The sequence below is a fragment of the Heptranchias perlo genome, unplaced genomic scaffold (genome assembly GCF_035084215.1).
Source record: "Heptranchias perlo isolate sHepPer1 unplaced genomic scaffold, sHepPer1.hap1 HAP1_SCAFFOLD_73, whole genome shotgun sequence".
NCBI lineage: Eukaryota > Metazoa > Chordata > Chondrichthyes > Hexanchiformes > Hexanchidae > Heptranchias > Heptranchias perlo.
Window position 1 is genome coordinate 18,563 of NW_027139761.1, and position 72,089 is coordinate 90,651.

The following is a 72,089-nucleotide window of genomic DNA, read 5'->3' on the forward strand; positions in this document are numbered from 1 at the left end:
TTGGGCCAGACCTATCATTCTCCATAGCTATCTTAAAACTAATGGAATTATGATCACTGGTCCCAAAGTGATCCCTCACTAACACTTCTGTCACCTGCCCTTCCTTATTTCCCAAGAGGAGGTCAAGTTTTGCCCCCTCTCTAGTCGGGCCATCCAAATACTGAATGAGAAATTCCTCCTGAATACACTCAACAAATTTCTCTCCATCCAAGCCCCTAATGCTATGGCTGTCCCAGTCAATGTTGGTAAAGTTAAAGTCCCCTACTATTACCATCCTATTTTTCTTGCAGCTGTCTGTAATCTCCTTACATATTTGCTCCTCAATTTCCCGTTGACTATTTGGGGGCCTGTAGTACAATCCTATCAAAGTGATCTCTCCCTTCTTATTTTGCAGTTCTACCCATATAGACTCAGTGAGCGAACCCTCGGATATATCCCCTCTCACTACTGCCATGATGTTCTCCCCAATCAAGAACGCAACCCCTCCTCCTCTCTTATCTCGTGCTCTATCTTTCCTATAGCATCTGTGCACTGGAACATTGAGCTGCCAGTCCTGCCCCTCCATTAGCCATGTTTCAGTAATAGCTATAACATCCCAGTCCCATGTACCCATCCATGCCCTGAGTTCATCTGCCTTGCCCATCAGACTTCTTGCATTGAAATAAATGCAGTTTGTTCTAGACTTCCCTTGGTCTGTCCAATTAGTCCCACTCCCCTGCTCTTTCCAAATAGCCCTGTAATTTTTTCCCTTCAAGTATTTGTCCAATTCCATATTATTGAACTCCCTCATCCCTGGTACCATTCATGTAAATATCATCTGCACCCTCTCTAAGGTCTTGACATCTTAAAGTTTGGTGCTTAGAATTGAACACAATACTCCAGCTGAGGCCGAACCAGTGTTTTATAAAGTCAAGTGGATGAATGGAGTGAGGAAACAGATCAGCCATGATCTCACTGAATGACGGAACAGACTCGAGGTACAGAATGGCACACTCCTGTTCCTATGTCCTATGCCCCTACGTTATAATGCCTGTCCGTTACATTTCAGGTGAGATTTCTGTCTGATCCCAGGTCCCCCTCTAAAGCAATAGTGTCTGTCCGTCACATTTTAGGGGAGATTTCTGCTGTTCCCAGTTTTGCCTCTAACTCCATAGTGTCTCTCCATTACATTCCAGGTAAGAGTCCTGTCTGATCCCAGGACTCCCTACCCGGGGCAGAGAAAGAAACTGCTCAGTGTGAGAAATATACAGCTGCAGTTCCCGGGACAGGGACTGAAACTCTGCTCAGTGTGAGATATGTATAGGTGCAGTTCCCGGGGCAGCCACTAAGTGACTGCAACATTCTGAGCCCGGTCACTGAGACAAGCACCAGCTTCAGTTGGTGTGATGGAGGGAGGGATCGCCACGGGGTGGATAACAATCAGGGCATTTGTTTGGAATGGGGAATGATTTCTTATTAATGTGTTGCATAGAATGATCTCAATATGTTAGAATTTAAATGAACTGCTGCTGTAATGTGTGAAGTGACCAGTTTCTGCTCGGGCCCTGTCCCAATGGGGTTATCGGTCCAGCTGTGCCGACCATCAGTGGGATGGTGACCGGCCGGACACGGCATTCTCCCGGCTCGGGGTGTTCATGGATCTCACATTCTCCTCACTCTACCGGGAAAGGCAATTTAAAAATGTCAGTGAAATGATGACCAGTGAAATGATGATCAGTGAAATGATGATCAGTGAAAAGATGATCAGTGAAATGTTGATCGGTGAAGTGATGATCAATGAAATGATGATCGGTGATATGGTGATCGGTGAAATGATGATCAATGAAATGATGATCGGTGAAATGATGATCGGTGAAATGATGATCTTTGAAATGATGATCAGTGAAATGTTGATCGGTGAATTGATGATCAACGAAATGATGGTCGGTGAAATGATGATCAATGAAAGGATGATCGGTGAAATGATGATCAATGAAATGATGATCGGTGAAATGATGATCTTTGAAATGATGATCAATGAAATGATGATCAATGAAATGATGATCAGTGAAATGATGATCAGTGAAATTGATTTGAGTCAAAGAAAACACCTTCCTCCGTTTTCCATCAGTTTCCACTACCCTTCCCCCGGTTATTCCGATATTTTCATCATCCCAATGCCCTGGTTTCCTTGTCAGATTCACAAAGGCCATTGGTCTCTCAGGAGAAGGCGGTGGGAGGAACCTGGGCTCACTGTATCTCGAAACGGGCAGCTTACTTCTCATTGGGGGATTTTACCGGACTGTAATTCACGCTTCACACCTGATTAAAATCTATTGGTTATTTGGAAGGAAACATTGGCTTCTATACAAACTGTTGTGAACGGATTAACTCCCAGATCAGTCGGTTGGCGCTGGAGGGACCGCTCGGTATCTGCGAACAGTTCGGTTAATTTTCGGGTCCGATCGGTGCAAGCGGCTCCCGGACGATGCTGCGGCCCTTCCTGACCCTATTTCTACTACAGGTTCTGAACTGTGAGTTATTGATCATTGGAAGTATTCGGTTATCTATTGATACGGTGATTATTATTGAACTATCTGCCTCGTTAATATAATTTTTGATCTTTACTGCAGAACACATTGAGGTGATGTGGAAAGTAAATGTTGTTTTATTCAATTGTAATAGTGTCATGTGGAGTTTAATGAGAAATCGGGGCTTCTTTCTCAATCCCCTTCCACCTGCGGCTCTTGTACAGACAGAGCAGACTGGCGTCGAAATTCTAATCGGACGATTTAAACTGAGCCTGTTAGAAGTGGAGCGCGGTCATTGTTAGAATAGGGAGTATCGGAGTCTGGGGTGTAAGTTAACTCACTGAGTGCAGAACATCAGTCAAAACTGCACCTATTGCCGACTGATCCCACACAGACTTTTCTTTCCGCGATATTTCTCAGTCGAAGCGCTGTCTGACCCCAGAGTAACACAGAGAATTGAAATAAACATATTTTAAAATAATTTGTTCAGCATTAGATTGATGGACAAGGTTTATAAATATTGTATAATTAAATATTAACTAGAGGTAAAATCATTTTTTTCAATTGGTATTAATTATTAGCATAAATATTATTAAGAACAGTTTCCAAAAATGATGTTAATGAAATTTCCTAAATGTCTGTGGGATTTGCTGTGTGAGGATTGTTGTTCAGTTTCTGATGATCTTTAAAATGATCATCCTTTTATATTAAATTAAGCTTTCTATTTCATACGTTTTCAAACACAGCATCATAGCATAAACTTTTCTCAAGCTCCTTCCACATGCTCCGTGATTATTATAAAGTGTTATGTGGTGTTTAATGATAGATCGAGACTTGATTTTCAATCGCCTTCCACCTGCGTTTCTTGTACAGACAGAGCAGACTGGAGTTGAAATTCTAACCGGACTATTTAAACTGAGCCTTTTGGAAGTGGAGCGCGGTCACTGTTAGAATAGAGAGTATCACAGTCTGGGGTGTAAGTTAACTCACTGAGTGCAGAACACCAGTCAAAGCTGCACCTACTGCCGACTGATCCCACACAGACATTTCTGTCCCTGATATTTCTCAGTAGAAGCGCTGTCTGACCCGCGTGTGATGCAGAGAATTGAAATAAACATATTTCAGATAGTTTTTTCAACATTCGAGTTGGACGAGGTCCGTATTATACTGTATAATTAAATATTAACTAGAGATGGAACCGATGCTGATTCAATTAGTATTAATTATTAGTCCAATTATTATAAAGTACACTCTCTAAAAAATAATGTTATTAATAGGTACTAAATCTCCAAGTATATGCTGTGGGAGTATTCTTGTTTAGTTAGCGAGTATCTTCAGAATTTTAAACCTTTTATATCAAATTAAGCTTTTTATTTGAGGCATTTGGATGTACAGTGTCCTCTTGTAAGTAATGTTTCTTGATCTGTGTATTTATTCATCTCCACCAATAAGAAATGCTGGTTTACAGATAGGGAAACGTTCTCGCACTGCTACCAGATAGATTGTGCGTTTATTTTAAGTATTAAGTTAAATCTAATTTCATTTTCTCAAACTGATTGGATACTAAAATGCTATTTTTGTCGGTGATTTAAAGGGCGTTGACTGCAAGGCAAAAAACAGAGAAAAACATGACATTTTTTTTACTCCCTGAATCATTTGCACAAATATTTTGCTCATAAAAACCAATTTGCAGGAAAGGTACATATTTTATTCAATATTTATCATTGAATGAGATCGTGTAATGTGAAAATTGAAAAGTATAATTTAAATTGTAGAATTATTGTTCAATGCACACTTTTGTTTGTCTGATTTTATGTTCCATCAACTTCAAATAGAGAACAGTTCTTCAATAAACATGTTGAGAATATTTTAGATCTGATTAACACCTAGATTAAATTACCGGAGGGCATTTGCGTCAAACGTAGATTTTAAACCGAAATTGAATAAAAAATACCGCGGCAGTTTGTTTTATTTTGTCCCCTGCGGCTCTTGTACAGACAGAGCAGACTGGAGTTGAAATTCTAATCGGACTGTTTAAACTGAACCTGTTAGAAGTAGAGCGCGGTCACTGTTAGAATAGAGAGTATCGGAGTCTGGGGTGTAAGTTAACTCACTGAGTGTAGAACACCAGACAAAGCTGCACCTACTGCCGACTGATCCCACACAGACATTTCTGTCCCCGGTATTTCTCAATAGAAGCGCTGTCTGACCCCCGTGTGTTACAGAGAATTGAACTGATTTTTTCAAAACAGCTTGTTCAACATTAGAGTGTTGGACAAGGTCTATAATATTGTATAATTAAATATCAACTAGAGATGCAACAATATTGTTTCAATTAATATTCATTATAAGTGTAAATATTGTAAAGTACACTCTCCAGAAAATAATAACAATGTTTCTAAATCTCCGGGGCATTTGCTGTGTGAGTATTTTTGTTTCGTTAGCGATTATCTTCAAAATTATAAACTTTTTTTTATATCAAATCATTCTTTCCATTTGTGAATTTGGATGGACAGTGTCTTGTAATTAATGTTTCTTGATCTCCTTCCACGTGCCCTATTCTGTTTGCACAGTGTCCTGTGGAGTTCAATGAGACTTCAGGACTTGTTTCTCAATCACCTGCCACATGTTCGATATTTTGTTAATTTTGTCGGTCGATGACTTAGTTCAGTTTCTCGCTGTTTCCAGTGTTTGTTTTATTATATTTATTAATCTCTATCAGTAAGAAATGCTGTCGTGCAGACAGGGAAACGTTCTCGCACTGTTATCAGGTCGATTGTGCGTTTACTTTAAGTATTAGGGCAAATCTCATTTCATATTATAAAACTGATTGAATACTAAAATACTGTTTCTGTAGATGATTTAAAGAGGGTTCATTGCAAAGCATAAAACATGGAAAGAATATGAAATGTAGTATACTCCCTGAATCATTTACACAAATCTCATGCTCATGAAAGCCAATTTATAAAACGTGTGCATATTTTATTCAAATTTGTCTCTGAATGCGATCGTGTGATGTGTGAATTAAAAATAATTAAATTTGTCCAATTTTTGTTCAATGCACATTTTTGTTTGTCTGATTTTATGTTCCATCTGCTTCAAACAGACAACTATTCTTCATTTCTGTCGGTGTCAGTGAACATATTGAGAATATTTTAGATCTGATTAACACCGAGTTTAAATTACCGGAGGACATTTGTGTCAAACTTAGATTTTAAACCGAAATTGATTACAAATACTGCGGCAATTTGTTTTAATTTGTCCCCTGCGGCTCTTGTACAGACAGAGCAGACTGGAGTTCAAATTCTAATCGGACTATTTAAACTGAGCCTGTTAGAAGTAGAGCGCGGTCACTGTTGGAATAGAGAGTATCGGAGTCTGGGGTGTCAGTTAACTCACTGAGTGTAGAACACCAGTCAAAGCTGCACCGACTGCCGACTGATCCCACACAGACATTTCTGTCCCCGATATTTCTCAGTAGAAGCTGTCTGATCCCCGTGCGATACAGAGAATTGAAATAAACATTTTTAGATAATTTGTTCAGCATTAGATTGTTGGACAAGTTTTGTAAATATTGCAAAGTTAAATATGAACTAGAGGTGGAGCAATAATGTTTCAATTAGCATTAATTATTCGGATAAATATTATTAAAGGCAGTCTCCAAAAATGATGTTACTGAAATTTCCTAAATGTGGGATTTGCTGTGTGAGGATTGTTGTTCAGTTGGTGATGATCTTTAAAATGATCACCCTTTTATATTAAATTAAGCTTTCTATTTCACACATTTATGTATACAGTGTCATTTAATTATCTTTTCTCTCGCTCCTTCCACATGCTCCATACTTATTATACAGATTTATGTTGTGTTGAATGATAAATCGGGAATTCTTTCTCAATCGCCTTCCACCTGCGGTTCTTCTGGAGACAGGGCAGACTGGAGTTGAAATTCGAATCGGACTATTTAAACTGAGCCTGTTAGAAGTAGAGCGCGGTCACTGTTAGAATAGAGAGTATCGGAGTCAGGGGTGTAAGTTAACTCACTGAGTGTAGAACACCAGTCAAAGCTGCACCGACTGCCGACTGATCCCACACAGACATTTCTGTCCCCGATATTTCTGAGTTGAAGCGCTGTCTGACCCCGGTGTGATACAGAGAATTGATTAAAAATATATTGACTTGTTTGTTCAGCATTAGACTGTGGGACAAGGACTATAAATATTTTATAATTAAATGTTCACTAGAGAAGGAACCAATATTGTTTCAATTAGTATTAATAGTTAATATAATTATTATTAAGTACAGTCTCCAAAAATGATGTTACTGAAGATCCTAAATCTCCGGTGGATTTGCAGTATCAGAATTTGTGTTCAGTTAGTGATTCTATTGTTCAATTAATAATTATTAATATTATTATTAAGTGAACTGTCTCAATTACTGAAAATTCCTAAATCTCCGGGAGCTTTGCTGTGTGAGTATTTTTTTCAGTTAATGATAATATTCAAAATTATGACCTTTTTAAATTAAATTTCTTTTTCATGTGTTTATATGGACAGTGTGATGTAATAATTAATGTTTCTCAAGCTCCTTCCACATGCCCCATACTTTTTACACAGTATCATGTGTTTAATGAGATATCGGGACCTGTTTCTCAATCTCCTTCCACATGTTCTATACTCTGGTTCTTTTGTGCAACAAATACTAAACTCATTTGTATATTTATCTTCGACAGAAAGCGACCGGAACAATTTTCCCCGGTCTTGTAAATATTCGCTGCATGTTTGGTTATTTTCTATGCGTGGTATCGTTTATTCAGGGATTAGTTAAGACTATAAAGTTATTGTGTTGGAAATTGCTGTTTGTGCTGTTGACCACAGAGTCTGGATTGTTTGGTGTGACCTCCCTCTGTCCGGTGTTTTATTGGAGTTTTTTAAACTGTTCTACTCAGACTGAGGCATCTCAACCCAACGCCTTAACAGTTACTTCGCTAATAGCGGATACCTCTCGGCGATAATCTTACATTTCAAGTAAAGTTAAATGTTTCAGTAACAATAATACTACGAATAATTGGTGGATCGCGACGTGTTAACGGTCAAGTTCCATTACTGGAACCAGCTACAATTAATGTTTGAACTTCATTTGCTTCGTAAATCCAACATGAACTCCTTTAATTGTGAAAGCTGTCAAATTGATCCAGAAATATATTAGTATTTAATTATTGTTTTGATTATTGACATACATAATAATCTGTTGTGGGAGGAATACTTTTTATAAACACTCGGTATTGACTGTATTTGGTAATCAATAAATCACCCCTGTAGTTGATTTCAATGAACTGAAAAAGAGCGCGGCTTTGTATCTCATTCAGGAAGTTAAATTCCCGAACCAGAATATCCCCAACTTCTGCCCTTTTATTTCATGTCCTTCCAGATTCTTTTTAATTATATTAATAATTGTATTTCACTGTTTGTTGTGATACAAGAGCACACTGACTGAAATAAAACGTTTACAATTAACTCAACAATTTCGCACCAAGCACGACATTAGTGGGGTTTTGTGCGACCATTGAAATTTGAGTCATTGGGGAACCGGCAGCCAATGCAGGTCAGTGAGGGCAGGGGTGAATAGTGAGCGGGACTTGGTGCGAGATAGGATACCAGCAGCAGAGTTTTGGATCAGCTGAAGTTGACAGAGAGTGGAGAATGTCAGGCCGATCAGGAGAGCGTTGGGATAGTGGATATACTCTCTGTCTAGATCAATGATTTGGACATGGGTTCACAGAGAATTAGATTCAACATTTGTTTAAAATAGCAAATGAGAGCGGATTGGAAACTGTGAGGAAGGATACAGGAGATATTGGAGGAATCAGCAGGTTAAGAGAGTTGTGTAGATGAATGGGAAATAATACCGTCTGAGAAAAGGAAAAGACTGAACATTTATCCGATGTATCTTAGATCATAGGATCACAGTAGGTACCGCACAGGAGGAGGCCATTCGGCCCATCAACCAATGGACGGATTTGGGAGTCTCGGTTGTCCTCCAATTCTTGCCTCTTGTGCATCCCCTGATTTTAATCACTCCACCATTGGCAGCCGTCCCGTCAGTTACCTAGACCTTAACCTCTGGAATTCCCTCCCTAAACCTCTCCACCTCTCTCTTCTCCTTTAAGGCGCTCCTTAAAACCTACCTCGTTGACCAAGCTTTTGGTCACCTGTCCGAATATCTCCTTATGTCGCTCGGTGTCAGATTTTGTTTGATTACACTCCCGTGAAGCGCCTTGGGACGTTTTACTGTGTTAAAGGTGCTATATAAATGCAAGTTGTTGTTGTAGATTGTTTTTATTGATTTAGGGTGGGGGCATCATTGCCCGGGGTGGAATTTATTGTCCATCTGTCCTGAGAAGGTGGTGACGGGCGTTCTTCTTGAACCCTCCTGTCCATTTGGTAATGGTGTTCTGAGGTCATTTATTGTCCATCTGCCCTGAGAAGGTGGTGACGGCCGTTCTTTTTGAACCCTCCAGTTCCTGTGGTGATGGTGTTCTGGGGTCATTTGCAGTCCATCCCTAGCTGTCCTGTGAAGGTGGTGCTGGGAATTCTTCTTCAATCACTGTAACATAAGAATTATTCAGATGGTGATCGTTTTTAAGAGAATAACTAACAACAACAGCTTGCATTTATAGAGCATCTTTAATGTAGTAAAACGTCGCAAGGTGCTTCACAGGAGCATTATCAAACAAAATTTCACACTGAGCCAGATAAGGACCTCGTAGGACAGATGACCAAAAGCTTGTTCAAAGAGGTGGGTTTTAAGGAGCGTTTTAAAGGAGGAGAAAGATTTAGAGAGATGGACAGGTTTAGGGAGGGAATTCCAGAGCTTAATATCTAGGTAACTGAAGGCACGGCCTTCAAAGGTGGAACGATTAAAATCGGGGGTGCGCAAGAGACAAGAGTTGGAGGAGCGCATCGATCTCTGAGGGTTGTCGGGCTGGAGGAGATTAAAGAGATAGGGAGGGGCGAAGCCATGGAGGGATTTGAAAACAAGGATGAGAATTTTAAAACTGAGGCATTCTTTGATCAGCAGCTCATGTCGGTCGACGAGCACAGGGGTGATCGGAGAAGGTGACTTGGTGTGAGTTAGGTGCGGGCAGCAGAGGTTTGGATGCGCTCAATTTTATGGAGGGTGGAAGATGGGATGCCGGTCAGGAGAGCATTGGAATAGTCCAGTCTGGCGGTAACAACGGCATGGACAAAGGTTTTAGTAGCGGATCAGCTGAGGCAGGGGTGGAAATAGTGAAAGATTATTCCCACTAGTCTGTCAATGGGAAAGGAAAGGAGAATTTGCTGGGCACTGACTATTATCAGGGGAGAGTTGGGAAGGACTGTGAGGCACTACTGGGGTCGAAACAAGTCACGCACAGTCTACACTACAGAACCGGGTACAGAAAGACACCTGTGAGATTATGTTTGAGAAGCTGGCTATCATTCAAGAATTCTCGGCAAGCACAGCTGAGGACAGGAATCGGTGTTACACTGTCATAAGAACATAAGAAATAGGAGTAGGAGACGCTCATACCGCCCCTCGAGCCTTCTCCACCATTCAGAAAGATCATGGCTGATCTACTACCTCAACCCTGGCGAGTTGCTGCAGTGTGTACCATCCACAGGATGCACTGCAGCAACTCGCCAAGGCTTCTTCGACAGCACCTCTCAAACCCGCGACCTCTACCACCTAGAAGGACAAGGGAGCAAGCACAGGGGAATAACACCACCTGCACGTTCCCCCCACCCCAAGTCACACACCATCCGGACTTGGAAATATATCGCCGTTCCTTCATTGTCGCTTGGTCAAAATCCTGGAACTCCCTTCCTAACAGCACTGTGGGAGAACCGTCACCACACGAACTGCAGCGGTTCAAGAAGACGGCTTACCACCACCTTCTCGAGGGTAATTAGGGATGGGCAGTAAATGCTGGCCTTGCCAGCGACGTCCACATCCCATGAATGAATTAAAAAAACTGCACTTGCCCGCACCTAACCCATATCCATTGATTCCCTTAATGCCGTAGTATCCATCGATCTCTGTCTTGAATGTACTCAATGACTGAGCATTCACAGCCCTCTGGGGTAGAGAATTCCAAAGATTCACAACCCTCCGAGTGAAGATTTTTTTCCTCATCTCTCTCCTAAATGGATGACCCCTTATCTTGAGACTGTAATACATAACCTCGAGAATAGAAAGTGACCAGGAAATCTGTGCAACACAATATCATCAGGGAGATGGGATCAGGTCAACACAATGTCTATAATATATGACCTAGAGAATAGAAAGAGACCGGGAATTCTGGAGGGTACATTACCATCAGGGGGATTGGGAGCAGGTCAACACAATATCTATAATATATGACCTAGAAAATAGTAAGAGACCGGGAATACTGGAGGGCAGAATATCATCGGGGATTGGGAGCAGGTCAATATACTGGCTGCATTTTAAAGAGCAGTAAAGCTTAACCAGTAAACGAGAGGACCATTAACCGGTCATCATTAATTGGTAAAATGATGTCACAAATCGGAGAGGGCAGGTTACAAGAGAACCCATAGAGCAGAAAATTATCGAGGAACAGCCCGCATGGAGTTAGGAGGCGAGATCCCACCTGATCAACTCTTCTTTTAAAATTGTGTTTTGTTTGAGGAAGTTAGGAATTTAATGAGTAAGGCACCGAAATTCATCACACAATAAAATAATCTTTAATTAAAGGTATATCTCGGTTCCTTCATGGACTTTGGATCGAAATTATGAAATTCGCGACTTAACTTCACTGTAAGAGGGCAATCACTGTGAGCACTGCAGCTGGTCAAAGAGCGGGCCCATCTCCGCCATCTTCTCAGGGCATATACACACGTGTCATGAATATTCAGAGCACCGTTACCACAAGGAGCGGACCCATCACCAGCGCCTTCTCAGGGCATCTACACACGGGTAATAAATGGTCAGAGTACTGTCAAAAAGGCTAATGGAATGCTGGCCCTTATATCTAGAGGGTTAGAATACATGGGGGTAGAATTTATGCTACCGCTGTATAAAGCCCTGGTTAGACCACACCTTGATTACTGTGTTCAGTTTTGGGCACTGCACCTTCGGAAGCATATATTGGCATTGGAAGGAGCACAGTGTGGATTTACCGGAATGATACCTGGACTCTAAGGGTTAAATTACCAGGAGAAATTACACAAACGAGGGTTGTATTCCCTAGAATTCATAAGATTAAGGTGTGATTTGATGGAAGTTTTCAAGCTATTAAGGTGAACTGATAGGGTCGATAGAGAGAAACTATTTCCACTAGTTGGGGATTCTAGGACGAGGGTACATAGACTAAAAATTGGAGACAAGACTTTCAGGAGTGAAGTGGGAAACACTTCCAGACGCAAAGGGAGGTAAAAGTTTGGAACTCTCTTCCGCAAACGGCAGTTGATGCTCGCTCAATTGTTAATTTCAAATCTGAGTTTGATAGATTTTTGTTGACCAAAGGTAGTAAGGGGTACGAGGCTAAAGCGGGTATAAGGAGTTCGGTCACAGATAGCCATGATCTAATTGAATAGCGGAACAGGATCGAGGGGCTAAATGGCCTACTCCTGTTCCTATATTTCTGTCATCATTTGTCAACACAAGGAGCGAGTTCATCATCACCACCTTCTCAGAGCACCGTAACCAAAAGGAGCGGACCCATCACCACCGCCTTCTCAGAATATTTACAAACGGCTAATAATTGGTCAGAGCACCGTCAGCACAAGGAGCGGGCACATAACCACCACCTTCTCAGGACACCTACACACGGGTAATAATTGGGGCAGATCCAGCATTGTGCACATCCTGAGAACAATGTAAGATCTTGGTACATATAACGATGAGTGGAATTATTCTCCACGTGTTACGCATCGACCAGAGCGATTATTGTACTGTGTTAAATAACGCATAATATTTCTGACCCTATCCCCTCCCGCTTACGATAATTCGAGTTGAAATCGGTGACCAATGAGAGATACCTGAAATAATCAAAGTGCCCACAAGTGAATTACTCAAGGCAGATTTTTGTTAGCAAGTTTAATGGATGCTTCAGGAGATATCACTAATTGTACAGGCTATATAGACAATGAAAGTGAAGTACATCCAGTGTATGTGGATTTCAAGAAGGAATGTAAAATAGGCGTATGGTACAGGAGGAGACGAAGTAGAATGGTTAGAACATTGGGTGTCAGACACGAAACAAACGAGTCGGGTTAATGGGTCTTGTTCAGTTTGAAGGTGGGTCAGAAATATTGTTCCCAGTTGTCAGTGCTGGGGTTATATATATGTATGTATGTAAGTGTGTATGTGTCTGTGTCTTTGTGTATGAATCTGTCTTTGTGTGTATCTTCGTGTATTGTCTGTGTGAGTGTATATGTGTGTGGTTATATGTGTGTGTCTGTGTGTATGTCTGTGTTTCTTTGTGTATTTGTGTGTGTATGCGCGTGTGTGTACTAATTTTCTGCATAAATTGTAGGCACGTTACAAATGTTGTAATGTTTCAGAGACTGTGTTTCCGGTTTTATAATGAATGAAGAACAGATGAAATCACAGACCCCGGTATCATTTCTTACACAAAGTGACGGGAATTTTTACTCAAACTTTGTTGTATTTTAACTTTTCTTTCTGATATTTTCATTCATTTCTTGACCAAGCGAACTCTAATTCTCGATGTCTCATTTCAGGCAGACCTGGGAACAGTCAGGCTGACCGGTCAGGTAATCGCCCTTTATTTCAGATTCTCTGTTGAGGCAAATAGAATCGATGCATTGTAAGGGGAAGCTAGATAAGCCGATGAGAGACGAAGGAATAGAAGGATATGTTGATAGGGTGAGATGAAGTCGGGAGGGAGGAGGCTCGTGTGGAACGTGAACACCTGTGCAGTAGTTTCAATGCAACTCGATGTAACCAAGGCCATGGCGATCACATGAACACCCAGCCCCGCCTCTTTCTCCATTGGCTCAGGAGGCAAAAATTCTTCGTATCTTGACTGGAGCTGGGCTCTCATTACGCTTGGCCAATCAGTTCTGAGCATGAAGGACAGCTGACCATTGAAGCCACGCCCTTCTGCCGACATCTTCAGTCTGAAATACGTTCTCAGCCTATCGCCCATCCGCCCCGTGGGAGCCGATCTGCGGCTGGGAATCTCCCGGTGACGGGGATTTAATACACTGTAACCGCTTCGTGCTTACAGACTGGAGGACTGGAGAATGGGGACAGTCCGAGCGCTGGGAGACTGGGGGTTTAATACACTGTAACCGCTTGATGTTATTTCTGATATTTTACAGACTGTGAGACTGGTGAATGGGGACAGTCCGTGCACTGGGAGACTGGGGGTTCAATACACTGTAACCGCTTGATGTTATTTCTGATATTTTACAGAGACTGTGAAGCTGAGGCTGGTGAACGGAGGTAGTCCGTGCGCTGGGAGAGTGGAGATTCACTACAAAGGATGGTGGGGGACTGTGTATGATCATTACTGGGACCTGCGGGACGCCGCTGTCGTGTGTCGGGAGCTGGGCTGCGGGGCCGCGCTGTCAGCACCGGGCGGGGCTCACTTTGGGGAAGGGTCCGGACCCATTGTGACGTGGGGTGTTCAGTGCGGCGGGACCGAGGCCGCTCTGCGGGACTGTGATTCATATCCATGGCGTCACTATTCCTACTCACACTCCAGTGATGCCGGTGTCATCTGCTCAGGTAAAAATCTTCCTTCTGTCTCTCATCTCCCGCCGGGTCTGACTGTTTCCGGGAAAAGCGAGAGTAAAATAATCCGGGACTGTCCGTACCCGGAAAGTGAGATGATAATTCCAGTATTCTCAGATTATTATTAATGTTGTATTGTTAATATTAGGATCACTGTTTGTGTTATAATATCCCTATTATTATATTTATTAAACATCCCCCACTGGGAGCAGTAAATACCTGATACTCGGCAAATTTACACAGCAGACAGAACAAGTTCCCACTGAGATTTGACCCAGAGCCGCGGTGAATGATCCGAACAGCTGGAAATGTCCCAAACTCAATCCAACTCTCCATTCTGAACCCACCAACCGCTACCGGGCATGCGCCGTGAGCACGGCTGTGCCCCTGCATTCATCGTATGTTGTGAGATCTGAGATTTTACACAGACTCTGAAGCTGAGACTGGGGAGGGAGGTTTCTCCGTCTCGGGGGGAACCTGGACATTGGGTCCGCGATTACTGTGAGCAGCACTGGAGGAAACTGCACAGTGAGATCCCACATCTGCCTGCACGCCTTCAATCATTTTAAGCTTTGAACGAATATCGAGAAGGCAAAAAGGACAGAGTCTCTCACGAGTTAAAAAGAGCATTAAACTATTCCACTAGATTAACGCAACTATTGGAAGTAGAGCAAAAAGTTCTCCTGGAATCCTGGCCCATAGTTCTCGCCTGATCACCATCAAAACATATTAAGCGACAATTTTACAATTTGCTAATTGTGGGATCTTGCTTTGCACAAAGTGGCTGTCCCCTTTGCCAATTAACAACAGTGGCTGTAGTTTAAAGGTAATTGAGGCGATGAGAAGGGCTTTGGGTGTCTTTAGACCGTGCCAAGGGCTACCGCCGGGTCAATGCTTTCTGTCTTTAGATCCATTCTGCAGATTCAATCCACGTGATATCAAGAAATGGCTGAGTGCACGGGACACAGAAAAGGTTACAGGTCCTGACAACATCCCGGCTGTAGCGCTGAAGACCTGTGCTCCAGGGCTAGTTTTGCCTCCAGCCAAGTTGTACCAGTACAGCTACAACACTGGCATCAACCCGACGAAGTGGAAAATTCCCCAGGTCTGTCCTGTCCACGAGAAACAGGACAAATCCAACCTGGCCAATTCCCGTCCCATCAGCTTATTCTCAATCATCAGCAAAGTGACTTAAGAAGCTATCAAGCGGCACTTACTCACCAACAACGTGCTCACTGCAGCTCAGTTTGGGTTCCGCCAGTACCACTCGGATCCAGACCTCATTACAAACAAGGGACAAAGAGCTGAATTCCAGAGGTGAGGTTAGTGACTGTCCTGGCCATGGAGGCAGCATTTGACCGAGTGATGGACCAAAGAGCCCTGGTAAAACTCAAGTCAATAAGGATTAAAGGGAAAACTGTCCAGTTGCTGGATTCATATCTTGTACAAAGAAAGATAGTTGTGGTTGTTGGAGGCCAATCAGCTCAGCCCAGAACACTGCTGCGGCAGTTCCTCAGGGCAGTTTCCTAGGCCCAACCATCTTCAGTTGCTTCATCAATGACCTTCCCTCCATCATAAGGTCAGAAATGGGGCTGTTCCCTGATGATTGCACAGCGTTCAGATCCATTCGCAACCCCTCAGATAATGAAACAGTCCCTGTCCCCATGCATGAAGACATGGGCAACATTCAGGCTTGGGCTGATAAATTATAAGTAACGTTCATGTCAAACAAGTGCCAGGCAATGACCATCTCCAACAAGAAAGAGACTAACCATGTCCCCCTTACATCCAATGGCATTATCATCGCCGAATCCCTGACCATCACCATCCTGGGCGTCACCAATGACCACAAACTTAACTGAAAGCCACAAAAATGCTGTGGCTACGAGAGTAGGTCAGAAGCTGATATTCTGTGGCAAGTGTTCACCTCCTGACTCCCCAAAGTTTCTCCACCACTTACAAGGCAAAAGTCAGGAGTGTAATGGAATACTTTACACTTGTCTGGATGGGTGCAGCTGCAACAACAATCAAGAAGCTTTACGTTATGCAGGACAAAGCAGTCCACTTGATCGGCAGCCCATCCACCACCTTTAACATCCAGTTCCTCCACCACTGGCGCACCGAGACTGCAGTGTGTACCATCTACATGATGCACTTCAGCAACTGGCTGAGGTTTCTCCGGCAGCACCTCCCAAACTCGAGACCTCCATCACCTAGAAGGACAAAAGCAACAGGTGAATGGGAACACCACCACCTCAAAGTTCCTTCATGTCGCTGAGTCAAAACACTGGACTTCCCCACCTAACAGCCCCCCCAAAGCCTCTCCACCACCAAGAAGTTCGGAGTATGAAGCAATCCTCTCCACTTGCCTGGATACGTGCAGCTCACACAACCCCCATGAAGCTCGACACCATCAAGGACAAAACAGTCTGCTTGATCAGCAGCCAATCCAGTACCTTAAACATTCACTAGCTCCACCAGTGGTGCAACGGGATTGCAGTGTGTAGTAACTAAAGGATGCACTGCAGCAACTCACCAAAGCTTCTTCGACAGCTCCTCTCAAACCCATGACCTGCTCCACCTAGAACGCCAAGGGCGGCAGGTGCATGGAAACACTGTCACCTCCAAATTCCCCTCCGAGTCACACACTATCGTGACTTGGAAATATATCGCTGTTCCTTCATCGTCCCTCAGTCAAAACCCTGGAACCCCCGACCGAACAAAACTGAGAGATACCTTCACCACATGGACTGCCGCGGTTCAAGAAGTGGCTCACTACCACTTCCTAAAGGGCAGCTATGGGTGGGCAATAAATGCTGTCATTCTATAGAGGCCCACATGCAGAGATTGATAAAAACATCCAAAAAAAAGAGGGAATGTTCACGGATAGGAACTGCGATTAAGGGAAGGCCCTGAACATTGATTGTAGCGGTCATCAAACGGAGCGGTCTGGATCCCTGTCATCAAAGGGAGCGGTCTGGGTCCCGGTTATCAAAGGGAGCGGTCTGGGTCCCGGTCATCAAAGGGAGCGGTCTGGGTCCCGGTCATCAAAGGGAGCGGTCTGGGTTCCGGCCATCAAGGGGAGCGATCTAGGACTCGGTCATCAAGGGGAGGGATCTGGGTCTCGGTAATCAAAGGGAGCGGTCTGGGTCCCGGTCATCAAAGGGAGCGGTCTGGGTCCCGGTCATCAAACGGAGCGGTCTGGGTCCCTGTCATCAAAGGGAGCGGTCTGGGTACCGGTCATCAAAGGGAGCGGCCTGGGTCCCAGTCATCAAAGGGAGCGGTCTGGTTCCCGGTTATCAAAGGGAGCGGTCTGGGTCCCGGTCATCAAAGGGAGCGGTCTGGGTCCCGGTCATCAAAGGGAGCGGTCTGGGTTCCGGCCAACAAGGGGAGCGATCTAGGTCTCGGTCATCAAGGGGAGGGATCTGGGTCTCGGTAATCAAAGGGAGCGGTCTGGGTCCCGGTCATCAAAGGGACCGGTCTGTGTCCCGGTCATCAGAGGGAGCGGTCTGGGTCCCGGCCATCAAGTGGAGCGGTTTGGGTCCCGGTCATCAAGGGGAGCGGTCTGGGTCCCGGTCATAGAAACATATAAACGTAGAAAATAGGCGCAAGAGTAGGCCATTCCGCCCTTCGGGCCTGCTCCGCCATTCAAAATGATCATGGCTGATCGTTTAACACAGTACCCTGTTCCCGCTTTTTCCCCACATCCCTTGATCCCTTTAGCGTTAAGAAATATACCTATCTCCTTCTTGAATACATCTAATGATTGGCCTCCACTGCCTTCTGTGGTGGAGAATTCCACAGGTTCACCACCCTCTGAGTGAAGAAATTTCTCCTCATCTCGGTTCTAAATGACATACTCCGTATGCTGAGACTGTGACCCCTGATCCCCAGCCATCGGGCACATCCTCCCTTCATCTCGTCTGTCTAGTCCTGTTAGAATATTATCTGTTTCGATGACATCACCTCTCCTTCTTCTAAACTCTCGTGAATAAAGGCCGAGTCAATCCAATCTCTCCTCATACGTCAGTCCTGCCATCCCAGGAATCAGCCTGGTAAACCTTCATTGCACTCCCTCCATGGCAAGGACATCCTTCCTCAGATAAGGAGACCAAAACTGCGCACAATACTCCAGATGTGGTCTCACCAAGGACCTGTATAACTGCAGTAAGACATCCCTGCTCCTGTACTCAAAACCTATTGCAATGAAGGCCAACATGCCATTCGCCTTCCTAACTGCTTGCTGCACCTGAATGCTCGCTTTCAGCGACTGGTGTCCAAGGACACCCAAGTCTCGTTGCACCTCCCCTTTTCCCAATCTATCACCATTCAGATAATAATCTGCCTTTCTGATTTTACAACCAAAGTTGTTAAACTCACATTTATCCACGTTATACTACATCTGCCATGTTCTTGCCCACTCACCCAACTCGTCTAAATTACATTGGAGCCTCTTTGCATTCTCCTCATCGCTCACATTCCACTCCAGCTTTGTGTCGTCTGCAAACTTGGAAATGTTACATTGAGTTCCCTCATCCAAATTATTGATATATATTGTGACTAGCTGGGGCCCAAGCACTGATCCCTGCAGTACCCCACTAGTCACTGCCTGCCACCCGGAAAAAGTTCCGTTTATTCCTCCACTCTGTTTTCTGTCTGTCAACCAATTCGCAATCCATGCAAGTATATTCCCCCCAATCCCATGTGCTTTAATTTTGCACACTAACCTCTTGTGTGGGACCTTATCAAAAGCCTTCTGAAAATCCAAATACACCACATCCACTGGTTCTCCCCTATCTATTCTACCAGTTAAATCTTCAAAAAACTCCAGTAGATTTGTTAAGCATTATTTCTCTTTCATAAACCCATGCTGACTTTGCCCAATCCCGTTAATATCCTCCAAGTGTCCTGTTATCACATCTTTTATAATGGACTCTACCATTTTCCCCACTATTGATGTTCGAATAACTGGTCTGTAATTCTCTATTTTGCTCTCCCTCCTTTTTTAAATGGTGGGGTTACATTTGCCACTCTCCAATCTGTAGAAACTATTCCAGAGTCTATAGAATTTTGAAAGATGATCACCAATACGTCCATTATTTCCAGCGCCACTTCCTTTAGTCCTCTGGGATGTAGATGATCAGGCCCTCGGGATTTCTCAGCCTTTTAGCCCCATTAATTTCCCTAGTACTATTTTCTTTACTAATACTGGTTTCCTTCCGTTCCTCCCTCTCACTGGACCCTTGGTTCCCTCACATTTCTGGCAGGTTATTTGTGTCTTCCTTTGTGAAGACAGAACCAAAGTATGTGTTTAATTGTTCTACCATTTCTTTGTTCCCCATTATAATTTCCCCGATTTCTGACTGTAAAGTCATCAAAGGGAGCGTTCTGGGTTACGGTCATCAAGGGGAGCGGTCTGGGTCCCGGTCATCAAAGCGAGCGGTCTGGGTCCCGGTCATCAAAGGGAGCGTTCTGGGTCCCGGTCATCAATGGGAGCGGTCTGGGTCCCGGTCGTCAAATGGAGCGGTCTGGGTCCCAGTCATCAAAGGGAGCAGTCTGAGTCCCGGTCATCAAAGGGAGCGGTCTGGGTTCCGTTTATCAAAGGGAGCAGAAGGTGAGGGAAGGGGATGGAGCAATCAATATAAAGGTTATACTGAGCAACCAGTATAAACCGGAGACATTATATAAATGGGAGGATCATCTGTGGATGGAATTTAATAGGGACACGTGGAAAGTGCTGCGCATGGGAAGGGAAAGTGGGCGATAGGCGGACTGCGGGAATGGGATGGGACTAGCCAGAGTGACGGGGAGAAATATCAAGTGGGTTTCGTGGCCTTGAACCTCAACATGTTCATTCACCGAAAAACAATAATCAGCGAAACAAAGCGGATGCTGGACTTTGTCACTGAAACGGTACAGGACAAGTCACGGAGATCAGAGTTATACTGAACAGAACTCTGTCCAGATATCGCCTTCTGCACGGTATATCGTTCCGGTCGCAAGGTGCAAGAGGTCAGAGTTAAACTGAACAGTGATCTGTCAAGGCCTTGCCTTGTGCACGGTGTATAGTTCCGGTCTCCAGGTACAGTAGGTCAGTTAAACTTAACAGAGCTGTGTCCAGATATCGTCTTGTGCACGCACGGTGTATCGTTCCGGTCACAAGGTGCAAGAGGTCGGAGTTAAACTGAACAGTGATCTGTCCAGATATCGTCGTGTGCATTGTTTATAGTTCTGGTCACCAATTACAATTGGTCAGAATTAAACTAAACAGAGCCCTGTCAAGGCCCCGCCTTGTGCATTGTGCATAGTTCCGGTCTCCAGGTGCAGGGGGAAAATCAAACCCCGGAAGAGGTTTGTAGGAAAGCCTGGAGACTGATGTCTACGGGTAGATGTGGTAAATTGTGGGCCTTGTAGCGGGAACTGCGGTGATTCAGAAGTGAGCTGCTGGAGGTATTAAACGTAGAGGACAGGTGAATCTGGGAAACGACATTTAATTAAATCTTTACAGTGGAACAAAGTGAGAAATGCTGAAGGGAGAGACAGACAAACTTAGGACTGGTGTCGGGATATTTTTCTCACAAAGAGCGGTGGAGGGTTGGATTGGACTCTGGTTGAGGAAAATAGAAACATTGAAGAAACTGCTGTGAAAAGCCTTCTTTATGGTATTTCTAGGTTAATGAGCTGTACCGGCTTTGACCATCATCAGAAAACGTATGTATCGTGGCTTGGGTAAAAGGAGTGTGTGATCTGAGGGGGACGGGACGGTCCGCAGTTCTCCTCTCATTGTCCTACAGTTCCAGTGTAAAAGGAGAGTGTGATCTGAGGGGGACGGGATGGTCCGGAGTTCTCCCCTCAGTGTCCTTCAGTTCCAGGGTAAAGGGAGATTGTGATCTGAGGGGGGCGGGACGGACCTGAGTTCTCCCCTCAGTGTCCTACAGTTCCAGGGTGAAAGGAGGGTGTGATCTGAGGGGGATGGGACGGTCCGGAGTTCTCCCCTCAGTGTCCTTCAGTTCCAGGGTAAAAGGAGAGTGTGATCTGAGGGGGATGGGACGGTCCTGAGTTCTCTTCTGTCCCTCAGTTCCAGGGTAAAAGGAGAGTGTGATCTGAGAGGGACTGGATTGTCCGGAATTCTCTTCTGTCCTTCAGTTCCAGGGTAAAAGAGAGGGCGCCCTCTGTCAGCCCATCTTGGCCTCTGGTTTCTGGAGGAGAACATGGATTCAGTCGGCAGTGGAGCGAACCCAAAGTCAGTGCAGGCAGGACAGAGATTGTTTGACTTGGATTTACCCATCTCTCGCTATTGATAATTTTCCGAGTTCTCTCAATGCGGGTTATTAACATCACAGTGACGACAACTGGGTAAGGTAGCAATAAATAGAGAAATGTTATCAACAGCCATGCAGTCATCGTGTAACCAGTAACGTTAGGGGGAAAACAGTATTGTCCATATTGAACCAGAATGGAACCAATCTGAAAGTAATAGTCACATATCTGTGATTACTCATGTGTATTCATTTGTAAATATTTAGTATTATTCTGATTATGATGATTACTATGGTGATTATGATTTTAGATCACAAAATTCCCAGACTGGTATCCGGAGGCTCCCCATGCTCTGGCAGACTAGAGGTCCAATACGGTGAAACCTGGGGAACAGTGTGTGACCTTCACTGGGATTTGAATGACGCCAATGTGGTCTGTGCGCAGCTTCAGTGTGGAGTCGCAGTGTCCGTGCCAACAGGTGCTTATTTTGGAGAGGGCACTGGGCTTCTACGGAGTGATTCCTTTCAATGTAAAGGCAACGAGACACATCTGTGGGACTGTCCTCTTTCTCCAGTAAATCAGCAGGAGTGCACCCACAGGAACGATGCCAGTGTGATCTGTTCCGGTGAGTACAGACTTACTGAAAAACAGTTAACTTCCTCCTTAATATTTGGAAAACTGATGGTGATGACATTCCTGTGTTCCTCTTTAACACGGTCACATCTAAACTCGCCCTGACAGTTTACTATTATTGTTCGACGTCTGGTGTAACACGGTACAAATTATTCACAATTATTTATAAATAAGAAGTTTCTAAACTTTAACAGTTGTTCTGGAAGAAGTAGATTTGTTACGAGTTTATTTACCGCCTGCACCGAATGTATTTTTCTCTCTCACATTTGACCAAGCTTTCGTTGTCAATCAACGCACTGGTCCTGCGCTGACTCACTAACCGTGCGCACCCTTCATGGACCATAATGGTAACTTCATTAATCTTGCACAACAACATCAACTATGGATAGGCTTCATTAACTATAGGTTAACTTCATTAACTATAAGTTAACTTCATTAACTATAGGTTGACTTCACGCGGAACGATTGTTTTGCACAAGGTGTCTTGATCAACCGTGCGTTGACTTCTTTACTTCTGGGACTTTTCCGTTAACCATCCTGAAAGTTCATGACTTTATTCGCCGAGCACTGATGTTCCGGGCAGTCCATTGTCCTCATTGCTCAAACACTGACTTTCTGATCACTGCACTGCCCTCATTAACCATCCGCTGACTACATTAAACCTGCCCTGATCTCAAAACTGCGGCACTATTTACATTGCTAACGCTCCTCTGCAATGTAGTGTGCATGAGGTCATTACCCTGACTTTCACTTCGCTCACCACGCAATTATATCAGCAGCTGTGGACTGTCCTCGTCACCCGGAAACTGACTCGGAGTCACTCACTGAACCCCTCAGTGGTGCAGACACGTTCATAATTAGCATCAAATGGATTCACGCGGCACTGAACAGCGATCGCTTTAACTGATCACCTATCTCGTTAACTGGTCACTGATCTCATGAACAGATCAATAACCACAATAACTAATCTCATTAACAGACCACTGACCTCAATAATTGATCATTGACCAAGAATCGGCCATTGATTTCATTAAACGCATTAACACGGCACTGATAACTGATCTCATTAACTGATCTCATTAACTGACCATTGACCACAAAAATCGAATATTAACTTCACGATGTCCGCACTGACCTAATCAGATACTTTGGTCTGAACGTCAGACCACACCAATTGTACACGGATAGAATATTGAAGTGAATTTCTGAGGGTAAAATGTAAGGTTTCTTTGAACATGGCTGTGAATATCACTAATAAATATTATTAGGGAGCATTTATCCAACGGAATTATAGGGTCGCTGTCTGGGGGCTGCAGTTGTCCTCAGAGTCCCACACACCAGCAAGGGGGGACGAAGCCAGGGCTCCTGCTTCCAGTCACTTATGAATATAATTGTGTGTGTGTGTAGGATCTGACTGTTCCACACTGCAATAGCCTTCCGACCCTCCCTGTCCAGGGTCAGACTTATTGAATGGTGGGGTATCAGAGGGCGGCTGTACTCCAGCACGGGTCAGTACAATCAGGCCAGAGGGAGGAGATTGGGGAGTTATATTACATAATTTGTGCATTTTACTGTCCTCAGATGATACGATAGAAAATATGAGCAGGAATAGGGGATTCCGCCTCTCCAGCCAGTTCGGTCATTCAATTAGATCGTGGCTGATCTGTACCTCAACTCCATCTTCCCGCCTTTTAACCGTATTCCTTGATGCCATTAACGAACAAAAATCTATCGAGCTCAGCCTTCAAAATTTCGATTGACCAAACATCCACAACCTTTTTCTTTGGGAGCGGATGGGGAAAGTTCCAGATTTTCACTATCCTTTCTAAAAAGTGCTTCCTAATTTCAGTCCTAGGACCGACTATATTCAGCTGCTTCATCGATAATCTTCCCTCCATCATAAGGTCAGCAGTGGGGCTGTTCGCTGATGATTGCACAGTGTTCAGCTCCATTCGCAATTCCTCGGTTAATGAAGCAGTCCCTACCCGCTTGCAGCAAGACCTGGATATCACACAGATTTGGGGGCGGATAGGTAGCAAGTAACATTCGCGCCACACAAGTGACAGGTAATAACCATCTCCAACATGAGGAAGTGCAACCACCTCCTCTTGACATTTAATGGCATTACCATCGCTGACTCACCTACCTTCAATATCCAAGGGTTCGCCACTGACCAGAAAATGAACTGGACCAGCCGCATAAATGCCGTGGCTACGACAGCAGGTCAGAGGCTGTGTATTCTGTGGCGAGTGACTCACGTCCTGACTCCCAAAGCCTCTCCACCATCTACAAGGCACAAGTCAGGAGTGAGATAAATTACTATCTATTTGCCTAAAATGGGTGCAGCTGCAACAACACTCAACAATTTCGACACCATCCAGGAAAAATCAGCCTGCTGGATCGCCAGCACATCTACCACCTTAAACATCTGTTTTTATACTGAGTGTGATTTAGGATTTATTTCGATCTGTATTTGTTTCCAAAACAGGAAACCATGGCCCACGACTGGTTGGTGGGGAGAGCCGATGCTCCGGCCGGGTTGAAGTGCTACACGGAGACCAGTGGGGGACGGTTTGTGATATTTACTTTGGTTTAGAAGACGCCAGTGTGGTCTGTGAACACCTTCAGTGCGGGGCAGTAATCGCAACCCGGGGAGGAGCTCACTTTGGGGAGGGAAACGGCCCAGTGTGGAAGGAGAACTACAAGTGCAGAGGGAACGAGTCCCGATTGTGGGATTGTCCGGTTTCATCCTGGGAACAGTTTAAATGCTCACTTGACGCCGGTGTCATCTGCTCGGGTGAGTCCTCACAGTCTATTGAACTGACATACACCAACTGTTCTTCCCTCGAGTAGAGTCTCTCATCAGTGAATCTATTTCTACCATTCACTGATCCACCAGTTTTACTGATGAAGATCTCATGTTTTCATTCAGCAATGGACGTGTCCCCGATGGTTGATCAGTAGATTGGTTCATTATTGAACTACATCAGACCAAAGGGTTTCAGTCCAGCACATATTTCATTAATAAATGGCTCAACTTACTGTTTAATCTATACATGTGAATCCACTACGGATGACACCAAATTTAGGGCGGGGGGGGGCAGTTCATACTGAGGAAGAATACAACAAAATTGCAGAATGTTTTATTGTCCATTTAATTTCAATATCGATAAGTGTGAGGTGGTTCAGGTTTGGTCGAATAAATAGGCCACCGTACTGCTTGGAAAATAACAGTCTAAATGGCGCAGCGGTAATAAGGGGACTGTGGGCACAGATTCACAAATCATTAAAAGAAGCAACGCAGGGCAACAAAACAATAAAAAGTGCAAACAAAGTGCTGGATTTCATTTCCAGAGGAACAGAATTCGAAAGCAGAGAAGTTATGTGAAACTTAAACGTGACCTTGATTAGGCCATACTTGTAGTCCTGCGCACAGTTCTGGTCTCAACGTTGCAAAAAGGCTATAGAAGCACTGGACAAAGTGCAAATAAGATTCACAAGGATAATACCGGAACTGAACGTGTACAACTATCAGGAAAGACTGAACAGGCTTGGGCTCTTTTCCCGAGAGAAGATTGAGAGGTGACCTGATAGAGGTTTTCAAAATTATGAAGCGGTTCGATAGGGTAGAGGGGGAGGAGTTGTTTCCACTTGTGGGGAATATAAAACTAGGGGCCATAAATATAAGATAGTCACTAATAAATCAAATTGGGAATTCGGGAGAAGCGTCTTTACCCAGAGAATGGTTAGAATGTGGAAATCGCTGCCACAAGGAGTGGTTGAGGCGAATAGCACCGATGCATTTAATGGGAAGCTAGATAGATACACGAGGGAGAAAGGAATAGAAGGATATGTTCATAGGGTGACGTGAAGTAAGGAGAGGGGGTAGGGGGCTCGTGTGGAACAAAAACATCGGCATAGATCCGGGGAACAGAATGACTTGTTTCTGTGCTGAAAAACTTTATATAATCCTGTACAAAGTCCTACAAAACAGGTTCACGTTGCTATAGCACAGAAATCCTGTTGTCGTATTTTAAACCGTTACAAATGTTACCGACTTAAATGAATCAATCAACATAACATTCATCGCAATGATGAGATGTGCTTTATCCTGGAAACTCTCGGCGTTAATTCGGCAGCAGATAAATGTTTCCAGATGAGTTTATACCTGGTCTGCACGTTTCAGTATGTGTTATATAGAGAACAATGTAATGTTGAGTGAATGGATCCTCTCGTTCTCTCCTTTGGTTCACGATCACTCTTCTAGTGTCAGGAGCTTTATGTTTATTACAGCCCGTCATTTCCGATAATTGACTTCAGTACGTTGCTAAAATCAATAATTAGTTTGCAGGTTCCTATTGTTTGAACAGATTAATGTCCGGCGATGCGAGAGTAAAATTGTTTTGCAGCTTAGTTGAAATTACCGTTGAAATTGTAAAAATGTGGCTGGGAGGAACTTGTGCAACTGACCCGGTGAAATTCGTGTCTTTCTGGTCATTGGGGATCTCGGTCAGAAATACACCAGTGACCAAGTGACGGATTTACACAATGCACCTGTTATGCTCCAAATCAAACAGGGCCATGAATTTTTACAGAGTAGTGATCCAGGCAGCGCTGAAACTAACAATCATCCATTTACCTGTGTCTGGATTGTGTATCTACTTCCTGTAATATAGTATCGCTGTCATCAAACATTAGTCCTGGCAATCACCCGCCACCGATTCTCCTCATTTGGTGAGGGCCTGATTGTGGCAGCTCTGCCCCCTGGCACCGTAATCCATTTTTAAAAGGGCCTTTATACTGGCCTCAATGTCGAAGGATGAAATCCTATCACTAACTCGGAACCCGCTCCCTTTAAAAGGGAACCTGAGGGCAGTTAATAGCTATTATGACCATGTGAGCACTGTCTGAACCCGGCCTCAATATATTGGATGAGGCAAATTGCGAGTGGCCAGGAGTCATTTTCTGACCGAGCTCCTGCCATCGATCGCAGCACTTCAACCACCGCCGGCCTGGGCCGGTCGCCCTCTGATTTATCTTCCAATCTCTGGAGTAGCGGCTGGTATCTGCTCTGTATTTCTCTAGATTCTCTTCACCGAGATCAGGAGACGGCAGAAAGGATGTGCTCGCAACCCGCCTGTCGAATTGGGAGTTTCAGGTTATTCGCTGTTATTAATTTATTCTTCTCCAGATGAAGGTTGGCCGTCGAGACTGACAAATGGGAGAAACCGCTGTGACGGGCGAGTGGAGATTTACTCCAACGGCAGCTGGGGGCGAGTGCGGGATAATCTCTGGGATTTAAATGATGCCAATGTGGTCTGCAGACAGCTGGGCTGCGGCAATGCGATATCCGCTTATAAATCTTCAAAGTACGGAGAGGATGAAGGGCCCGTGTGGGTGAATGATGTCCAGTGTGAGGGACACGAGTCGCAGCTCCGAGACTGCAGCTCATTCACATTCAATCAGAGTCTGACTGACAGCGAGGATGTAGGCGTGCTTTGTTCAGGTGAGTGAATGCTTCACATTTACAGAACCAGAAAGGGGAAGGTCTAATCTGCTGAGGAAAGTGGTAATATCGGTGGAGAGAAAGAGGTGGACCGGCGGAGGGGCATAGACAGCTCAAACCACAGTCATCAATGGTGGGAGTAAGGGCGTGGGAGATGCAAAAGGGTCCAGAGTTGAAGGGATGCAGAGGAGGTAAAAAGGAAGGTCGATGAGGCTAGTGCGTTTGATGTAGTCTACATGGATTTTAGCAAGGCTTTTGACAAGGTCCCACATGGCAGATTAGTGCTAAAAGTAAAAGCTCATCTGACCTAAGGGAAAGTGGCAAATTGGATACAAAATTGGCTCAGTGGAGGGAAGCGAATGGTAAAGGTCGACAGGTGTATTTGTGATTTGATATCTGTTTCCAGTGGAGTCCGCATGGCTCAGTACTAAGTCCCTTGCTTTTTGTGGTATATAATAATGATTTAGACTAACATATAAGGGGCATGATTAAGAAGTTTGCAGATGATACAAAAATTGGCCGTTTGGTTGATAGGACGAGGAAAGCTGTAGGCTGCAGGCAGATATAAATGGACTGTTCAGGTGGGCAGAAAAGTGGCAAATCTGGAGAGGTGTGAGGTAATGCATTTGGGTAGGGCAAACAAGGCAAGAGAGTACACGATAAATGGGCGGATACTAAGAGGTAAAGAAGAATAAAGGGACTTTGGAGTGCCTGTCCACAGATCCCTGAAGGTAGCAGGACAGGTAGATAAGGTGGTTAATAAGGCATAGGGGATACTTTCCTTTATTAGCTGAGGCATGGAATATAAGAGCAGGGAAGTTCTCCTAGAACTGCATAAAACATTAGTTAGGCCACAGCTTGAGGACTGCGTACACCTCTGGTCACCAAATTACAGGAAAGATGTGACTGTACTACAGAAGGTACAGAGGAGATTTACGTAGAGGGTGCCAGGACTGGAGAATTTTAACTGTGAGGAAAGTAAGGATAAGCTGGGATTGTTTTCACTTGAACAGAATATGCTGAGGGGTCATTTAGTTGAGTGATGTTGTGAGAGGAAGGGTGGCGGTGTGATAGAGAGAGGGAGGGTGATGGTGTGATAGAGAGAGGGAGGATGATGGTGTGAGAGAGAGAGGGAGGGAGGGTGATTGTGTGAGAGAGAGAGAGATGAGCGAGATGGTGTGTGTGAGAGAGAGACACTGATGAGCGAGATGGTGTGTGTGAGAGAGAGAGAGTGATGAGCGAGATGGTGTGTGTGAGAGAGAGAGAGAGATGAGCGAGATGGTGTGTGTGAGAGGGAGAGAGATAAGCGAGATGGTGTGTGAGAGAGAGAGAGAGAGTGGTGAGCGAGATGGTGTGTGAGAGCGAGAGAGAGATGAGCGAGATGGTGTGTGTGTGAGAGAGAGAGTTGACGGAGATGATGTGCGAGAGAGAGAAAGATGAGCGAGATGGTGTGAGAAAGAGAGAGAGAGATGAGCGAGAGAGTGAAATTATGAGGGGCATAGATAGAGCGGACAGGAAGGACCCTTTTCCCTTAGCAGAGATTTCAATAACCAAGGGGCTTAGATTTGAAGTAATTGGTGTAAGGATTAGGGGGGAGCTGAGAAAAACCTCTTTTACCCAGTGGGTGGTGGGGGTCCGGAACTCACTAACTGAAAGGGTGATAGAGGCAGAAACCCTTATCACATTTAAAAAGTACTTGGATATGCACTTGAAGTGCAGTAACCTACAAGGCTTACGGACCAAGTGCTGGAAAGCAGCTCCTTTTGGACTGGCACAGACACGGTTGGCCGAATGGCCTCCTTCTGTGCCGTAATTTTTTCTATGTTTCTCTGTCTCGAAATGTTTCAGGGCTGGATTAGGTTGTAGACATAGGGAGGGACGAGGTCATGGAGCGGTTTAAGCCCAAGAAATTAAAGGGACAGTGACAGCGTGGATCCAAATTGGCTCAGGGACGGAAAGCAGAGTGCAGTGAGTGAACAGTTGTTTCTCACATTGAAGGGAAGTACACAGTGGGGTTACCCCGGGTCAGTATTAGGACCACTGCTCTTTTTGATATATATTAATGACCTGGATTTGGGTGTGAATGGTATAATCTCAAAGTTTGCAGATGACAAGAAACTCGGAAATGTAGCATACAACGTGAAGGTTAGGAACAGGCTTCAGGAGAACAAAGGCAGACTGGTGAAATGGGCAGACACATGGCGGATGGAATTTAATGCAATGAAGAGTGAAGTGATATATTTTGGTAGGAAGAACGAGCACTATAAATTAAATAGTGCAATTTTAAAGGGGGCGCAGGAACAGAGAGACCTGGGTGTGCACGTACACAAGTTGAGAAGACCGTTTTAAAAGTATATGGGATTGTTAGCTTTATAATGGAGGTATAGAAGACAAAAGCAAGGAATTTATGCTAAACCTTTATAAAACACTGATTACCACACTTTAGAAATAATGTTAAGGCATTAGAGAGAGTGTTGAGGAGAGATTTACCAGAATCGTATCAGGAATGAGTGAGTTCAGTTATGTGGAGAGATTGGAGAAGCTGGGGTTGCTCTCCTTGGAACAGAGAAGGTTAAGAGGAGATTTGATGGAGGTGTTCAAGATATGAACGATTTTAATAGAATAAATAAGGAGAAACTGATTCCAGTGGCAGAAGGGTCGGTAACCAGACGATACAGATTTAACGTGATTTGCAAAGGAAATAGAGACGACGTGAGGAGACATTTTTTTAATTCAGTGAGTTGTAATGATTTGAAATGCACTGCCTGAAAGGGTGGTGGAATCAGATTCAACAGTAACTTTCAAAAGGGAATTGGATAAATACTTGAAGGGAAAAAATTACAGTCCTATGGTGAAAGAGCAGGGGCACGGGACTAATTGGATAGTTCTTTCAAAGAGTCGGAACAGGCTCGATGAGCCGAACGGCCTCGTTCTGTGCTGTGCCATATTTTGATAGTCTGAGGATGAGAATATAACACAGGAGGCATTTACCAGAAACCAGTGTAGGCCAGTGAGAACATGGCTGTTGGTGAGTGGGACTTGGTGCGGGTTAAGGTATGGGCAGCAGTGCTTTGGATGAGATGAAGGTTATCCAAGGTGGAATATGGAAGGCCTGGCCGGGACAGCGTTGGAATATTCGGTACTGGAGCCAGCAAAGGCATTGATGAGCGTTTCAGCAGCAGACAGGCTGAGGCAGGAGCGGAGGTGTGCGATGTTGCAGAGGTGATCTTTTTGACAGAGAGCATATGTGATTGGAAGCTGAGCCCAGGGGTCAAATGCAATGCCGAAGTTGCAAATATGTTCCATTATACAGTATGTAGGCGCAGACAGATGTTCTGGGGCTGTACTGGTGAGTTCAAGTATGTCGTATATAGGTGCAGTGAGATGTTGTGGGGTTGTACTAGTGTAAGTCCATTATGCCGTAAGTAAGTGCACACAGATGTTCTGATGTTGTACTGGTGTAAGTGTTCTTATGAAGTAATAAAGGATGACAGATGTTTGGGGATTATATGGTTTAAGTTCAATTATCAAGTATGCAAGTGTACACAGCTGTTCTGGGGTTGTACGGGTGCATGTTGCATTATACAGTATGTAAGTGTAGACCGGTGTTCTCGGATTGTGCTGATGTTAATTATATTATGCAGTATCTAAGTACAGGCAGATGTTCCGGTGTTGTACTGGTGTTGGTTGCATCGTGCAGTATATAATTGTAGATAGCTATTTTGGGTTCTGCTGGTGTGAATTGCAGTATGCAAATGTAGGCAGATGTTTTGGTTCGTACTGCTGTATCTTCCATTATGCGGTATTTTGGTGGAGACAGATGCCTTGGGGTTGTACTGGTGTAAGTTGCATTATGCAGTATGTAAGCATAGGCAGGTGTTCTGGGGTATTCCTTCATTTACCTATCAAAGGGCATTAAAATCCATCAGAATTTTTTTCTTCGCTGAAGAAGCAGTGGTTGGATTGAGTGATAAGATTAATATGTACAATGCTCCCGTATTGTCCAACAGAACACATGCAGATAAGATTGTCTGACGGTGGAAGTCCATGTGCTGGGCGAGTGGAGGTTTATTACAATGGGACCTGGGGCTCAGTTTGTGATGATTCCTGGGATTTGGCCGACGCTGACGTGGTTTGCAGACAGCTGGGTTGTGGAAATGCGTTGGAGGCGGCACTTCCTGCTTCGTGTGGACAAGGCCCAGGCCTAGTTTGGTTGGATGAACTGAACTGTTCGGGTAAGGAATCGTTTCTCTGGGACTGTCACTCAGCACCGTGGGGTCAACACGACTGTGCTCATAAAGAAGACGTGAGGGTGGTGTGTTCAGGTAAGGGCGCTTTCAATCTGCTCATTTTCTGCAGTGTTATACGTGAAGCCTCAATCGGGAGATTTCTGAAATAATTACCGACAACCAGAGAAAACAACCGGTAAAACATGTGGTGGGCAGTGTGAACACACAACGAGTTATTTTATGTTTCATTGACAGAGCACAAAGAGATGCGGCTGGTGAATGGACAGCATCGCTGTGAAGGGAGAGTGGAAGTGTTCTACAATGGGACCTGGGGAACAGTTTGCTCGGAAAATCTGGACCCAAAGGATGCAGAAGTGATCTGCAAACAGTTACAGTGCGGCCCTATCACATCTGTTCAGTATAACACTCGGTTATTCGGAGAGGGATCCGGGCCCATTTGGCTCGATGAGATGGAGTGTAAATCACACGAGTCGTTCCTTTGGCAGTGTCAGTCTGACCCGTGGGGTGAACACAACTGTAATCACAGGGAGGATGCAGGTGTTGTTTGTTCAGGTAACACAACGAACCTCTCAATGCGCGGGCGTCATTTCAAACATTGGTGTCTAATACCGTCAGCATGTTTCTCTTCTCAACAGATGTCAAATTGCCGGAGAGATCCCACAGTTCAAGTATCTGCGTTCGAGACTCTGGTTCTAAAGATGGACATTTACCAGGTGCTTCCTGCTCTTCATACCAAATATCTGACTTGTATTCTTGGCATTTACCAAATAAATATGACATTATTCTCTTTGCCAGACCTGGGACAACCTGTGAGGCTGGTTGGCGGTAACACCAACTGCTCCGGGAGAGTGGAGATATTGTCCAATAACGGCTGGGGCACGGTGTGTGATGACTCCTGGGATATGGCCGATGCCAATGTTGTCTGCAGACAGCTGCGCTGCGGCCCCGCTCTACAGGCCGCAGGAGGGGCCGCATTTGCCCGTGGTGACGGTGTTATCTGGCTGGATGATGTGAAGTGCACTGGAAGTGAATCCTTTCTGTCCGACTGTCGTTCCTCACCGCCAGGTCAACATGACTGTGATCACAAGGAAGATGCCAGTGTGATTTGTTCCGGTAAGGTTCGCAGCCGGATTTTCCTCGTTTTGTGAAAATGACTCATTGATTTCGTAAATTAGGAACAACTTTTATCTTCAATGTAAAATTCCTAATATTTTAAGTTCATGTCTTGTTTGTACAATATATTCCACAGGGCCCGATTTGCCCCCTACTGCTTCTCCGTCCACATCTGCAGGTATTTATCACGAGTATCAGTTTTAGCATTCGCATTAATATTTTATTTTACTGTATTATTACTATTATGGTCACCAATATCATTCTTGATTCAGGAATTGTGCCGTTAGATTAGACATTTCCTAATATTACTCCATTGTTTAAGAAGGGTGGGAGAGAAAAAACAAGTCTACAGTTTAACGTCAGTTGTGCAGACTAGAATGTGTATTAAGCATAGAGTGACTTGAACAAATATGAGCTGTTCAGGGGGATTCAGCTTGGCTTTGTTCAGGGTAAGTCATGTCTGAATATTCTAGCTGATTTTAGAGGAGGTCACTAATAAGGTGGGTAATCGAGCGTTTTTTTTTATTCATTCATGGGATGTGGGCATCGCTGGCAAGGCCAGCATTTATTTCCCATCTCTCATGGCCCTTGATAAGTTGGTGGCGAGCGGACTCCTTGAACCGCTGCAATCCGTGAGGTGAAGGTTCTCCCACGGCACTGTTAGGTAGGGAGTTCCAGGATTTGGACCCAGCGACGATGAAGGAACTACAATATATTTCCATGTCAGGATGGTGTTTGACTTGGAGGGGAACTTGCAGGTTGTGTTGTTCCCATGTGCCTGCAGCCCTTGTCTTTCTAGGGGGTAGAGGTCGTTGGTTTGGGAGGTGGTATCGAAGAAGCCTTGGCGAGTTGCTGCAGTGCATCCTGTGGATGGTACACACTGCATCCACTGTGTGCCGATGGTGGAGGGAGTGAAGATAGTGGATGAAGTGCCAATCAAACGGGCTGCGTTGTCCTGGGTTGTGTCGAGATTCTTAAGTGTAATTGGAGCTGCACTCATCCAGGCAAGTGGAGGTTATTCCATCACACTCTTGACTTGTGCCTTTTAAATGGCGGAAAGGATTTGTGGAGTCAGGAGGTGAGTCACTTGCCGCAGAATACCCAGCTTCTGACCTACTCTTGTACCCACATTATTTCCGTGGCTGCTCCAGTTAATTTCTGGTCAATGGTGAACCCCAGGACGTTGATGGTGGGTAATTCAGCGATGGTAATGCTGTTGAATGTAAAGAAGTGGTGATTGGACTCTCTCTTGTTGGAGATGGCCATTGCCTGGCCCTCGTCTGGCTCTTATGGACACTATGGATGTCCTCTAGTGCACTCCCAGAAGGCATCAGATAAGTTTCACACAAGAGACTCGTAGGGAAAATGAGAATGCACGGAATTGCAGGTAGCGTTTAGACTTGGGTTGGAAATTGGTTGGGAGGAAGAAGACAGGGAGTGGGGTTAAAGGGTCATAATCTGATTGATGGAATGTGACAAGCGGTGCTCCCCAGGGATATGTTCTGGGGCCTCAAACTTTCACCATGTGTATTAATGACTTGGATGACGGAACAGAGAGTTGTATATCCAAGTTTGCAGATGACACCCAATTAATCGGGACAGTAAATTGTGGGAGCGGGAAGTTGCAAAGGAACATAGATAGGTTAAATGAGTGTGCAGAACTATAGAAAATAGAGTTTAGTGTGGGCAAGCATGAGGTCATCCACTTTGGGCCCAAGAAAGATAAATCGGAGCATTTTCTAAATGGTAGACAAAACATTAAATGCCAGCGGACAGGTACAAAAAGTAATTGGCCTAATTCTCAATGTGTCTCAAATACAGAGCGGAACAAGTTAAGCTTCAGTTGTATATAAACTTCGTCAGAACGCATCTGGGATACTGTGTTCAGATTTGGACACCACAACTCAAAAAGAATATATTGACCTTGGAGGGAGTCTGGCGCAAATTCACCAGATTAATTCCGGAGCTGAGAGGGTTAAATTATGAGGACATGTTGCATGGACTCGGCTTGTATTCCCTTCAGCATAGAAGATTGAAGTGTGATCTGATCGAGGTGTTTCAAATGTTGAAAGGAATTGATAGGGTAGATAGGGAGAAACTATTTTGTTTGATGGTGGAATCAAGAACAAGGGGACATAATCTTAAAATTAGGTCGAGGTCATTCAGGAGCGAAATCAGGAAGCAATTTTTCACACAAATTGTCGCAAATATCTGGAATTCTATCCCTCAAAATGCGATGGTTGCAAGGTTACTTGGAGCTTTCAATCCTGAGATAGATAGATTTCTGTTGGTTAAGGGTAGCAAGGGATATGGAGCATATACGGTAACTGGAGTTGAGGTACAGGTCACCTATGATCTTATTGAATGGCTGAGTAGGCTCGAGGGGCTGAATGGTGTAGTCCTGTTCCGAATGTTTCCATGCTCCTATACTTATTATTATTCTCATTCTTATTAATAATAACACTTTATTGTTACTTTTGATCATTTCTGAAGTTCATGTGACTAGCTTCAAAATGACTGGAACGCTTTTTCCTTCCCGAGTATTTGAAAGAGATCGGTTTAAAGCCCGTTAATCCCCGGTCTCTGACTATACTTGAACTGTCCTGTACTCAGCAGGTACATGGGAGGCGGGGCTGGGACTCGGTCTCTATAATTCTGACCCGCTCATACTTTTCTCTGGTACAATGTGCAGCATAGTTATTGGGGAATGTTTAGCGCGACTCATTGCGCATGAGCAGTGCATTCAATTAATAAACATTTATTGTAAACGTTTTAATACACAACGCGGACTGTGGCTGTAATACATCTTTCTGTAATCTTATGATTAAGGACAGGGAGGTAAAGGCACATCCATCCCTGTTGTCGTCTGCATAACCCTTGGAGTCCTTCTAATCTGTGAGTTGATCGCACTGATGGTGATAATACAGAGAAAGTCAACAAGAAGAGGTAAGGCTCAAATCCTCCCGCTGAACGAACACTGGATCTCGGATATTGTTTCATATCCTGGCGGGACTCCAGTACATTGTACTTTTCCATAGAGAGAGTCTCACGTGGTATTGTCAGAAAGAAATCTTAATCCGCTTTTGGCGATTTGTTCCGTTCAATGTGCTGCCCGAATTAGTAAAATATGACATTTAAACGGTGAATTATTTGAAAGATAGAAACATGGAAAATTTACGGCACAGAATGAGGCCATTCGACCCATCGTATCTGTGCCGGTCGAAATAGAGCTACCCAGCCTAATCTCACTTTCCAGCACTTGGTCCATAGCATTGTAGGTTACAGCATTTCAATTGCATATCCAAGTACTTTTTAAATCCCCTCTAATCCTTCTACGAATTGCGTTAAATCTATGCCCCCTGGTTATTGACCTCTCTGCTGGGAAAATAGGTCCTTCCTGTCCACTCTATCTAGGTCACTCATAATTGGATACACTTCAATTAAATCACCCCTCAGCCTCCTCTGTTCCAAAAAAACCCCCCAGCCGATCCAATCTTGCCTCATAGCTAAAATTCTCCACTCCTGGCAACATTCTTTTAAATCTCCTCTGCACCCTCTCTATTGCAATCGCATATTTCCTGTAATGTGGTAACCAGAACTGTACGCAGTACTCAGCTGTGGCCGAACTCGTGTTTTATACAGTTTCAGCATAACCTCCCTGCTCTTATATTCTATGCCGCGACTAATAAAGGAAAATATTCCGTAAGCCGTCTTAACCACCTTGTCTACCAGTCGTGCTACCTTCAGGGATCTGTGGACATGCACTCCAAGGTTCCAAGGTCCCAATCTAGCTCTACACCTCAGTATCCCCCCATTTATTGTGTATTCCCTTGCCTTGTTTGCCCTCCACAAGTGCATTGCCTCACACTTCTCCGGATTGAATCCATTTGCCACTTTTCTGCCCACCTGACGAGACCATTGATATCTTCCTGCAGTCTACAGCGTTCCTCCTCAATATCATGGCCATTTTTTGTATCAGCTGCAAAGTTCTTTATCATGCCCCCCTACATTTAAATGTAAATGATTAATATTTAACACAAAAAACATGGTCCCAGTACTGAGCCCTGCGGAACCTCACTAAAAACAGACTTTCAGTCAAAAAAACAACCGTCGACCATTACCCTTTGCTTCCTGCCACTGAGCCAATTTTGAATCCAATTTGCCACTTTCCCTTGGATCCCATGGGCTTTTACTTTTTTGAACAGTCTGCCATTTGGGACCTTGTCAAAAGCCTTGCTAAAATCCATGTAGACTACATCAAACGTGCTACCATCATCGACCCTCCTTGTTACCACCTCAAAAAATTCAATCAAGTTAGTCAGGCACGACCTTCCCTTAAGTGTCCACATTCACCGTCCCAGGATGTCAGCCGGTAAATGAGATTCCAGAAAAATTTACTTGTTGCAACAATGCAACAGAAAGTTTAATTGAACTGTTTTGGGCTGTGCTTTCAGTTATTTATTTGACTATTATTCTTCCCTGATCCATTGGGTATCCGTTCCACCCCTTCAATTTCTGGGGTCCGGAAGTCCAATCTTGAAATCTCTGACCAGCTTCTGTCCGTCATTTTGAGAGGTGACTTTTTGCTTTCGCCAGTGATTATTCTACATCCCAGCACAACTATTCCACTCACATCTCACCCACCCAACACACTCCTGCTCTCTGTTCACAGCAAGTCACTTCTCATACTGACTGAACAGGCCAAGAAACCATGACCTCCTTAGTCGGTCCTCCATACTGATACTGTCCACACACACGTGTACACGGGGGCATGCGCACATGGGGGCATGCGCACACACGTCGGCATGCGCACACACATAGACATATATATATATATATATATATATGGAGAGAGACGCAGAGAGAGATATAGACGAACAGAGAAAGAGAGAGAGACAGACACACGTCTGCGTACCCGTGCATGCATTCAGATAGATATACATACATAAACACGTGCACAAAAGCATGCATGCAGACGTGCATGCAGAAACATGTATTCATGCACAAACACGCACAAACATGCACATATGCAGATATACAAGCACAAACATACATACATGCACAAACACACACAGACACGCACATATGCACATATAGACGCACAAAGATGCATACATGCACAAACACTCACAAACATGTATACATGCACAAGCACGCACAAACACGCACACATGCAGACACGCATGCACAAACACGTATACATGCATAAACATGCACACATATACAAACACGTATACATATTCAAACATGTGTACATGCAGACATACATATACAAACACAAAAACATGCACATATACGAACAGATCTACATATGCAAACACATATACATATAGATACACATAGAATCACGCATTCATATAGACATACATATACGACAACGCATACATATATACACACGTATACAAACATGTATACCGATAGATATACGGATACAAACAGATATGCATATACAAACACATGTACATATAGATACACAGATACAAACAGATATGCATGCAGATATATATATATATATATATATATATATATATATATATATATATACAAAAATATATACATAATACACAAACGTATGCATACAGATATACAGATACAAACACGTATACGTGTAGATGTACATATACAAACACGTCTACAGGTAGATATATAAATAGACACGTGTGCATACAGACACATTGACAAGCACGTATGCATGCAGATATACATATACAAACATAAATACATATTCAAACAGATATACATATTCAAACACGTATCCACATAGATATATATATATATATATCTGTTTTATATGTATGTCTATCTGTATACGTATTTGTTTATGTGTGTGCATATATGCTTATTTGAAAATGTATATCTATATGTATACGTGTTTGTATATGTATACGTTTTTGCATATATATATATATATAACTGCATGTTTACGTGTCTGTATATGTATATCTATGTGCATACGAGTTTTAATATGTATATCTGTTTGCATATGTATATCTGCATGTATACGTGTTTGTATACGTATATCTATATCTACACGTGATTGTCTATGTTTATCTATATGCAACGTGATATATATATATATATATATATATATATATATATATATATATACAAACACGCATGCTTATAGATGTACATGTACTAACACGTATACATGTAGATATACATATAAAACACGTGTACATGCAGATATACATATACAAATACATATGCGCATATGTATACATATACAAACATGTATACACGCAAACATACGTATGCAACACGTAAACATGCCCAAATACGTATAGAGCACGTTTACGTACACAATTTGTGTAAACGCACACAAGTGTACAGCATGTGTACACACACATACGTACACAGCACGTATACACGCTCACATACGTATACAAGCACGTATACATGCACACACACGTTTACAAACAACTATACACGCAAATAAACGTACACAAACACGTATACACGCATAAATACACATACAAACACGTATACACGCACGCATGCCGATACAAACATGTGTACAGATAGATATAACTATACAAACAGCTACTATATAAAAGCAGGTATACATATAGATTTACATATACAGACACGTATAACCACGCAAATTCTTATAGTATAGATAGACATATACAAACATATTTCCAAGTGACATATGTGTACATAGAGATATACATATACGAACACATACATGCAGACATACATATACAAACAGCTATACATTTACAAACACGTAGACATATAGATGTATATATACAAGCACACATGCACGCACACACATATATATACACACACACACACAAACACACACACCACATGGACAACAAAAAGAACTTGAAATTAAATATCACCTTTAAGGTAGTAAATCGTCCCAAGGCGATGCACAGGAGCGTAATCAGGCAAAATGTGATACCAAGCGACATAAGGAGATATTAGGACTGGGGACCAAAAGCTTGGTCAAAGAGGCAGGCTTTCAGCAGCGTCCTAAAGAAAGAGAGAGAAGTAGAGAGGCGGAGTGGTTTAGGGAGGGAACTCCAGAGTTTTTGGCCTAGCCAGCCTTAGGCACTTCTACCACTCGTCTATGTACACTCATGCACACACATTCGTTCATATACACTCACACGCCCATACACACAGATCCGTTTATATACTCATATACAGACACATTCATACATACGTACGCTTGTTCATACTCACACATATATACACACACATTCATACAAATGCACACTTGTTGATACTCAAACACACACATAACAAACATTCATACACTCATACAGGCACGTACGTATACTCAAACCCACGTGCGCATGCATGCACACACGAAAATCCCTTCCCTGTCCACACTACCTGCCTTTGTTCTTTGACTATCAGCTTCTCTGTGATTTGGATTTATTCGCACACAAATTAGTGGTAAATGTGCGTGGAATGAAACAAAATGTTAATCTCCCCGCCCTCCCTCCAACAGGTGCTGTCACTCGCGGCAGGGGTTCGCCTGTTGGTTTGTACCAAGCAATTTATGAAGAGATTGAGAATATTCCACCCGGCGAGGATTCCACTCAGCTCCGTGGATCAGGTCTGTACTTTTCCTTTGATACGAATCTTTACTGGATAGGCTCCGCTTTCCTTAAATATCCATTTTAATTGTAACTGTTCTGACTGAAAACGATCAGCAATATCTCACTGTTCCCATGTGAGATATTGTTATCACAGTGAGAGAGTCTCTGTGTCCGTGTGTATAGTAACAACAGGAATGAGTTTGGGAAGATTCCCTCTGGGCCTTTCATTGTTCCCATGTGAAGAATTCCTAACACAGTGAGACCGTCTCTGTGTCCTTGTGTATAATGATCCCAGTATTGGCTTTGGGAAGATTCCCATTGTTCTGATATCTGAGAGCTTCTTTACTAACGGGCTTTACTCTGTATTATTGTTTCTTCTCTGATATGTGAGATATTATCGAGACTACCGGACGATAATTTGTATTAATGTGTCTGCTCTGTTCTGTGTAACAGAATCGTTATTATCGGGCTGCCCAGTTTGTTTCTTATTCATTAACGGGATGTGGGTATAACTGGTAGCGACGGCATTCATTGTCCATCCCTAGTTATCCTGAGAAGGTGGTGGTAGGCCATCTGTTTGAATCACCACAGTCCGTGTGGTGAAGGTGTTCTGGGTCCATTTATTGTCGATCTCTAGTTCTCCTGAGAAGATGGTGATCGGTCTTCCCCTTGTAACAAATTCCAGGACATTAACACAGGGACGTTGAAGGTTTGATATTATTTGTTCCGGTTTCCCAATCAATCTCTCCAATAACCATCCATGTTTTGTGTTTCACAGTTTCCAGTTCCATTGACTCCCTCAATAATATCGAATATTACACCAGTTTGGGTGTCAATGATCCGGGATCAGAAGATTATGAAGGGATCTCCTCCAGTGATCAGGGTGGGTACATTTTCACTTCCCACGATCTCTTTGATGTGTTCATGATCTCTACTGTCGAAAACCAAGAACTGAAGACATCAGAGTTATTCAAAGTAAATTGACACTGCCAATGACCCGCGGTTCTGGAGAGGGATTTTAGTTACAAAAGATTGCAAAAATACTTTGGATTTGAAGCAAATGTATCCTGTTTGTACCCAGTAGTATCATGGAATGAAAAATTCCGTTGAATGTATTTCCTCACATTTCTCTATGGAATGTGAAATGTGTGCGCTGTTTGGGTGGGTGATTCAGTGCGATATTACAGGACCCTCCCGTTCTCTGGTTTAAATCCCAGACGCTTTGGTCTCATTAACGTCTCCGCTGTCTGCGTATTGAGGCTGCATTATTTTAAACCGAATTGAGACAAACTCGGTCCATATGTCAATGACCACAGGTAACAGCACAAAATCAGTTCTAGTGCAGGTCAGTTTGCGCTCAGTGAAACAATAGGGGTGGGAGTGTGGGAGAAGAGGATCCGTCACTCTGATATTACTGGGATGGGAGAAGTGGATCCGTCACTCTGATATTACTGGGAGTGTGGGGGAAGTCGATCCGTCACTCTGATATTACTGGGAGTGTAGGGGAAGTGGATCCGTCACTCTGATATTACTGGGAGTGTGGGGGAAGTGGATCCGTCACTCTGATATTACTGGGAGTGCAGGGGAAGTGGATCCGTCACTCTGGTATTACTGGGAGTGTGGGGAGAAGTGGATCCGTCACTCTGATATTCCTGGAATGTGGGAAAATGGGTCTGTCACATTGATTTCCTTGGGAATGCGGTTCCTAACTGGGCTTAATGTAATTCACGAGAACAATTGCATCTTCAAGTTCTGTGAAAAATGAATTCAGCAATTCAGCAGATTTCAAATAATTATACAATCTTCAGTTGAGTTGTAAAAGTTGCAACAGAGTGTGTTCTCAGCACGCGAACGAGTGCTCTTCCAGACACGTTGAATCGACAGGCTCAATTATATCAATATGTTATCAGATTTATAATAGTCGATTTTATAAACAGAAAATGACTCTGAATCCATTAGCATTCTGATTATAATGACATTCAATCTAATTCAAATCGCAGATTTTAAAAGTTACATCTGCACGTACGGCCTGTCAATTTACTTCGATGACAAATTCCGATGTTCACATTTACAGCGGAAACTGGCGGTGTGAACGGTCACACTGTAATTACACCGTCCCACCAGTGACGGCTCTGTAGTTGATTCACTGGACGGGAGAAGCAATTCCAGCCTGACAGGTGGACACTGGAAGCTTCTGTTAGAAATTTGGACAAAGGAATTTATAATGTACATTCAACATATCAGGAGAGGATGTGTGAGTTTTAAACGGAGACTAAACTACCTTTGCACATCATGATCCAATAATTACCAGCCCTCTCACCCCACTTCACCTGAAAAATACAATTGCTCCACTGTCCCTCCCTGCAAGTCCCAGGGAGATTGACTGATAATAATATAATTCTAAGTTCCGAGTTCTATCATTTGGTTTCAGTGAGAATCACTATTTCCTCCCAGGTTCGGTTCCGGGCGATTATGACGATGTTGAACCTGGAGCCATTGACACGCAGGTCGGTCACTTCCCGCTGGAAAGTGACCCTGATGATCCGCCCACACTCACAAGAGCCGGCGGTGATCTCTGCACTCTCGGTGAGTTCAATCTCTGATATTCCTGAATTCACCAGCCCCCTCTGTAGGAATGTACTGACGTATTGATGTATTGGCGCTGTTTTGAATTCCATTCCAATCGGCGGTGACACAAATATATAGCATACAGATATACACTGCAGTTTCAATCATAATATTAATACTCAATCTGTCTCTCCCCACATCATACAGCTCTCAAACCCGCACTGAGTCCCATCATTAATCCATAATCTCTCTCCCCACAGTATACAGCTCTCAGACCCGCACTGATCCCGGTTTCAATCCCATCATTAATCCATAATCTCTCTCCCCACAGTATACAGCTCTCAGACCCGCACTGATCCCGGTTTCAATCCCATCATTAATCCATAATCTCTCTCTCCCCACAGTATACAGCTCTCAGACCCGCACTGAGCCCGGTTTCCCTGTCCCTTTCATTCACGGAAAAAATGACGATGTTGTCCATGACTCGGACGCAGCCCCGGACATTTGGCCACCGATGGACAGTGAGATTGTGGCTTAAAATAGTATAAGTTCTACATCAAATCGGTAAGAGCAGCGTTTTATTGTTTGTTCAATTGTTTGTGTCCCAGTGCTAGGAGAGAGTCCAGTCCCGGGTGATATTGATTATTGCACATATTAACCAAGGACTGCAGTTGTTTCTATCCCTGATATCCCAGTGCTGGGGGAGTGTCCAGTCCCGTGTGATATCCATTCTGTTATAATGTCGAGTGTGTTCTGCGGTTGGTAATGGAAAATATCAGAGAAAATATGCTGTGTCTTTAGTATTTAAATAAAAGGCCCTTTAATAAGGTTGTCTTTAATTATATTTTCTGATTGTGGGGAATGTGTTTTCTACAGTTTATAATTCTATAATTATAAAAGAGAACAAGCTGCATCGTTATTATTGAAATAAAAGTTCCCTTTATACCAACCATATTCTGTCTATCGTATGATAGGGGGGAATGTGTTTCGTGCAGCTCGTTGACGTGACATATCAGAGAGAATATTCTGAGTATTTACTAGTGAAGAAAGACTACATTTGATTCTATGGTGTGTTGGTGGGAATTGTTTTCACCGTTCTCTCTCTCTCTCTCTCTTTCTCTCTTTCCCTCTCTCTCAATGTGTTTTTTCCCTTCCAGAAAAAAGTCAACGTTAAATCCAGGATGTGATGTCCCGAGACGTGACAGAGACTGGCACGAAATATTCTGTGTGAAATCTGAGAGAATGTCCATTAACTTTTCCAACAGCGTGAAGACGCTGAATGTGCTTTTCATCACAATATAAACATCACTTTATTTTAATCGATCACCATGTCACTTTGTGTTGAAATAACTGGATTTGTTTTTTCTCCATATTCTGTCTGAAAGTGTATGTGTTCTGTGTAATTAACAAATGTAAAACGGAAAGAATGTATTTCGGATCATTTCTCAGTCTGTTAATACTGTATATACGCGGATCCTGTAATAGAGATTAAGAAGCTGTGTTGATTAATTATGAGTTTACAGGATCTTCATTTTGTGATCGCTTCACTTTTTCATATCTCTTCATTGCAGGAGGTTCAGAACCCGCAGGAGATCCAATGAATGGTCTGCCTGTTTTATATCCATTTATTGTAACTGTCCATCCACCAATACAAAAACTTGAACAACAGATGTTTTCCCACCTTATACTCGATGTACAGAGACTGCTGCAGTCTCATAACATAAGTGGTGATGTACAATGTAAATAGCATTCAATAATAAAATACATGTATTAAATATTTTAGTTGGAATTTTTGCCTTTATCGCTTTTTCTTTGAATATATTAAACACGTTATCATAGTGTCATGGTGTGGCACAGCACAGAAGGAGGCTATTCGGCCCATCGTACTGGTTCCGGCTCTTTGACAGAGCGATCCAATTAGCCCCACTCCTCTGCTCTTTACCCATAGCCCTATGTGTTTTTCCTTTTGAATTCCCTTATGAAATGTATTATTGAATCTGTTTCTACACCCATTCAGGCACTGCATTCATTACTCCCTGCGTAAAAAAGTAATTCCTCATGTCGCCTCTGGTTCTTTTGCCAATCACCTTAAATCTGTGCGCTCTGGTCACCGCCCCTTCTGTTACTGGAAACAGTTTCTCCTTAATTACTCTGTCAATACCGTTCATGATTTTGAACACCACTATCAAATCTCCACTTAACCTTCTCTGTTCCAAGGAGAACAACCCCAGCTTCTCCAGTCTCTCCAAATAACTGAAATCTCTGATCCCTGTGAGCATTCTTGTAAATCTCTTCCCTAACCCTAACTCTAACCCCTTCTGAGGCCTTGACATTCGTCCTAAAGTGAGGTGCCCAAAATTTATCAGAATACTCCAGCTGAGGCCTAACCAAGTTATTAAGGTTTTATAAAGGTTTAGCATAACTTCCTTGAGTTTGTACTCTATGCCTCTATTAATAATGCCAAGGATCCTATGCGTTTTTAACAGCCTTTTCCACTTTACTGTCACCTTCAAAGATTTGTGCTCATACACCCCCGGGTCTCTCTGTTCCTGTACTCCCTTTAAAATTGTACCATTTAATTTATATTGCTTCTCCTCGTTGTTCCGACAAAAATGTATCAGTTCAGATTTCTCTGCGTTAAATTTCATCTGCCATGTGTCTGCTCATTTCACCAGTCTGTCCATGTCCTCCTGATGTCTGTTACTATCCTGCACATTGTTTACTACATTTTCGAGTTTCGAGTCATCTGCAAATTTTGAAATCATGCCCTCTATACCCAAATGCAGGTCATTAATATATATTAAAATAACAGTGGTCCGGTCCTCATACTGACCCCTGGGGAACACCACTGTATACTCCCCTACAGTCTGAAAAACAACTGGTTGCCAGACACACCACAATGTTGTTTCGCTGCCCTACACTATATATGGGGGTTCCGGAATATGGCGAGAAATCAGGAAAATCTGATTAGAATTTCAGAGTCAATGTTTTTGAATTTCATTCTCAAAGTTAAATACTGCAGTTAACCACCAGCAGAGGGCGTCCATTACCCTTTCAGGATAAATGCTGCACTGTCCAGTATTCAACAGCAGAGGGAACATGGAAACAGGAGGAGGGCTTTCAGCCCTTCGTGTCTGTTCGGCAATTTAATTGGATCATGGCTGATCTGTAACTCAACTCGATTTGGATCCGTTTGATCCATAATTTTTGAGACCCTTACCGCATAAAAATTTATCGATATCAGTTTTGAAAATATCAGTTAACCCAACTTCTACTGCCTTTTTGGGAGAGAGTGCTAGATTTTGGTGAAAACATGCTTCCTGATTTCACTCCTGAATGTCCTAGTTCTAATTTTATGTTTGTGCCCTATCGTTAGGGAATCCCCGACCAAAGGAAATACCTTTTTCCATTTCTACTCGATCGAATCCTATTATCAGTTTAAACACCTCAATCAGATCACCCCTCCACTTTCAAAACTCAAGGGAATACAACTGATGTTTGGCAACCTGTCCAATTAATTTAACCCTTTCAGCCGCGGTATCATTTTGGTCACTTTTCACTGAACCCCTCCGAAAGCCAATATATTCTTCCTGAGATTTGGTTCCAAAACTGAACACCGTTCTCCAGAAGGGGCCTGATCAAGGCTCGAAACAACTGAAGCATCACTTCCTCCCCTTTGTATTCCAGCCCACTCGACTTAAAGGCCAACATTCCATTAGCCTTTTTAAAATTGCTTTTTGCACCTGTGCACTAGGCTTTCGTGTTTTGTCTACCTGAATACCCAAATCCCTTTGCTCCTCCAGTTTCTAGTCTCTCACCATGTAAGGATTATTCCGAATTGACTTTATCAGATCCATAGTGCGCTACTTCACACTTCCCCACATTGAACACCATCTGCTACAGTTAAAACCACGCACTCAACCTCTCTTTGCACCTTTGTAACTTCGTGCTCCAATTTACCAGCAGTAATTGTCTTAGGTCCCTAACACAAACTCCGTTCCCTGGCCACCAACTCCATCCCTCAGTGTGGCGAGTGTCCGAGGCTGAATCAGGCTGTTCGCGACCTTGGTGTCCTAATTGAACTGAGCTGAACTTCTGACTCCATGTCCTCCCGAACACCAAGGCCGCCTACTTCCACCTCTGTAATATTACTCGTCTCCGCCCATAACTTAGCCCATTGGCTGTTCAAACACATATCCTTGCCTTTATTACCTATGGACTTGACTATTCCAATGCTCTCCTGGCCTCCCTCCAGCCTTCCAAATTCCGTAAATTTCAGCTCATCCACAATTCTGCTGCCTGTATCCTAACTCTCACCCAGTCCCGTTCTCCCACACCTCTGTGCTCGCTGACTTACATTGGCTACCGGTCCAGCAACGCCTCGAAATTAAAATTCTCATCCTTGTTTTCAAATCCCACCAAGGCCTCACCCCTCCCTATCTCTGTAACCCCATCCAGCCCTACAACCCTCCAAGATTTCTGCACTCCTCCAATTTTGCTCATCCCCAATTTCCATCACCCCACCATTGGCAGCCGTGCCCTCAGCTGCCTAGGCCCTAAATTCGGAGATTCCCACCACAAATCTTTAAAATTCAAACAACTAGATCAGATCATCCATCAATCATCTATGATCAAAGGAATGCAAGCGAAGTTTATGTAACCTGTCCTCATAATTGAACCCTTTTAGCCCCGGTATCATTCTGGTGCATCTGCGTTGCACTCCCTTCAAGGCCAATGTATCTTTCCTAAGTTGGGGTGCATAAAACCGAACATAACACTCCAGATGGGGTCTGACGAACACTCTGTACAACTGAAGCTTCACTTCCTCCCCTCTGTATTCCAGCCCCCTCTGGATAAAGGCCATAATTGCATTCGCCATCTTGATTCCGTGTTGTACCTGTTTAGTAGCTTTTAATGACTTGAGTACTGGAATTTAAACAATATATTTGGCAATTGGTTGACGGTTTAAGATAATTGGCAAAAGGACCAGGGCGAAGTGAGGAGATAGAGAGTAGGGAGAAAGGGAATGTGCTCTGACTGGCGGGAAATATGAGATGATCCACTTTCAACCCCAGAAATATAAATCGGAGTATTTTCTAAGTCGTGTGAAAGTAATAAGCAGAGATTTGGGAGTCATAGAATCATGGGATCACACAGCACAGGAGGAGGCTATTCAGCCCATCGTGCCTGTACCGGCTCTTTGAAAGAACTATCCAATTGGTCCCACTGCTCCTTCCCAAAAGCCCTGTATTTTTTTCTAATTTCTTTCCCTTCAAGTATTTAACCAATTCCCTTTTGAAGGTTATTATTGAATCTGCTTCCATCGCCCTTTCAGGCAGTTCATTTCAGATCATGACAACACATTGCATCAAAAAATTCTTCTCACATCATCTCTGGTTCTTTTTCGAATTACCTGAAATCTGTGTCCTCTGCTTACGGACCCTTCAGCAACTGGAAGCGGTTTCAGTTTATTTAATGTATCAAAACCCCTCATGATTGCAAACACTTCTATTTTTTCTCCCCTTAACCTTCCCTGCGCTAAGGAGAACAACCCCACCTTCTCTAGTTACTCAGCAACAATTAATTTAAAGAGATGGGCAGAAAGAGAAACTGAAAGAGAGAGACAGAGACAGGAAGAATAAGAGAGAAGGAGAGGGAGAGAGAGAGACAGAGGGAGAGGGAGCGAGGAAGAGAGAGAGAGGGAGACAGAGAGAGAGGGAGAAACGGAGACACAGAAAGAGGGAGCCAGAGACAGAGAGAGAGCGAGACATAAAGACATAGAGAGAAAGAGGGGGAGAGAGACAGCCAGAGACCGACAAAAAGAGAGAGAGCGGGAGAGAGGGTCACAGAGAGAGAGGGAGAGAGAGACAGAGAGAGAGAGAGAGGTAGAGAGACAGAGAAAAAAAACAGACAGAGAAACAGAGAGGCGAGAGGAACAGAGAGAGAGAGTGACATTGAAATAGACAGAGGGAGGGACATATAGAGAGATGGAGAGAGGCCGAGACAGAGAGAGAGATGAAGAGGGAGACAGAGTGAGAGGGACAGAGAAAGAGAGACACAGAGAAAAAGACAGAGAATTGGACTGAGAAATAGAGAGTGAGAGCGAGAGAGACAGGGAGTATCAGCGAGAGAGAGACAAAGGCAAAGAGATAGAGAGAGACACACACAGGGATAGAGAGACAGAGAGAGAGAGAGACAGAGAGAGGGAGACGGAGAGAGAGAGAGAGACAGACAGTGACAGACAGAAAGACAAAGAGAAGGATATAGTTGCATTGGAGGCAGTTCAGAGAATGTTAAATAGGTTGATTCCGGGTATGGAAGAGTTTTCTTATGAGGAAAGATTGAGCAGCTTGGGCCTATACTCACTGGAGTTTAAAGAATGAGAGATCTTATTGAAATATATAAGATGCCGAGGGGGCTTGATGGTGTAAATGCTGAGAGGATGTTTCCCGGCAAAAGGGAATCTAGAACTACGAGGCGTAGTCTCCGAATAAGGGGTCGCCCATTTTAGACGGAGATGAGGAGAAATTTCTTCTCTCAGAGGGTTGTGAACGTTTGGAATTCTTGGACCCAAAGAGCAGTGGAGGCTGAGTCATTGAATATATTGAAGGCTCAGTTAGACACATTTTTGTTCAGGAAGGGAGTCAAAGGATGTGGGGAACAGGCGGGAAAGTGGAGTTGAGGCCAGAATCAGTGAATGGCGGAGCAGGCTCGAAGCGCTAAATATCCTGCTCCTACTCCTGTCTCTTATGTTCTTATGGTCTTATCTTCAGCTCTCCTCAAATCCTTCTATCAATTATTTTCAATCTATGCCCTTTGGTTATTGACCTCTTTGCTAAGGGAAATATGTCCTTCCTATCCACTCTATCTAGGCCTCTCAAAACTTTATACACCTCAATTACATCTCCCTTCAGCCTCCTCTGTTCCAAGAGAAGACCACCAGCCTATCCAATCTTTCCGTACAGCTAAAATTCTCCAGTCCTGGCAACATCCTTGTAGATCTCCTCTGCACCTTCTCCAGTGCAATCACATCGTTCCTGTAATGTGGTAACCAGAACTCTACGCATTACTCAAGCTGTAGTCTAACTAGTGTTTTATACTGTTCCATCATAACCTCACTGCTCTTGTATTCTATGCCTCGCCTAATAAAGGAAAGTATCCCGGATGCCTTCTTAACCGCCTTATCTATCTGTCCTGCTGCCTTCAGAGATCAGTGGATATGCACTCCAAGGTCTCTCTATTCCTCTACAGCTCTTGGTATCCTCCAATTTGCTGTGTTTTCCCTTGCCTTGTTTGCCCTTGCCTTGTTTGCCCTCCCCAAGTGCACCACCTCACACTTCTCTGGGTTTAATTCCATTTGCCACTTTTCTGACCACCTGACCCGTCCATTGATATCTTCCTGCAGTCTACAGTTTTCCTCGTCACTATCAATCATACCGCCAATTATTGTTTAATCTGCAAATTTCGAATTCATGCCCCCTACATTTAATTCTATATCATTGATATATACCACAAAAAGCAAGGGACCTAGCACTGAGCCCTGAGGGACCCCATTGGTAACAGCCTTCAAGTCACAGAACACCCGTCAACCATTAACCTTTGCTTCCTGCCACTGAGCCAATTTTGGATCCATCTTACCACTTTCTCTTGGATCCCATGGGCTTTTACTTTTCTGACCAGTCTGCAACCTTGTCTGGGACCTTGTCAAAAACCTTGTTAAATTCCATGTCGGATCATCAATCGCGCTACCCTCATCGTCCCTCGCTGTTACCTCCTCAAAAAATTCAATCAAGTTAGTCAGTTACGACCTTCCCTTAACAAATCCATGCTGACTGTCCTTGATTAATCCATGCCTTTCTAAATGACGATTAATACTGTCCTTCAGAATTGATTCCAATAATTTGCCCACCACCGAGTTTGGGCAGACTGCCCTGTAATTACTCGGTCTATCCCTGTCTCCTTTTTAAAACATTGGTACAACTTTAGCAGTCCTCCAGTCCTCGCGCACCATACCTTTAGCCAGAGAGGATTGGAAAATGATGGTTATTGCCTCCGCTATTTCCTCCCTTGGTTCTCTTAACAGCCTTGGTGACATTTCATCCAGGCCTGGCGATTTATCTACTTTCAAAGATGCTAATCCCCTTAATACTTCCTCCTTCACTATGTTTATCCCATCCAAAATTTCACACTCCTCCTTAACTACAATGTCTTCATCTTCCCCCTTTTTGTGAAGACAATCGCAAAGGATTCATTAAGACCCATACCCACGTCTTCCATCTCCACACACCGGTTACCTTTTTCGTCTCGAATAGGCTCTACTCTTTCCTTAGTTATCCTCTTGCGCTTTATGCATTTATCAAACATCTTTGGGTTTTCCTTGATTTTACGTTCCAATATTTTTTCATGCCCTGTCTTTGCTTTCCTAATTCCCTTTTTAATTTCACCCCTGCACTTTTTATACTCCTCTAGGCTTTCTGCAGTATTATGCTCTCGGTATCTGATATAAGCTTCCCTTTTTTGCCTTGTCCTACCCTGTATGCGCCTTTACTTCCAGGGGGCGCTAGATTTAGGAGACCCACACTTTTTCTTTGTGGGAACATATTTGCTCCGAACCATCTCTACCTCCTCCTTGAATGCCTCCCACTGGTCTGACACGGATTTCCCTTCAAGTAATCGTCTCCAGTCCACTTGGGACCTTCAACTGCTGTTCTATATTTGTCCTCTTCCATAACTCCGCTTAATCTAACTGAATTTTGATCACTTCCACGAAAAAGCTCTCCCACTGATACTCCTTCCACCTGCCCAGCTTCATTCCCAAAACTAAGTCCAGAACACCCCACCTCCCCCCTCCACCCCCCCCCTCCTCCGCCCACCCGCTCTTGTTGGGCTTGCTACGAACTGGCTGAAAAAGTTCTTCTGAATGCATTTTGTGAATTCTGCGCCCTCTTTACCTTTTACACTGAATCTATCCTAGTTAATATTAGGGTAGTTGGTATCCCCTACTGTCATTGCCCTATTGTGAGAGAAGAGGAAAAGGTTGAGAGAGGGGAATTGAGAGAGAAGCAGAGACAGAGAGACATAAAGGGGGCAAAAAGCGAGGAACAGGTAGGTAGAGAGATAGAAAAAGAGGCAGTGAGAGAGGTTGGCAGGGAGAGGGAGATCGACATACAGACAGAGACAGAGAGAGGGTTAGAGAGAGACAGGGAGGGAAGCAGAGACAAAGAGAGAGATAGGGAGGGGGTACAACGAGAGAGGGACAGAGAGAGATAGACAGACAGAGAAAGAGACAGAGAGAGATGGATAGAGAGAGAAGCAGAGACAGAGTGTCAGAGAAACAGACAGAGTAACAGAGCCAGTAATGGCACACCCTGGATGAATAAAGAAAGAAGGGCATGATTGAAAGTAATGAAAAAGGGATACACAAAGAACGACAAAAGGGAATACGAAAAGGTGAAGAAAGAAGTAAAACAAAACAATTAGAACACCAAAGAGAAACTACGAAATTAAATTATCAAGGAATATAAAAAAGTAAAGTATATAACATAAATAACAAAAGAAAAAACACGATGGGGTAGGGCCACGAAGTGATACACATGATTGACTCACAAGTAATGACGGCAAAATGACAGAAATATTAAACAATTATTGGTCAACAAATATTTGTCTCATTATTGATCAGGGAGACTAACAAGGTGAGCATGACATTAGAAGAAGAATTCAAAAAAGATTTGAAGACATTTAAGATAGAAAGGGGGAGATAATTGATAAACTCATCAAATTAGAGAGGATAACACCCCTGGTCCGGATGGATTTTATCCACGTATATTAAAAGAAGTTAGGGAAGAGATAGCAGAGGCACTATTACATATATATGAAAATTCATTGGAAGAGGGAATAGTGCCAGAGGACTGGTTGACAGTTAATGTTTATCCTATATTTAAAAAGGGAGATAGAAAAAATCCAGGGAACTATAGAGCAATTAATTTAAGGTCGGTGGCAGGAAAAATAATGGAATCTTTACTCAAAGTTGTATTGGAAAAACATCTAGAAATCGAAAAAATAATAAAGAATATTCAGCACGGATTTCAAACGGAAGGTCATGCTTGAGCAATCGTATTGAATTCTTTGAAGAAGTAACAGAAAGGGTAGATAAGGGAAATGCAGTAGATGTAATATATTTGGATTTTCATAAGGCTTCTTGTAATGCACCGCATTGCAGACTCATGACTAAGGTCAGAGTCAGGGGACAAGTAGCAGAATGGATAGAAAGCTGACTACTAACCATGAAGCTGAGAATAGGAGTTACATGTAGTTACTCAGACTGGCAAAAGGTGGGAAATGATGTTTCACAATGATCAATACTGGGACCACAGTTGTTCACAATTTATATAAACGATTTGGACTTGAGAATCGGAAGTACAACTTCAAAATTTGCGACGTCAGCAAATTGTAGAATAGAGTTAATACAAAAGAAGAATGTGTCAAAATACAGGAAGACATTAATGAACTGGCGGAATTGATGTGTAATTGGCAAATGATTTTCTATTATAGATACGAGTGACGTGGTACATTTTGGTAGTGAGAATAAGGAGGCCACTTACTCCTTAGAAAATAAGGGTCGTATTGTTAGAAATTGGACAGTGTAGAAACATGTTCAGATTATCAGTAGGAACTATTTTTCCTTCCCTGGGTTACGCTATCATATTTTTAGATATGGGGTATTGCATAAATGCGAATATCTAGTTCAGATTATAAGGGGGCATTATTGTTACATCCCTGGGTTAAATTATCTTATTATTAGATATTGGACAGTGCACCAAGAAGAGTATCCAGTTCAGATTAGAAAATGGAACTATTGCTGCATCCCTGGGTTACACTATCGTATTGTTATATATTGGACAGTGCAGAAAGACGAATTTTCAGTTCAGATTATAATGGTAACTATTGCTGCATCCCAGGGTTACACGGTCGTATTGTTAGATATTGGACAGTGTAGGAACACGAATTTCCAGTTCAGATATTGTACTCAGGAATCGGAAGTACAATTTCAAAAATTTCAGATGACACCAAATTGAGGTGTGTAGACAATACTGAGGAAGAATGCAACAAAATGCAAGAAAATGTTAATAAACTTGCAGAATGGTCATGTAAATGACAACTGAATTTCCATGCAGTTAATTGAAATGCGGCTCATTTTGGTATTCGGAATAAGGAGGCCACATACTCTGGAAAATTAGAATGTGAATGGGATCGAGGAGCAAAGGGATCTGGGGGTACACGTAAACAAATCATTATAAATAGCAACGCAGGTTAATAATGCCTTAAAAATGCAAACAAAGCACTGGGGCTCATTTCCAGGGGGAAATAATTGAAAAGCAAGGAAGTTATGTTTAACTTGTATAGGACCTTGGTTAGACCGGACTTGGAATACTGTAATAAAAACAGAAAGTGCTGCAAACACTCAGCAGGTTAGGCCGCATCTATGGCGAGAGAAACAGAGTTAACGTTTTAGGTCGTGCACAGTTCTGGCCTCAATATTCTAAAAAAAAAGGATATAGAGGCACTGAAGAAGGTGCAAAGAATATTCACACGAAAGGTACCAGATCTGCGAGGATATATCTATGAGGAATTACTGAACAGTTGTGGCATTTTTCTCGAGAAGAGAGAAGGCTGAGTGATCAACTGGTTGAGGTATTTACAAGTATGAAGGGGTTTGATAGGTTGGAGATAGAGAAGATGTTTTCATTTGCAGGGAGTCAAAATCTCCGGATCATCAATATATAATAGTCGCTAACAAATACAAAGAGGAATTCAGGAGTAACGTCTTTACCCAGAGAATGGATAGAATGTGGAACTCACTACTACATACAATGGTTGAGGCGAACAGCATAGATGCATTTCAGGAGAAGCTAGATAAGAACATGAGGGGGGAAGGAATAACTTGAAGGAATATATGCTGATAGGGTGAGATGTGATGGGGTGGGAGAAATCTTGTGTGGAACATAAATACCAGTGTAGTCCAATTGGGCCGAATGGCCTGTTTCTATGCTGTAAATTGAATGTAGAATCTATGTAAAATCTATTTATTGTTACAACCCTGAGTTGCACTGTCAAATTGTTAGATAGGGATCAATGCAGAAACACGAATATCCAGTTCAGATTATAAGGGAAACTATTGTTACATCTCTGGATCACACTATCGTATTGTTAGATATTGGGCAGTGTAGGAAAATGGATATCCAGTTCAAATTATAAGGGTGAACTATTGTTCCATCCCTGGGTCACACTGTCATATTGTTACATATGGGGCAATGCCGCACCCAGGCTTCCAGGGTCATTCAAGCACATTGCAGATCTCAATGGAGAGACACATGAAACATAGAGGTAGAAAGAGCAGGGGAGGCCATTTGGCCCATCGTGTCAGTGCAAGTTTGTGGTTAAAACAATTGAAACATAGGCCAGGGCAAACTTTCTTCCAAATGCCTTTTATCTTCATCAATTTCAAACATGTATTCAATTTTAACGATGCGACGGTAAAAGATGCAATTGTCCCATTTCTGGTTTTTCAATTCCCTGTGGTGAAACATTTCATGCTCCACAAAACCTCTGCGTGAATAATTTACATTCGAACTCTTTCATGATGAGATGAAATTGATACACCTTGTCACTGATCCTCACAATCAGAGGGTACACTCATTCTCCATTGGTCTATCAAACACCTTCATAATTTAGAATTTATGTTTCCACTTCTCTATTTCCGTGGAAATAATCCCGGAATTTCAAATCTTTCCTAATAAGGTTCCCATCCCTGGCCTCATTCCAGTTAATCTACACCGTCCTCTCTCTATGGCTTTAATGTTGTTTCTATAATGGGGCACCAAAACTATACACAATACTCTGGAACTACTGGCTTCAACCAAAGGGAATAACTAATAAAGCCTCATCCTACTCATCAGCTGCAGAGAGCAGTAAAACGGGTTATAACCAAAGAATAAAAAGACAAAGAACTAATAAAGCTTCATCCTAGTCACAGTAGCTGGTCTCATATTATGCTGTTCTAACAAGACGGTGTCCAACTATAGTTCCCAATGTTAATTTATCTAAACAAGTTCGCCTATGATATAAATCTCTTTCTGGTACAAGAATGTGATCCCAGAAATTACTTTTGCTCAAACCTTGGACAACGAATGAACACATTCCAATGAAAGTCCGCAACAACTTGCATTCACAGACCGCCTTTAATGTAATAAACATTCCCAAGGGCTTCACGGAGGAGTGAGGATAAACAGGCACAAAAGGAATAAGAAGTTATCGGGAGGACTGGCGAAAACTTTGGTCAAAGAGTGGGTTTTAGGAGGGTGTAAAAGGAGGAGAAATAATTGGAGAGTCGGAGGGGATAAGATTGTTTTTCAAGAGTAGTATTTAGATGTCTGCAGGACAAAAGTGGAACTCCGACCAAAGAAGCACTTTTTAGAAGGGATGACAAAAGCTTGAAGCAAGAGATAGTTTTCATGGAAGTTCTGAAAGAAGGAGAGAATTTGCATTTATATAGCGCCTTTCAAGGACTCAGGACATCCCAAAACAGTGAATGAAGTACATTTTGAAGTGTAATCACTGTGGTAATGTACGAAATGCGGACAATTTGCACATAGCAAGCTCCCACACACTGGATTGCGATAAATGACCAGAAACTCGGTTTTAGTTATGTTGGTTAAGGTGTAAATATTGGCCAGGACACCGGCAATAACTCTTCTGCACTTTCTCGAACATTGTCGGGGATCTTTTACACCTACCTGAGAGGACAAATGGGCCCTCGGTTTAATGTGTCCTACAAAACTCGGCACCTCCGAGAGTACTGCACCCCCTCAGTACTGCAGTGCGGTGTCAGCCTGGATTATGTGTTCAAGTCTCTGGAGTGGGACTATGAACTCAGAACCTTCTAACATATAAGCGACACTGCTACCACTGAGCCACAGCTGCCACTTGAAAGAGAGAGAGGGAGATGGAGGGGCTTAGGGAGGGCATTCTGGAGAGTGGATATGGCTGAAGGTACGGCTGCCAAAAGTAGGGCAAATGGACTATGGATTCACAAGCGGCCAGAGATGGGGAAGCAGAGTGTTTGGCAGGGGCTGTCGGACTAGACAAGGTTACAGAGATAGGGAGGGGTGAGGTCCTGATGGATTTAAGTGTAAGAAAGAATAATAATAAACTGCAGGCTAAGGAGACTGTAATTCAATGCATGGTAATAAGGGGTTTGGTGATTGGCGAGGGACTCACAAATCAAAAAACCAGGGGTGGGGATGGAATCCGTGGCAAGGATATGGAGATTGTGGGGCCAAAGTTAATGGCTTCCCAATTTTTAACTAGAGGAAATTGTGGCTCATCTCAAACAGAATGTCATTCTGATAGCACAAAGACATTGGAAGGGTTAAGAAAGGCGGTCATTTTTATCAGCGTCCATCGGAAAACTGGTCCATCTCTGCGGGCTATGTCACCAAAGGCCAGCATGTAGATGAGGAAGAGGAGGGAGCTAAGGATTGAACCTTTCGAAACATTAGAGATAATGGTGATAGGGAAGAGAAGCTTCTCCTGGCTATGATCAGATAGGTGAGGTGAATCTAGCGAGGATAGTCCCACCCAAAGAGGCCATTGTCCAATGAATGAGCTCAAGGGTGGGTTTCCTGTAGGTGTGGAAACGAGGAGGGGTGGGCCATTCCGGATTGAACCCAAGGATGAGAATTTTAAAAGTTAGGAGATGGGGATCTGGGAACCATTGAGGTTCAGTGAGCCGAGCAGGACCTGCTGCTGGTTGAACACGGACAACATAATTTAGGACTAGCTCACGTTTGTGGAAGGAGGGTTTTAGGTGGCCGGCCAGTCGTGCATTGGAGGGATGGAGTCTGGAGGGGACAGAAGCATTGATGAGGGTTTCAATGGCAATGGGCTGAGGAAGGAATGGAGGTGTGTGATGGAATCATGGGGCCTTTGTGATGGAGGTCAAATCGGGTCATGAGCTCAGCTCGGTGCTGCATGGGGCCAATATTACTGGAGCCGTTAACCAATGTAGAATAAACGGGTAAACATCTGCAGTAAAATAGTGAAGAGAGGAATGTCAACGGGGCACGTTCAGTATCCGTCCCCTAATATCACCCACAGTCATTTCTAGGCTGCAATCCTCAATCTGCCCTTTAACTGTCCCCGTGTCAGATACTCAAAAATCATATTTTAACTGGGAAACTGCAGGAACAGAGTGAAACGGGTCTGCTCGTGTTCCTGGATGCACTGCGGAGAAATCGGTAACATTGATGAATGATTCGGCAGGTGTGAACATGGTCAATACAATAATATGGAAACTGTAAATGAAGCCTCTCATTATTATACGATCAGTCCTGAATGAGTACAGCTTTTAACTTTATTCCTGAGAGAGGTCTGATTTAAGTAATGTCTTGGACTTTGAGATGTTTGTTATATCCACCACATTATTTACACCGGAGTCAAAGTGCTGATGTAATCTGTTTGTTCAAGTGTCTGTAACTAACAGCAATGATCAGGGGTATAATTGTGTCAGTGGAGACTTCTCCCTTGTATAAATCAGGGCTTGTTGGAATGGATCAACTCAGAGTGCCTGCCGGAGCTGTGGTTTCTAGGTCGACAGAAGTCACTGTTTCTCACAGAAATGCATTATTCATTAACGGTTCAGATACAACGCATTTACTATCCTGTTCTTGCAGTCGTTGGAGTTCTTGGTAAGCCGTTATCTCAGCTGTTAATGGTGTAAATCGATGTTATTTTTTTCTCCCTGCTTGTTTTACACAGTCGCCTGTTCTGTTCTTTCAGTTGAATGATGGCATGTTTTAAGTATCTGCTCTTTTGGTCTTGTAGCAGCTGCATTATATCTGTAATGTTCTCTTTGAGTATCCAAACCTGGCATTGTTACTGGATTGTTCAATGCACTGAATGTATAGTTAAATAATGTTACCTCTTTAAATTCTAAACGGTCTAGTGGCAATTGGACTCTATCCGTAATGAACTTTTTATATCCAACTCTGACTTTGTTACTGTATTATTCTCCGTACTGAATGTTTTGTTAAACATTGGTGTCTCTTTAGCTTCTAACCGACCGGTCTTGTAGATGTTACATTCTATCTGTAGTGAACTTTGAATAACTAAACCTGGCATTGTTACTGGATAATTCTCCGTGCTGAATGTATTGGAATCAGGTGTCTGGTACAAGAGCTGGTATCAGACCATCAGGAATTGTTAACAGTTTCATGTTGTGGAAATAACCTGTTCTGGAATATTTTTTCATCAGTGTGTTTTCAGTGATTGACAATGTGACAGTTGTCGATCTGAGTTTTACAAGGAGGCAGCATAATGTCCTCTCTCCCCAATAACATGCCTAAGTTTAATTGGGATTTCCATATATTTATTCGTTATCACTGATATGAAATATTATTTCTTTATGTGTGTATCTGACGCCACTTCAACTCTCTGGTTACTGAACTGAGTTTGCTGCTGACTCTTTCACATCTCCATTTCTGATTCATTCTGAATAAATTCACTGACTGTCACTAGACTTCATTTTGTAAAATGAAATATTTTGATGTTATGTTGTATCAGTTTGCACTGTATCTGTTGGAATCAGGAGCCCTTCTATTTATCTGTAGATTATAAGTATGATGTTGGCGTTTTATTAATTGAACGATTCCGCTATCTATCGCTTTAGTTTATAATTATAGGAGAAGGAATCTCAACTATTATGAGATCTGTCTGGAAGAGGCATTGGATTCTCTTTATTCCATGATTTGCAGGTGAAGTGAACAGTATAGGTGAACAGGTGGACACTTGGATGATCTGTAGAAACATTAAAACATTCCACAGAGACTTCACTATTTAACACACTGACACTGAGAATAGGATTGGTGGACCACGGGGCTGGTGAACAGAATGCAGGCGCAGGATGATAGGATTTAATCGGATATGAAAATGGCCTTGTGAAATAGAGTAAAATGAGTGAGAGGGGCGACTGAGAGGGAAGGCGAGAGGATGTGGTGTGAATAATTCATCAGGATGAACTGCTGAAAGTTCCAGTACAATTAAACATAGAAATTGCGACTTGAAGTTGTTATTATGATGTGGTCAGATTGGGGAAGTTTTTATTGTGGGACTCGCTCCTCATGTTTATATCTCTGTCAGGTCCTCAGGCTGTTTTTGTGAAAGTTCCTTGTTTTCCAACTTAACACTAAACATAGATAAAAGCTACGTAAGGATTGGAGTCAGTAAGTCCTGGATCATAATGAGTTATTAGGATGCATATGTTTTAAGACCGGCTAAATTCAGTAAACAACGAGGTTGAATTAATTAATGCTTCTCATTTATTTTATTGAATACATTTTATACCCAACACAAGTTCCATGACACAAATAACCACTGAACTGAACTGTTGAATATATTAGTTGGATAGTGTTAGTGGGACATATAGATTAGATTTCCTCTAACACTCTGCTGCTGTATCTCCCTGTGAATCCCAGCCTCTCCTCCCACTGCATTGAAACCCCTGTCTCCTCATCCATTGCTTCAGTTTATCCGCTTTCCCAAACCATTTGTTCCTGACTCCCCTCCAGCTCATGCATGTCATTTTCATTGTCTCCGTCCCAATCTCACTCACCACCTCTGTCTCCAGTTGCCTTTCCCGATTAATGCCAGCCCCTGAAGGTTCTCTTAACCCAGAGAAACAAACCAACTGCTTCTCCCCCTGTTCCCTCACATTCCCGGCCCAAACCCACATTTAATCTGCTGGATTCACACTCGGTAAAGCTCCTTCTCCCTTCTCCACCGGTACTGCGCCCTCACTCAGCCCTTCCGGTGGATCCGATGCTCACTTGATTCACTTTCTGTATCGATCTCCCAATTCTTTATTGATCATTGTATTTAAAAACATCTCTCTGCCCGAAAGCGCTGCCCAGTTCAATGGATCTGTTTCCACCGTTCGATGCAGCTGCAAAGTTGGAAATTTCATCCCAGATCCTCTAACGCTGCTGCTTTGGCTCAGACCTGATCAGTAATTTCTCTGCTTCCTTTTCTCTCTTACAGTTAACTTGGTGGCGATTGTGATCCTATCCCGAGGAAAGTGCGGTCTCTCCAAATGTATCAGTCGCTACCTAGTGGGAATGGCAGTGACCGATCTACTGGTCGTTATCATTGATGTGATATTGAGCTGGGTTAATGCATTTTATTTCCCAATTTCATTCCTTTTCATTACTCCCGTGTGTAGTCTCATTATCGCCTTGGGTTTTGCAACCACGGTAGTTTCTGTCTGGCTTACGGTCGGTTTCACCTTTGATCGATTTGTGGCCATTTGTTGTGAGAAGCTGAAAACTAAATATTGCACCGAGAAAACGGCGACCGTGGTTTTGGGAACAGTGAGTGTGCTGGGCTGTTTAGAGAGTGTCCCCTGGTACTTTACATATCAACCTCGATTTAAAATTGATAATGTTCCCTGGTATTGTGCGACTAAACTGAGCTTCCGTACTTTCCCGGCCTGGGTTGCATTTGACCTCTTTCACCTCATTTTAACCCCTTGTATCCCGTTCTGTCTGATTTTGCTGCTGAATGTTCTGACAGTCAGACGTATTTTAGTGTCCAGTCGAGTCCGCAGGGGACTCCGAAGCCACAGCAATGGAGAGAATCACAAGGATCCAGAAATGGAGAACAGAAAAAAATCCATCATTTTACTCTTCAGCATATCGGGCGCTTTTATACTTTTGTGGGTGACACATGTTGTATTTAACATTTATGCGCGAATTACAGACACTCGGTATTATAAGTCCTCCTCAAGCCCTTTTTTATTACACAACAGACGGCAAAGATGCTGCAGCTCCTCAGTTCCTGCACAAACACGTGTATTTATGTCCTGACCCAGACTAAATTCAGAGAGGAGCTGAAGAACGCGGTGAAATACCCACTCAGTCGAATTGTTAAATTAGTAAAATCATAGAAAGAGCAGAAGGGTTTCAAGCACTGGAACAAAATCATATTTCAGACTCCATGTCCTACACTTCCCAGGGGACGGAAAGTACATTATATATTAGCAGCACAGAGCACTGAAATGATCTTAAATCCGATTCTGATGTTATATTTTATTTATAATCTGAGCTATTGAGGCAGGATTTAGTTTCCAGACATAAAATGAATTGTTGCTCAAAATAGGAAGGGCGGGAAAGTGGAGTTGAGGTAAAAATCAAATCAGCCATGATCTCATTAAATGGTGGAGCAGGCTGGAGGGGCCGAATGGTCCACTCCTGCTCCTATCTCTTATTGTCTTATGGTCTTATGGTGGCACTAAAGAGCTAGGCTGGACTTCAACTAAATGACCGCCCTGCAAAATGGACAAACCTGCTAATCAAAATAGCTGCTATGGGCCTGATCAGAATGGGTGCACTCCACATAAATGGAGAGGCAGAGAGACAGAGAGAAAGAGAGACAAACAGGTAGAGGGAGACGGATATAGACAGATGGACACAGAGAGAGACAGAGAGAGACAGGGGGAGAGAGACAGTGGGAGAGAGGCAGGGGAGAGAGATAGAGCGAGAGATAGAGTGAGAAAGACATCGGGAGAGAAACAGAGAGAGACACAGACAAAGGGAGAGACAGACAGACTGATGGAGAGAGAGCGGGTTAGAAGGAGCGAGACAGAGAGAGGGAGAGGGAGAGACAGAGACAGACAGGGGGAGACACAGACAGACGGGCTAACTGAGCGAAATTGTCAAACAGACAGAGGGAGAGAGAGGCAGGCAGACAGACAGACAGACAGAGGGAGATAGAGAGAGAGGAAAAAAGAGGCAGAGAGAGACAGACAGACAGAGGGAGATCGAGAAAGACAGGCATACATAGGGAAAGACGGAGTAACAGAGGGAAAGAAAGAGACAGACAGAGACAGAGACAGAGAGAAACAGGCACACACATATAGAGCGAAAGGGAACGAAATATAGATAGAAAAAGACAGTAAAACAAAGAGAGAAAACCAGATGAAAAGAGATCCAGAATGAGAAAGAGAGAAAAAGTGATAAACAGATAGTGAGAGAGGTCGGAGAGAAAGTAAGAGGTTAACCGAGAGAGGAAAGCAGAGTATGAGAAAGAGAGAGAGAATAAATCAGAGGCGTGGAGACGGAAACAAAAAGGGAAATTGAGAGCTGCAGGCAGTGCATAATGCTTCAAAGTATAATCACTGTTATATTCCCCCTATCTCGAATTCACCTTCTATAATTCTCGCTCTAAATTTCCCAGGCCAATACTTCTCACTTGCCTTATGGAAATGACCGTTCTTGACTTCCCACCATTTAACACAGTAATCACATACATAGAATCATAGAATCTTACAGTACAGAAGGAGATCACTCGGCCCATCGTGCTGCCCCGGCTCTTTGACAAAGCGATCCAATTAGTCTCACTCTTCCTGCTTTTTCCCCAAAGCCCTGCAATTTTTTCCCCTTCAAGTCTTTGTCCAATTCCTTTTTAAAAGTTATTATTGAACTTGTTTCCACCTCCCTTTCAGCCAGTTCATTCCAGATCATAACAAATCGCTGCCTAAAAATGTCTGCTCATCTCCCCTCTGTTTTTTTTTTACTAATTATCATAACCGTGTGTCCTCTGGTTACCGACCCTCCTGCCAGTGGAAATAGTTTCTTCCTATTTACTCTATTGAAATCCCTCATAATTTTGAACAGCTCAATTAAATCTCCACTTAAACTTTTCTGCTCTACTGAAAACAATTCCGGCTTCTCCAATCTCTCCACACAACTGAAGTCCCTCATCCCTGGTACCATTCTAATAATTCTCCTCTGTACCCTTTTCAAGACCTTGACATCCTTCCTAAAATGTGGTACCCAGAATTGGAGACAATGCTCCAGCTGAGGCACAAACCAAGACGGGTATTTGGATTTAAGACACAGATCAACCATGATCTCATTGAATTGCGAAACAGGCACGAGGGTCTGATTGGCCGACTTCTGTTCCTATCTTACTGCACCGCCGCCGGTTGCCTGAAGTGCACCTTTCAGTAGTTATTCGCAGCTATGTAGCGCTGCTCATCGCTCACCGTATAGAATAAAGAGACGACTAACATGAAAACAAAACCCAGTTCTTTATTTAGCATCTCCTGTATCACAACATTCCACAGGAAAATTTGGTGTAATACCCGGCCTCCGTCCTTCCGAAGGCCAGCCCTGCTTTCCTAGTGCATGTCTGTCGAGCAGGCACGCAGATCAAAATGAATCGACTGGTTTCACGTCACAAATACATATCGGTGCGAATGGGATTTGCGCCGCCGAGGAACAGTGATCGAAGCAGAGCAAACATAAAGGCGTAAGGAGGTGAAAGTGAATATTAGAGTAGGCAAGGCCGCAGTACAGTGTCAATGAAATTCCAGCACGAAATTAAAGGAGGCCTATTAATTGTGGAAGAAAGAAAACGCGGGGAGGAGAGGTGGGTTTGAATTTTGGAGCATCAAGCACAGGCATGTGAGAGTGCTCGGATGTCGAAGGAATCAATAGGCTTTTGCATTTAACAATGTTTTTCGTGTAGCAAAGGTTGTTTTCTTGCTGCGTTCTATTCGCTTGTGTCGCAGAGGGTAAAATAAATAATCTAAACTATATCGAGACTTGGATTTGAACTGCAGCTGCTGTGAACACAACGCGCCTCTCTCATCCTGTCTTGACCACAGCAATCCAGCGCACGACACTCCTTAGAAAAGATGGGTTGTTGGTGATTAGGCCAAAATAAGCAGCGACACTAATACGATATTACTGCACCGTCCCAGCAATGCAAAATTGCACCGTTCAACCGTCATTCGCAGCAAAATAGTGCTGCCCGTCGCTCACGCACATCAACTGCTCAGAGAATAGAGCCAACTACCAAGAAAACAAAACCCAGTTCTTCAGTTAGCATCCCGTGTATCACAAGATTCCCCGAGAAATATCCGGCCTCGGTCCTTCCGAATAGCAGCCCTGTTTCCGCAGTGCTTGGCGAGCGAGCAGTCACACAGATCTAAGAGTATGGATTGGTTTCAAGGCACAAGTTTACATTGGTGCGAATGGGACATGCGCCCACTGGGAAAAGCGGTGGAAGCAGAGCAGGCTCAAAGGCGTAAGAATGTGAAAGGGAATGTTAAAGTAGGCGAAGTTCCCACGTGTGATAAGTTCAGCTTCTAATCCACTGGGAAAAGTGTGCCATTTATCTTAACTTGGTGATAACCAATGACAAGACATTTGGCACAAACCAGAAGATGTTCAAACCCGTGGGTTACCGGTCCATGTTTCCTACATCATGTTCAACACAAACAAGGATTCTCCTCAACACATCGCTCAGTATTTTGATAAAGGGACCCTCACATGTGTTCGGAATCTCTAAGGAATAATTCGGAGGCCGAATATTGAGCTGTATTGTGGGAGCGGCCAAAATATCACTGTTCGCTGGGAAAAATCTGTTCTTCCCACTCCCATCGCGACTGATAGGATTGTTTGCTCTGCTTTAGCTGGAACAATTACGTAGCCGCCCGACGTCGACTTAAGGCCTGCGGTTTTGTAGCCACTTGCCATGGATTTGTTACATCTACAAATTATAGGGTCCAACTGGAGCCGTAAACCAGCGCCTTTGACCGGTCAGTCACGATACTTTGCATCCTACACTTCAAGAGCTATTTTTACAGGAATAAAATGACTGTACTGCAGAGAAAGGCTAAATTGATCTATTAATAACCGCCTGTTAAAAGATACAACATTGAAAGAGGCGCAGGAGCCTGTGCGGTGTCGCTGTACAGCCTGTGGTGATTAACGAACCTTTCCATGATTCAATGATACTGAGAGCTCAACTTCCGATTCTTCTACAAATTTTGAAAAAAATTATCCTTTTTATTGTTGATTTATTGAATAGATTTCATACCGAGATTTTTAAAAGTTTATTCCGATCACGACTCCTTATTTTGCCGATCCACTATTTACAATCTCATTACACGAGCTGTATAATCTGTTCCAAAAACAGTCATCAAATTGCACAGAGCAACTTTAAATGTGCACCCTGCGCCCGGCGGGATGTTGCAGCCAAAACACAGATTGAAAACGTGGAGCTGTCAGGCTATGAAAGAATGCCATTTCTGTCCCTGAGTCGGCTTAAACCACCAACTTTACGGAAATTAGCGAAACACACGAACCGATTGCACCACCGATACTGATAATTGAAGAGAGTGGAACATATGGGACAAAACTCTCAACCCATCTGGGTACAGCTTCGGGTGGTAAAGACAAAATAACACCAACCCCCTCCCATTTTACATTTCCAAAAGAAAGGGTGTGATATTCATTGTGGAAACATGGAATCAGTCTGATCTCACTCACTGCAGAAATATGCCTGTGATAGCAAATCAGCTCTCCTGAAAGCAGTGCGGCCTCCCTTCCGTCCTTTTGGGCTTCGTCTGTCAAATAGAGTGCTGATTTCCGTGAAACCTTTATTGGATTTTGTTTTCCAGATCCTCGATTTTTCTGCAGTAAGGAGAAGCCTTTACATGGTTCTGATCTCTTTATTTCACAGATAACATCAGAGTAAATGTTCCAATATCTTAATCTAGGGAACTGCGCCCATCCAGCAGTGTCTTGATCGCCTCTGGTTTGAACCACTCCAAGCAGGATTCCGCCTTTACCACAACACTGAAACGACCTTTATCAATGTCATAAATGACATCCTCTGTGATTGTGGTGCACCATCCCTCCACTCTGCCCCTGTTGTCAGTCAAACATGACCAATTAGCTTCTCGCATCATTTTCCGCACTGCAGAAGGCGGGATTGACATCTGTCTAGATTGCAATTTCTCGCATTGGCTGCAGAGCAGCTCTCTTGCGCAATGGGATTATCCCTAAAACTTCTTTTCAGATCTTAAAACACATTTTCTGAAGATGTGGGTTCGATTCTCACCACAGTGGAATTTTACGGTGCAGAAAAGTGACATTTTGCAGCAAAACCGCTCCTGGATCATTAATGTCCTTGAAGGCAGGAAAACTGCCCCCTCCCCTTCCTGTTATACAAGTGGAACCAGTCTCACCCGACATCCATGATGCTAAATCCCCTCTGAGCTGGATTGGCGACCCATTCTCAAGAAGGTGGCTTGTGATCTGCTCAGATATAAGAAAACGAGATTAGATGGACAGAAGCAGCCTGAAATGATAATTGATCGGCTGTGGGTTGTCATGAAATCTTACTGTGACCGCATGGCTCTGCTGCCAGCGGCTCGTTGGTCTAGGGGCGATTATTTTCGCTTTGTCGGTTTTCACTAATTAGAAATGGGAGGGATCAGACAGGCATAAATGCGAGGCAGATTCAGATAGGTTTGGAATGCTTGTGCGTAAATCACGGAGTGTGGAAATATAAGGTTGCTAAGCTGCAGACAGAAGTAGGAACATGGGATTATGATATAGTGGCAATAAAAGAGGCGTGGCACAAACAAGGGGAGGAATGGGCACTTAATATTCCTGGCTACAAAGTATTCAGGAAAGATAGGCAAGGGAAAAAAGGAGGTGGGGGGTGTTTGGAGGTTGGCATTATTGATCACACATACTGTTCCAGCAATAGAAAGGGATGATGTACTTGTAGGTTCAAAGACAGAATCTATTTGGTTAGAATTAAGGAACAATTGAGGAGCTATCACGCTGCTGGGTGCATACTATATCCGACCAAATAGTGGGAAGGAGATAGAGCAGCAAATTGGTATGCAAATTTCAGAACGATGCACTAATTTTAGTGTAGTGATAATGGTGGACTTTATTTATCCGAATATAAACTGGGAAAATAGTAGCGTAAAGGGCAAAGAGGGGGAGCAATTCCTGAAATGTGCAGAGGAGAACTTTTTGATTAATACGTTTTCAGCGCAACGAGGAAGGAAGCAGTGCTGGATCTAATCCTGGAGATTGAAGTGGGGCAAGTGGACCATGATTCAGTGGGGAAGAATTTGGGAAACAGTCATCACAATATCATTACATTTAGCGTAGTTATGGAAAATACAAGGAACAATCATAGATGAAAATACTCAACTGGAGGAGAGCTTATTTCCGCAAGTTGATAAGGGTTTTGCTCCAGGTGGATTGGAATCAGTGACTGGCAGGTAAATAGTAAATGATCAGTTGGAGACTTTGAATGAGGAGATATTTCGGGTACACGAGATAGACGAGACACATCCCCACGAGGGGAATGGAAGGGCATCCAAAACTAAAGCTGCCTGGATGACAAAAGAGCATTTCAGGCAGCATGTTGTACATTTCCAAATACCAATGTCCCGTCACGTGTGTCCGCGGTTATCAAGAACAACCTCGTCACCTCCACGCTGACAGATACAAAGCGGCCACATTCTGCTTTATTGAGATGAAATCCGAGAGCGGTTTCAAGTTCGATTGCAATTGCAAGTAGAATGCATTCTGTGGGCGTGTAGATCATTGAAGCACCTTTAAAATTCCTAATAGTTTGAACAGCAGTTCAAGATCAAAAGTCGAGGGCAAAATGAAGACTCTTTGAAGAGGTGAACCCGGGATCTTCCGCATATTTTAATCATCAACTCCGAAGTTAGAATCATTCCCCGAAACGAACCCTTCTCTGTTTATCACAACATGGACGGAGACATTTTTTGACACTTGGATTCTTTGTAACTTTTAAAAGGACACCCAGGCGGACCGATTGGAATTGTGGTTTTCTGCTCAGTGAAGTTTGAATCCTATCGCTGACCATGGTTTTTTTTATTATTCTATTTGCTTCTATTTCCAAAATATTGATGAGAAAGTTCCAAGCCTCCGCTTGTACATAAAACCTATCGCATCTTAGTTGACGACTTCTGTGTGGGAAACGGTCATTGAGAATTATTTTGCCATTGGAATTTTATCATTTGGATTTCACTGACCGATGGCGAGGTGACCGAGTGATTAATGCGATTGTGCTTTGCACGAGCGGATTCGAATCAAATTCTTGTCGATGCTTCTTTTGTTGGACCCAAATTGCAAACAGCTCACAGGCTGCAGTGGGATGAATTGAGTGAATGCATGTCATATTAGTTGGTGTATCCTTCCTGCACTGCCACTTTAAAGAGCCGAGTGTCAGCGCCCTTACATTCGAGTATCTGCACCCTTGCATCCGAGTATCTGCACCCTTACATCCGAGTATCTGCACCCCTGCATCCGAGTATCTGCACCCTGACACCGGAGTATCTGCACCCTTACACCCGAAAACTAATTAACTGTCCCCAGTCACATTTAACAGCATCGGAAACCCGAAACAAGACCCAACAGAGAAGAAATTGAATTTATAATTTTCAGTAATATAAGGTCACATTTTTATTTACAGTACTTCAAGGGAGATTTGGGGAAAGTGGGCGCTGATACTCAGAAACTCTTCCTCGTGTGACTACTTGGTGCAATCGAATTAACCGGTTCATTGGTCTAGGGGTATAATTCTCGCTTTGCTGTTAGCTGATTAAATATACATGAGAAAGCCCGGGTTCTAATCCAGAACAAGCCCTCATTTTCCCCACGGCTTTTGATCGTGAGCTGCTGTTGAAACTGGCAGGATTTACAGAGGCATCTCAATGACCTCACGTCCTCTGACTGCATTCTGCTCGCAATTGCAATCGACCTTCAAACCGCTCTCGGATTTGATTTCACTGAAGCGGAATGTGGCCGCTTTGTATCTGTCAGCATGGAGGTAACGAGGTTGGGATTGATTACCGCGGGCAGACGTGGCGGGACATTGGTATTCGGAACGTACAAAATGCAGTCTCAAATACTCTTTCTCTTCCAGGGAGCTCCAGCTTTCCATGCCCCATCTTTCCTCTCGTAAGAATGTGACCAGTCTGTACCCGAAGTATGTCCTCATTCAAAGCCTCCCATTGTTCATCTATTGTTTAACCTGCCAATCTTTGATTCCAATCCACCTGGACCCGATCCCTTTCCAATTCGCTGAAATTCGCTCTCCTCCAGTTGTGTATTTTCAAACTTGATTTTTCCTTGCATTTTCCAGAACTACACTAAACCTGCTCCAAATGCTCCGCCACTGAATCATGCTCCACTTGCCCCACTTCTTTCCCCGAAATAAATCCATCACTGCTTCCTCCTGTTTTGGCTGAAAACATATGGATCAAGAAAGTTCTCTTGTACAAATTTCAGGAATTGCTCCCCATCTTTGCCTTTTACACTGCTACTTCCCAGTCTATATTAGGTTAAATGAACTCCCCCATTATCACTGCTCTAAAATTCCTGCATCTTTCTGCAATTTGCCTGCCAATTTGCTCCTCTACCTCCTTCCCACTATTTGGTCGCCTATGGTATGCACACAGCAGCGTAATAGCTCCTCAATTGTTCCTTAATTTCAAACAAATAGATTCTGTATTTGAACCCTTAAGAACGGCGTCCCTTTCTACCACTGTAACAGTATTTTTGATCAATAGTGCCTGCTCCCATCTCCGCCCTCTCCTTTTTCCCTTTTCCTCTCTTTCCTGAATATATTGTGACCATTGTTCGAGCCAGGTCTCCATTATTTTCACTATATCATAATCCCATGTTGCTACTTGTGCCTGCAGCTTACCAACCTTATTTACCAAGTGTGTTAAACACATCAGGGCATAAAGGCAGGACAAGTTCTATTGCACAATTAGATGTTATATACACTAATGCATGTAGCATAAGAAATAAAAAAGCGAATTCGAAGCGCAAATTCAGCTCATAGTGCATGGCGTATTTTTCATCACTGAGACCTGGCTACAAACTGGGCATGACTGGGAGATAAATATTTCAGGTTATAAGCTCCTTAGAAAGGAAAGGGACATTGGAAAAGGCGGGAGAGTAGCGATATTGATGAGGGACAACGTTACAACATTAGAAAGAGGCGATATCAGTAAAGGTTAGCAGTAGAAATGCTTTGAGTAGAATTGAGTAACAGAACAGGATGCAAGACTTTGGTGGGAGTTGTTTATGGAACTCCGGATTGCAGTGATAAAGTAGTAGGATACATAGAAATGGAGAATTGTTTTCACCCAGAGGGTGGTGGGGCTCTGGAACTGACTGCCTGAAAGCGTGGTAGAGGCAGAAACCCTCAACTCATTTAAAAAGTACTTGGGTGAGCACTTGAAGTGCTGTAACCTACAAGGCTACCGACCAAGTGCTGGAAAGTGTGATTAAGCTGGATAGCTCTTTTCCAGCCGGCACGGGCACGATGGGCCGAATGGCTTCCTTCTGTGCTGTAACTTTCTATTATTCTATGATTCCGTGTGCAGGAAAGGATTCACTCAGTCTGAGACACCAGCAGGTTCACAGATGACTGCAAGGGTTGGATTCTGCTGTTAATCCCATCCAGGACTGAACCATGTTCATTCTGACAGTTGGGGTTTGTTTCTTCTGATGTTAATAACCCCGATAACTGAGCTGGAGTTTAATATCCTGGATATCTGTTAAATAAATCAGCTTTGTTGTAAACACCTTGTTGTAAATTTTGGTCTTTCCCACCTGAGTGTTTAGCATCACCTGACTGGAGCTCAGAAAGGACAATCTGGGGGGAGGATCGTCCGGTGGGAACCGAACTTCAGCCTGGACACAGTCCTTCAGGGCCACACTGAGAGGGGCAAACGGCACTTTGGTCTTTCTCATCTCTCTTCACTGACAGCAAAGTCGCCGTGCGGCGTCCAGTCTAAAAATGACTGTGGTAATTATTCTATGAAGAATTAATCTGTTTGTGTGACCGTCCTGAGTCTACCATTTAAGGCAGGCGTTAACTCATTTAAAATAAAACTGTTTTCAATAAATGGCTTAAAGTCTGCATTAAAGTTGCAAAGGGAGGAGTTCACAGGAGCCTGTGAATTGCTGGTTCAATTAAACAACAGTCATTTGATCTCCAGATAAAGAAGGACCTGCAG

The 72,089-nt window shown here is 43.4% G+C and overlaps 1 protein-coding gene across 1 annotated transcript; it reads left to right on the forward strand.

Annotated features, from left to right (window-relative positions):
- Positions 1-1,694: 1,694 nt before the first annotated feature.
- LOC137318763 (deleted in malignant brain tumors 1 protein-like) lies at positions 1,695-44,937 on the forward strand. Its single transcript, XM_067981413.1, has 17 exons — positions 1,695-1,986; positions 13,253-13,285; positions 13,950-14,264; positions 21,841-22,155; positions 24,652-24,960; positions 27,355-27,669; positions 31,680-31,994; positions 32,154-32,471; positions 32,555-32,632; positions 32,715-33,032; positions 33,169-33,210; positions 35,862-35,978; positions 40,498-40,605; positions 41,367-41,471; positions 43,043-43,174; positions 43,561-43,720; positions 44,314-44,937. The coding sequence occupies exons 1-16, from the start codon at positions 1,695-1,697 to the stop codon at positions 43,692-43,694; spliced, it is 3,246 nt and encodes a 1,081-aa protein (XP_067837514.1). The 3' UTR covers positions 43,695-43,720; positions 44,314-44,937.
- Positions 44,938-72,089: the final 27,152 nt, after the last annotated feature.

Excerpts from the sequence above, each read along its gene's own strand:
- LOC137318763 (XM_067981413.1), top strand. The coding sequence starts at position 1,695 with ATGACCAGTGAAATGATGATCAGTGAAATGATGATCAGTGAAAAGATG. Across the intron at positions 14,265-21,840 it reads TGCCGGTGTCATCTGCTCAG|ATCACAAAATTCCCAGACTG; the intron begins GTAAAAATCTTC and ends TTATGATTTTAG. Across the intron at positions 27,670-31,679 it reads TGTAGGCGTGCTTTGTTCAG|AACACATGCAGATAAGATTG; the intron begins GTGAGTGAATGC and ends ATTGTCCAACAG.